The sequence below is a fragment of the Pinus tabuliformis genome, chromosome X (assembly GCF_031772625.1).
Source record: "Pinus tabuliformis cultivar Carrire ecotype Pingquan chromosome X, CPIR1, whole genome shotgun sequence".
Classification (NCBI taxonomy): domain Eukaryota; kingdom Viridiplantae; phylum Streptophyta; class Pinopsida; order Pinales; family Pinaceae; genus Pinus; species Pinus tabuliformis.
Genome location: NC_142308.1, coordinates 131305853 through 131377941, shown reverse-complemented (window position 1 = coordinate 131377941; position 72089 = coordinate 131305853).

Here is a 72089-nt window from a genome sequence, read left to right as displayed (position 1 = left end):
GATTGTAATAGTAATTTCTAAACTCAACTAGAATAATCATGGGTTTCATGCTCGTAATTAAATTGCAGCAAATTAATGGTAATAATGAGTTTGAACAGCTATAATAATAACAATGTTTGAAATCGAATGTAATAATAATGAATTAGGGCTGGTGAAAGATCTCATCGATATCTTGTGGGAGAAGCATTTGCAATAAGCAGTGTTTTGCCTAAAACTATAATGAAATCTTTCACTTTTCACACTTATAAATAAAAGTCAAAAGTTAGAAACTTTTTTACACAAAACAGAACATTGAAAATATGGTTAAAAGTAAAATGATACCTTCAACAGAGTTTACTGAATGATGTACACGTTCCGATTTAAAGAAAACTGTAGGGAGGACTCCTGTTTTAGCCTGGCTTGTTTGTCAAAATTTTCACAATTCCTTCAACGCAACCAGCCATGAATAGCAGGTTTCCGTGTTGCTTGTCCTTTGTATTCCGATTTAAAGAAAACTGTAGCGGGGGACTCCTGTTTTAGCTTAGCTTGTTTGTCAAGATTTTCACAATTCCTTCAACGCAACCAGCCATGAATAGCAGGTTTCCGTGTTGCTTGTCCTTTGTACGTGGTGGAGAACAAACAATGATACAATTACCATTATGGAACAAATAATCTATGTGATGTCGAGTAGACGTTTAATAATAAAATTAATTGATGTTATTGGCTCCATCAGATACTTGAAAAATGTATTTATTTTACCTTACGCTGTTTGGGTGTGGTTCAATGGCGCGGTTTTGTCTTCTTCTCTAGTCAACATCAAGCACTAACTTTGTATCTTGATCTTGCTGCAACTCAATTTAACATCCAACTTCACTCGCTTCCAGCCTTACTAGCCAATGCTCAACCATGCCAATATTCATTATAACTATTTCCACATTCTTAGTGATATTTCAGATCATAATAATAAAAGGGTTTTTTGTTTTCTTAAATAATTGATTATTTATAATAATTATAATAATTGAATAGGTAAAAGGTATTATAGAGTTCAAGCTTCTGTGATTCATATCAAGTTTGTGAGAGATTTTTCGGCGTAAATCACATGGAAAACTATTTGTGGACGAGTTTCGAACCAACTAGTGTGGTTCATCGTCAACTTGTCCTGAGGATGAACCACACTAGTTGATTCGAAATGGTTTTTCATGTAATTTACGCCGAAAAATCTCTCACAAACTAGATAAAGGTATTCATTATAACTCTTTCTTATTGATATTTAAGATCATAATAAATGGGTTTTTTTGTTTTCTTAAATAATTGATTATTTATAATAACTGAATAGTGGTAATGGTATTCATTATAACTCTTTCTCGTTGATATTTCAGATCATAATTGATTATTTATAATAATTGAATAGGTAATGGTATTCATTATAACTCTTTCTCCATTCTTATTGATATTTTAGATCATAATAAAAGGGTTTTTTGTTTTGTTAAATAATTGATTATTTATAATAATTGAATAGGTAATGGGATTAATGAGTGTAAACATTTTATTTTATAATAATTGAACAGGTAATAGGATTAATGAGTGTAAATATTTTATTTTAGGTTATTGAAAATTTTATTTATTTATTAAACGGTCCGGCTGTGATTCATTAGTGTGAATAAGATATATTAATTAGTCAATATTTATTAATATTATTGTTAGAATTATTAATAATTAAGTTTTTTTATTTTAACAAATTAGGCATAAAGTTAGACTAACTTTATGTTATGTTTGTTGAGGATTGTCATTATATTGAAACATTTTTCATCTGGAGGTTGTCGCAACAAAAATGCTAGTGAATATTTTTTTTTTGGAATATCAATATAAGTTTTTGTTAGTATAAATGTTATATTGTGATTTGTATTTTATTATTTACATAGGTTTAAGTATTTTTTTAGATAAGTACACTATAAGTTATATGGAGAGATATGGATCTTATTTAAGGAAAATAATTAAAATGTTCTTGAAATTTTATATATATTATAAAAAAATTGGAGTGTTATTTTGATGGGATATATTTATAGTGATCACAACATTTGTGGACTAGGAGGTAATATATTTTTAAAAAAGCATTAAGGGATGAATTAAATCATAGAAAAATGTGTACTTTATGATAAATTCTAAAAATAACATAATAGAAAGTTGCAAATAGTGTACAAGTTATGAATGAGTGGGAAAATGAAGATTTCAATATAAAATTTATTATCAACACCATTAACGGATAAAATTAGAAAGAGGAAAACATATTTTACTTCATTCTCTTTTCAACCATGTAGAGGGAGCTAAATAAGAAGTTAGATAGCTAAATAAGAAGTTACATATGTTGTCTTAGGAAGCACTAAGGATGCACAAATGATTGAAGGAGATAATATAAAAACATAAATGGAAATAACCAATTTCAAACTTCAATTTATTTGTAATTGAGCTATAGTACAAATGATATGTTAGATGTGTGCTTTTGAAACAAGTGTCAAAGTAAAACCACCACGTTTAAAAATTTTATTGTAATAATTGAATTCTTGTATAATTTGATGCTTCTAAAATATTTTATGACTGCATCAAGTGAAGAATTTGATCTTTTTTTAAGAGCCCAAGCTTGGCACAACATGTGTATATTTGTTTTAATATGAAAATGTATTTTTTAGTTGGAAAAAAAATATGCTAAAACTTTATCAATGCACCTTCATATCCCAACACATATACTAACCTTAATTTCAAAGGAATTTTTTAGGCTAGAGACATATTCCATTGCCTATAAACATTGATATATATCATATAGTGAATCAAATTATGACTAGGAAACATACATACAAGGAATACAAGTGGGATACCTTAGTTGGATGCCTTTGTACAACTATGTAGGTATGAGTAAAGTCATGCTTCATTATATTTAATTTCATTATATATTTTATCTTCCACATACCCTTGGGTATATTAAAAGACCCTTAGGCATACTAGAACCACTCCTACAAAATCATTTTGATTATTTGTCTCTATAGTGTACATACCACAACACTAGATGATATTTCTCTTATATATATGGGAATTGGGTAGTACAACAAAGGGTATAATTTTTCCTCAATTAGCATGAAATATTGTAGCATTCCCTCCCACCCCCTTGTACTTTCTCAAGCTGTGAGAGATGTCATGTATGAATTAACCCTATATCCAAACTCCCTTATGAAGATGGTGTTACATAAATCCTTCTTTTCCAAAAAATGTAATTAAAATGTGATATCACCATCACATCCAGTTGGTCAATGGATTTCTATTGACATATATTTCATCTCAATCCAGTTCCTTGATTGAAAGTTATGGCCTATTGAAGTTATACCAAACATAATGCGACATGGCATCCACGTGTAGCCAACATGGTTGAACCATGTCCCCATAGGGAGTTCCATGTCACTTGAAATCACCTTGAGTGGGACCTATATGTGAGGTAGTTCCCCAGTATGGGGTTCCACAATGTCCCACCAACCTAGAAAATCAGGTGTTTTCCACAGGGGAGGTTCCTGAGAGGTCAACAATCAATGGTGGTTTCATGTTAGGTCCATATAATACTAGCGTATTCCTTTATTATTATTGTCATTTTAGCCACTTATTGTTATTGTTGTACCCATGTTGTCCCCATATTGTTATTATTGTACCCCATAGAAGGCTACTATTGTTATTGTTGTGCCCTTATAGATCTAGGTGGATATTGGTGGCCACCCGCTGATTCCACTTGGACCACCACCATTTTTCTTTAAGTTTTTCAGTTTCCTTAATTATAGCACAATTTACTATTCTTAGCAGTTTTTTTAGGTCCTAAACTTCCGGAGCCGTTTTAGGCCCTAAACGACGTTTTTTTCGCAATCTACTGCCAATGACTTCTGGTAAGTCGTCTTTTTTTTTTTTTTTTTCCGTCATAGTCCTCGGAGAGATATTTCCAATGGGGTGTCATGCACATCAAATGAAGATAATATGACCAAGTCACGACCTCGGAAGTTGGTTGCCCAACTAACCCCAATGAGGCCCATAAAATCTTGGTGTTGCATCTCCTTGGGTTAGAATTTTGGTTGTTAAGGGTTTGCTCTTATTGTTAAATAATAAAAAGGCCCTTGAGCCTCATTGTAATGCAGTTGAGAGGAATGTAGCCACCACATCTCTTCTCAGAGATAAGCTACCATCACTGAGCTAGTCTTGTTTCCATACTATTTGTAAGTATATTTCATTATTTGATATTAATCAAAGGAAGTGTTATTTCTACTACATCTCTGTATTTATGATTATATCTGTAATTTGTTGCGTTCCTATTTAAATTCGGATCAGTGGTATCAAAGCGGTTTTCTCTTTCTCTGTTTTTCTTTGCATGTCCCCAACGAGGTCAGGATATAAGGAGTTAGGGCTCGAATTGGTCGATCCTTTGCAAGGCTAGCCTCATAAATCTTGACGGCCTTCCATGGAGGAAGAAAAGAAAGACGAGGGAGCAGGAGATCCTATCAAAATATTGCTCGAGGAGGCCATTGAGAAACAAAGGAACGCGATGATGGATAACTTTGCTCAGATCCTTCAACGGTTGCCCACTGACAGCGCATCCACATCCAAAAACCACTCTAGAGGCTCCACACCTTTTAAGGTCAAGTAAACTTTGACATTCCCATATTTGAGGGCCAAATTGATCTGGACTTAAACAGGAACGCAACAAATTATAGACATAACCATAAACACAGATATGCAGCGGAAATAATACTTCATTTCATTAATGTAAAATACTGAAATATGCTTACAAACAGTAATGGAAATAAACTAGCTAGGGCGATGGTAGCTTATCTCTGAGAAGAGATGTGGTGGCTACATGCCTCTGAACTGTGTTACAATGAGGCTCGAAGGCCTATTTATTGTTGAGAAACAATGGAAAGCCCTTAACATTCCAAAACCTAACCCTAGAAGATGAAACGCCAAACTGTGGGCCCCGTTTGGGTAAATTGGTACACCAACTTCACGGGGTCGTAACTTTGGCCTACGATCTTCGTTTGACGCGTACAATAGCTCGTTAGAAAGATCTATCCGAGCACTACCATTTTGGGAGACAACAACATGGGTCCAGCCCCAGATTTCCCAAAAAACATCGTTTAGGGCCTCAAAACGGCTCCAGAAGTTCAGGACCCGAAAAACTGCTAAAAATAGTAAGTCGTGCTACAGTTAAGGAAACTGAAAATGCTAAGAGAAACAATGGTGGGGGTCCAGGTGGCCACAAATATCCACCTGGATCATTCCTCCCCCCTTAGGAAGCAATGGTCCCCATTGCGTTGAGTTCCTCCATGAGATGAGGAAACTTTTGCTAAACTTGTTCCCTGGTGAGCCACTTGCCCTAGTGAAGGAGTTGGCCTGCTTTGACAACTCGATATAGTTGGATATTCTGTTGGCGAGTGTTCTTGATCTGTGTGTCCATGATCCGATCAGTTACAGCTTGTTCCATGCAATCTGGATTTAATTATGTGGGTGTGCGCTGTTCTACAATGTCGGATGTGTCTAGCAATGGTGGAAAGTATGGCCGAAGGCGGTCCACATTGAACACTGGGTGCAGGCCAAGGAATGGGGGAATGCTGAGCTCAAATGCATTGTCTCCCACAGCCTTAGTAATGGTGTAAGGACCATATCAGAGTGGTCTCAGTTTACGACAGGCTCCAGTAAGGCATTCCTTTTGCAAATGCAACCAGACTTGGTCGCCCACCTGAAACTTGTGTGGCACCCGATGTTGATCATGTCGCTATTTGTACTTGGCATTTGATTTCTCCAGAATGTCATGGACCTGCTGGCGAATATGTTGGATGCGCTCAATAAAGCTGGTGGCCTTATCTGTTTCGGACTGGACATGAGCCGAATTTATGTGAGTAGCTGCAAGTGGCATGGCCACATCAATGGGGCATAGTGGCTGGAATCCCAAACCGACCTGAAAAGGGCTGTGGCCAGTCAAGCTGTGAAGAGCTCGATTGTAGCTGTGCTGAACATAGGGGAGGCTCTCATCCCATGTGCATGGATGCTTTGAGTTGTACATGCGCAAAATGTGCACAATCATCCTATTGACAACCTCTGTCTGGCCATCAGTTTGAGGATGGAAGGCTGTGGACTTAGTGAGTTTGGTGTCTAGCATTGGCCAGAGACTGGACCAAAATGTACTGAGGAACCAACTATCCCGATCTGATATGATAGAATGTGGGATCCCAAAGTGCACCCACACACGTTAAAAGAAGAGTTTAGTAGTGGCTTCTACTGTGATATTCTTCTTGCAGGCCGCCATAATGGCCATCTTCGAGAACTTGTCGACGACCACAAAAACACAGTCATTTCCATGCTTAGTGGAAGGAAGGCCTGACATGTAATCCATGGAGATGGATTCCCAAGGTCGACTAGGGGTAGGCAGCGGGGCATAGAGGCCTTGCTTCTTGATGGTTGGTTTGGCAATGGCACAGGCAGTACATGATCTGATGTACTTCCAAACATCCTGTCGAAGATTCAGCCAATAGAAATACTTTTGCAGTACTGCCACCGTTTTCTCGACCCCTAAATGCCCAGTAGCCTGACTATAGTGTGCTTCCCAGATCATCTTGGCACGCTCGCTTGAAGGAACACAAAGGTGACCCAAGTGGCATAAGAAGGCACCTTGGAGGTGAAAATCTGGAACATGCTAAACCTCTAAGAGTGTCTGGTATGTGTGGTTGAATTCTGGGTCGCTTTTGTAGAAAAGTGGCCAATCAGAAGTCTCGTGCCCACAAGAGTTAAGCACGGTGGTTAACGCCATGATCGGTGGTCGACTGAGGCAATCTGCAACATTAGTGGTGCTGCCTTTCTTATACCTGATATTCAAATGGAACTGTTGTAGGTATGTAGACCACTTCTGATGGCGATCATTCTATAATTTCCCTTGGGTCTGTATGAACTACAAGGGTCGATGGTCTGTGTGGATGACTGTTTCCTTCCCCAAAATGTAATGCTTCCATTGTCGGCAGGCCTGCACAATGGAATACATCTCTTTATCATAAGTGGGATACTTCCGGACTATGTCTAAAAGTGTTTCACTGTGATATGCCACTGGATGCCCGTGTTGAGTAAGGACTGCCCCAATAGCATAGTCAGAGGCATCCGTCTCGACCTCAAATGGTTGTTGTAAATCTGGTAATGCGAGCACTGGTGCCATGCAAAGGCAATCTTTCAACTCTATGAATGCCTTCTATTGAGATTCAGACCAAAAGAATTTTGCTTTCACTCCTCCCTTGGTGACTTGACTCAAGGGCCAAGTGATATGAGAAAATCCCAACACGAACCTGCGGTAGAAGTTGGCAAGACCTAGAAAGCTGCAGAGCACTGTCAGAGTGGTTGGAGATGGCCAATCCCGAATGACTTGGATCTTGGCTAGATCCACATGCACCCCTTGTTCATCAATAATATATCCCAGATACTGAACCTGGGTCATGCCAAAAGTGCATTTCTCCAAATTGGCATAGAGCTTGTGTTGCCGCAGTGTTTGGAGAACCTGTCGGATGTGGTGGAGGTGCTCTTCCCAACTCTGGCCGAAGATTAGAATATCATCCAAGTATACCACTACAAATGAGTTGGTGAATGGGCGCAAGATGTCATCCATTAGCCTCATGAAGTTTGCAGGAGCATTCGTTAATCCGAAAGGCATAACCAACCATTCGAAAAGGCCCTCCTTGGCTTTGAAGGCAATCTTCCACACATCAGCGGGTTCGATTGGTACTCGGTGATATCCTGACTTTAGATCGATCTTGCTGAAATATTTCGCGCCTTTTAGTTGGTCCAGGAGGTCATCAATCCACGAGATCGGGTACCTATTACAGACAGTGATCTTGTTCAGCACCCGATAATCAATACAGAGTCTCTAAGTCCCATCCTTCTTCTGTACCAACACGATCAGCTCCCACAAGGAGATGAACTTGGACGGATGTGACCTTTCTGCAGGAGCTCTTGAATCTGCCTCTTGATTTCATCGTTTTCTAGAACGGAGCGCCGATAAATTGGTCCATTGGGTAGCGGCGTACCTGGGGTCAGATCGATGGAGTGCTTGACCTGATAGTGCAGAGGAACCCTTGCGGGTGAGGTGAAGATGCCCTCGTACTCCTCCATGACCTTGTCCATTTGTAGTTGTTGTGCGGAGGGGCCCTGTCTGGAGGCCGTGGCCACCGTCTTCTTCTTTCCTTGAGGGCGTATCATCAGGAAAACAAATTTTCCGGTTTTGGAAATGAGCTTACTGCATTGTTTTGCAGTAATCAAAGAGATGGCGGTAGGCAGTGCTACCTCTGGTATCTTATACAACTTATTTCCCAATGTAATAATAACAGCACGGGGCCTTGATTCATACATAGCATGTCGCTTCCACAAGTATGGTTTCCCTAATAATACATCACAAACTTCAAGGGGAGCAATGTCACACAATACCTCATCCGTGAAGGGCTTAATGTTGTATGGAAGACGACACTGCTAGCTCACGCGAAGATCCCATCCTTGGTGAAGCCACCCGATGGTGTACGGTTGTGGATGTGTTGTGGTCGGTAAGCCCATCGCTTCACGACCTCTGCCGAAATGAGGTTCTTTTCCCTCCCGATATCGACAATGAACTGTAGCGGGGAGCCCTTTACCCACATCTGGGAGTGGAAGAGACGCTCCTCCTCCTCTAGATCTTCAGGTTCATTTTTCTGGATCTTGGCGGTAGAAACAGTGGCGTTGGGATCCGCATCAATGATATGCTTCCCTTTGTTATTCCCCTTGTCGGGTTCTGACTCAGAGGCGGAACATGCATCTGATTCTGAAACCTTTAGCTCAGCCACCAGTGACTGCTTGGCCTGACACTCACTTGTGTTGTGAGTGGAGCTCTTATGGAACTCACACCATTTTCTCGTGTCCTTTTTCGGCTTCGCGGTGCTGTTCTTTGCTTGCATCTTTGGCGGGTTGTCTTGAGCTGCCCCGCCTTGGCTTTGTCCTTTATTCTGTGGTTTAGGGGCACCTTTCCCTTGCTTTGGATTCGCAGATCCAAAGTCTCGCTTCTTTTGTTTAAACTATTGCTCGACCTTGACGACATATCGGTATGCTGTGCCGAGAGAGGAGATGTTCAGGAATTGTATTTTTTCCTGGATGTACTTATGTAGGCAGCCGCGATATTTGAGTATCAAATGCTGCTCTGAATCCTTAATACCCAACTTTGTGCGAAGGGTATGGAAAAGATTGGTGAACTCTGGTACGTCCTGGTCCCTTCCTTGCCACAGTGTGGTCCACTTTATGTATTCATCCTCATAGCTTCCGACAGGGTATTGTTGCTCCTTGATGGCATATCGGAATGAATTCCAGGTGGGTGTAGCTGAAAATAGTGAGCCGATACTTTCATCCTTCTGCTCGCAGTAGGTTTCCCACCAGTCCTTGATGTGGGGGGCCGCTTTGAGAAGAGCGAAAATAATCTTTTCCCGACTCGAAAATTCATGAACAGAAAAATAACCCTCTAGTAGATTTAACCATTTATCTATGGCATTTGCGTCTATTTGACCCTCGAATATGGGGATTTCAAAATTAACTTGTACCTTAAAGGGCGTGGAATTTCCAGAGTAGCTGCTGGAAGCTGATGTGTCACTTCTGGGTAGCCGCTGAAGGATCTGGGCAAAGCTGTCCATCATCGCGTTCCGTTGTCGCTCGAGGGCTTCTTCGAGCAAGATTTTGATAGGATCTCCTGCCCCCTCGTCTTTCTTCTCATCCGCCATGGGAGGCCGTCGGGATTTTCGAGGATGGTCTTGCAAAGGTTTGACCAGTTCAAGCCCTAACTCCTTATATCCCGACCTTGTTGGGGACATGCAAAAAAAAACAGAGAAAAAGCAGACCGCTCTGATACCACTGATCCGGACTTAAACAGGAACGCAATAAATTACAGAGATAGCTATAAACATAGATATGCAGCAGAAATAATACTTCATTTCATTAATGTAAAATACTGAAATATGCTTACAAATAGTAATGGAAATAAACTAGCTAGGGCGATGGTAGCTTATCTCTGAGAAGAGATGTGGTGGCTACATGCCTCTAAATTGTGTTACAATGAGGCTCGAAGGCCTATTTATTGTTGAGAAACAATGGAAAGCCCTTAACATTCCAAAACCTAACCCTAGAAGATGAAACGCCAAACTATGGGCCCCATTTGGGTAAATTGGTATACCAACTTCCCGGGGTTGTAACTTTAGCATACGATCTCTGTTTGACGCGTACAATAACTCGTTAGAAAGATCTATCCGAGCACTACCACTTTGGGAGGCAACATGGGTCCATGGACCCATGTTGCCCCAGATTTCCCAAAAACGTCGTTTAGGGCCTCAAAACGGCTCCGGAAGTTCAGGACCCGAAAAATTGCTAAAAATAGTAAGTCGTGCTACAATTAAGGAAACTGAAAATGTTGAGAGAAACAATGGTGGGGGTCCAGGTGGACTTGGTAGGTGGCCATCAATATCCACCTGGATCACAAATAGATGCAGATGCCGTAGATAAATGGGTTAATATATTAGAAGGATATTTTTCTGTTCATGAATTTTCCAGCTGAGAAAATATTACTTTTTCTCTTCTCAAAGCCACCCACGAGATCAAGGACTGGTGGAAAACCTATTGTGAGCAAAAGGATGAAATTACAAACTCATTATTTTCAGCCGGTCCCACTTGGAATTCATTCCAGAACACCATCAAGGGGCAGTACTACCCTGTCGGGAGCTATGAGGACAAATACATAAACTGGACCATGCTGCGACAGGGAAGGGACCAAGATGTGCCAGAGTTTACCGATGTTTTTCATAACTTGCGTATGAATTTAGGCATCAAGGATTATGAGAAACATTTGGTACTCAAGTTCCGTGGCTGCCTACATAGATACATCCAGGACGAGATGGAGTTCCTAGACATCTCTTTACTTGGCACGACGTACCGATATGCTGTCAAGATTGACCAGAAGTTTAAATAGAAGATGCGAGAATTTATATTTGTGAATCTAAAGCAAGGGAAAGGTGCCCCCAAACCGCAGAAAAAAGGACAAAGGCAAGGCGTGATGGGTCAGGACAACCCGCCAAGGCCACAAGAAAGGGACAACACTGCAAAGCTGAAGAAGGACACGAGAAAGTGGTGTAAGTTCCATAAGAGCACCACCCACAACACAAGTGAGTGTCGGGCCAAGCAATCACTGGTGGACAAGATGAAGGCATCAGAATCAGATGCATGTTACGACTCTGAGTGAGAACCCGACAAGGGGAATGACAAAGGGAAGAAGATTATTGATGCAGATCCCAATGCCACTGTCACCACCACAAAGATCCAGAAGGACGAACTCGAAGATCTAGAGGAGGAGGAGCGTCTCTTCCACTCCCAAATGTGGGTGAAGGGTTCCCTATTACAGGTCATTGTCGACAGCGAGAGCCAAAAGAACCTCATTGCAGTAGAAGTCATGAAGCGGTTGGGCTTACCAACCATAGCACACCCACAACCGTACACCATCGGGTGGCTTCACCAAGGACGTGATCCGTGCGTGAGCCAACAATGCCGCCTTCTATACAACATGAAACCCTTCACGGATGAGGTATTATGTGACATTGCTCCCCTTGATGTTTGTGATGTATTATTAGGATAACCATAATTGTGGAAGCGACATGTCGTGTATGAGTCAAGGCCTCACATTGTTATTGTTACATTAGACCCCGCCTACCTCCATCTCTCTCATTACTGCAAAACAATGCAGTAAGCTAATTTGAAAAACTAGGAAATTTGTTTTCCTCATGATATGCCCTTAAGGAAAGAAGAAGATAGTGGCCACAACCTATAGACAAGGCCCCTCCACAAGACAACAACAGATGGAAAAGGTCATGGAGTAGTATGAAGACATCTTCACCTCCCTCGCAAGTGTGCCTTTGCATTGTTAGGTCAAGCACTCCATCGATCTGACCCTAGGTGCACTGTTACCCAATGGACCAATCTATTGATGCTCCGTTAAATCAAGAGGAAAATTCAGGAGCTGCTGGAGAAAGGTCACATTTGGCCAAGTTCATCACCTTGTGGGATCCTAATAATGTTGGTACAGAAGAAGGATGGGACTTGGAGACTCTGTATTGACTATCGGACCCTAAACAAGATCACTGTCTGGAATAGGTACCTGATCCCATGGATTGGTGACCTTATGGACCAACTCAAGGGAGCAAAATATTTCAGCAAGATCAATTTGAAGTCTAGATATCACCAGGTACCAATCAAACCCTCCAATGTGTGGAAGTCTACCTAAAAAGCCAAGGAGGGCCTTTTCAAATGGTTGGTTATGCCTTTCGGGTTAACAAATGCTCCTGCGACCTTAATAAGGCTCATGTATGACATCTTATGGCCATTCACCAACTCATTTGTAGCAGTATACTTGGATGAGATCCTGATCTTTAGCCAGAGTTGGGAAGAGCACCTCCACCACATTCAATAGGTTCTCCAAACACTTCGGAAGCACAAGCTGTGTGCTAATTTGGAGAAATGCACTTTTGGGATAACCCAGGTTCAGTATCTGGGATACATTATTGATGAACGGGGGGTGCATGTGGATCCAGCCAAGATCCAAGTCATTTAGGATTGGCTAGCCCCAACCACTCTAACAGAGCTCCATAACTTTCTAGGTCTTTCCAATTTATACAACAGGTTCGTGTTGGAGTTCTCTCATATCTCTTGGCCCTCCAGTCAAGTCACCAAAGGAGGAGAGAAAGAAAAATTATTTTGGTCTGAATCTCAAAAGAAGGCATTCACAGAGTTGAAACATCGCCTTTGCTCTGCACTAGTGCTCACATTACCAGACTTGCAACAACCATTTGAGATTGAGACATATGCCTATGACAATGCTATTAGGGCAGTCCTTACTCAATAGGGGCATCCAGTAGCATATCACAGTGAGACAATTTCAGACACGATCCGAAAGTATCCCACTTATGATAAAGAGATGTATTCCATTATGCAATCCCACTAAAAATGGAAGCATTATATTTTGGGGAAGGAAACGATCATCCACATAGACCACTGACCCGTGCAGTTCATACAGATGCAAGGGAAGCTACAAAATGATCACCATTAGAAGTGGTCCACATACCTGCAACAGTTCCATTTTAATATCAAGTACAAGAAGGGCATCACAAATAATGTTGCAGAATGCCTCGGCCGACAACGATCATGGTGTTAACTACCGTGCTCAACTCTTGTGGGCAAGAGACTTTTGATTAGCCACTTATCTACAAAAGTGACCCAGAATTCGGCCACACATACCATACACTCTTGGAGGGTCAGCGAGTTCCAAGTTTTTACCTCCAGGATGCTCTGTTATGCCATATGGGACACCTTTGTGTTCCTTCAAGAGAGCGTGCGAAGATGATTTTGGAGGTGCACTACAGTCAGGGCACTGGGCATTTCGTGGTCGAGAAAATAGCGGCAGTACTGCAGAAGTATTTCTATTGGCTGAATCTTCAACAAGATGTCAGGAAGTACATCAGATCCTGCATTTCTTGCGCCATTGCCAAATTGACCATCAAGAGGCAAGGTCTCTATACTTCGTTGCCTACCCCTGGTTGACCTTGGGTATCCATCTCCATGGATTACATGTCAGGCCTTCCTTCTACTAAGCATGGCAATGACTGTGTTTTTTGGTCGTCGACAAATTCTTGCAGATGGTTGTTATGGCGGCCGATAAGAAGAGTATCACAACAGAAGCCACTGCTAAAATATTCTTTGAATGAATTTGGGTACGCTTTGGGATCCCATAGTCTATCATCTCAAATCGGGATAGCAGGTTCCTTAATACATTTTGGTCTAGTCTCTGGTTGATGCTTGACACCAAGCTCACTATGTCCACAACTTTCCATCCCTAAACTGACAACCAGACAGAGGTCGTAAACAGGATGATTGTACACATTCTGCACATGTACAACTCAAAGAATCCACACACATGGGATGAGAGCCTCCCCTATGTCTAGCATAGCTACAACCAGGCTCTCCACAACTCGAATGGACACAACCCTTTTCAGTTGGGCTTGGAATTCCAGCCACTATGTTCCATTGATGTGGCCATACGAGTTGTAGCGACTTAGGGAGATTCGACTCATGTCCAGTCTGATGTCGACAAGGCAAATAACTTCATTGAGAATATTCAACACATCTGCCAATAGGTCCATGACATATTGGACAAAATCAATTACAAGTACAAGTAGTGACATGATCAACATCAAATGCCACACAAGTTCCAGGTGGGTGACAAAGTTTGGCTACATTTGCAGAAGGAGCGCCTCGCTGGGCCCCACCGCAAGATTCACCTACTTTGATATGGGCCATACACCATCACTAAGGATGTGGGAGATAATTCTTTTGAGCTCAACATTCCCTCATTCCTTGGCTTGCATCCAGTGTTTAATGTGGATCGCCTTTGGCCATACTTTCCACCATTACTAGACACATCCGAAATTGCAAAACAACTCACACCAACAGAGTTAAATCCAGATTGCATGGAACAAGCTGCAACTGATCGGATCATGGACATGTAGATCAAGAACAATCACCAACAAAAGATCCAAATGTATCGATTTGTCAAAGTAGGCCAACTCCTTCACTAGGGCAAGTGGCTCACCAGGGACCAATTTCAACAGAAGTTTCCTCATCTCATGGAGGAACTCAACGCAATGGGGACCATTGCTTCCTAAGGAGAGAGGAATGATCCATGTGGATATTGGTGGCCACCCACCAATTCCACTTGGACCACCACCATTGTTTCTTTTAGTTTTTCAATTTCCTTAATTGTAGCATAATTTACTACTTTTAGCAGTTTTGCAGGTCCTAGACTTCCGAAGCTGTTTTGAGGCCCTAAACGATGTTTTTTTGGAAATCTACTGCCAAATGAGTTATATAAGTCATTTTTTCCTTCATAGTCCTTGGAGATATCTTTACAGTAGGGTATCATGCACGTCAAACAAAGATAATATGACCGAGTCACGACCCCGGGAAGTTGGTTGCCCAACTAATCCAAAATGGGCCCATAAACTCTAGGTGTTACAACTCCTTGAGTTAGGGTTTTGGTTGTTTAGGGTTTACTCTTATTATTCAATAATAAAAATTCCCTTGAGCCTGATTGTAACGCAGTTGAGAGGCATGTAGCCACCACATCTCTTCTCAGAGATAAGCTACCATCGCAGAGCTAGTCTCATTTCCATGCTATTTGTAAGCATATTTCATTATTTGATATTAATCAAAGGAAGTGTTATTTTTGCCGCATCTCTGTATTTATGGTTATATCTATAATTTGTTGGATTCCTGTTTAAATTCAGATCACTTACATTATTATTGTTATGTCGGCTCTGATTATATTGTGATGCCTTAGACTCCTATATATAGAAAGGAGGTCTTGTCATTTGTATCATCCAATAATTTTTCATTTATGTAATGTAAAGGAGGTTTCATCCTCGAAGAGGATACTTTTGAAGTCGTTGATCTATCCCTTCTATTTTGTGAGTTGGATGCATAACAATTGGTATCAGAGATTTGGATTCTAGGGTTTCACTGCTTCAAGTAGGTCATCGTGGAATTTCCGCTATAACATTTTTTATATGAAGCTTTAGAATATGAAAATAAAACCCAATTGAGAGGAAGTTGTGATGAACCTCTTGATCGAATGTCATGTCTTGTCTAGCTATATCGTCAGAGATATGAACTAAGGAAGTTAGGATTTTTGCAGGATCTCGAATTCGATCTCAAACAAGTCACCTTAGGAAATTCATCATAACTTTTTCTTTGAGGATTGGATTATAATTTTGGAAAAAGTGAAAGAAATAGGACTGAACTTAGTTTGTTGGTTATCGTATTCAGGGACGAAGGTCGAAACAATGACATGTGGCACATCGTACAAGTTCTCTCTACTGAACCATTCTATAATCATGTCATCACGAGAGATTACGTATAACTCTTTCTTGGAGAATCCAATTGTGATTGGACTTGTGGGGCTGGAAAGTGTACTCAGAGGGCTATCACAGGATGAAATTTTAGAACTTGGAGATCCGAAATTACAGAGTTACATTCGTTTCAAGATCATGATCATACAAAGGGAAAAGAAAGGTGTGTAGTTTTTTTTAAAATTTGCATAAGTTTTGTTTGAGAAAGTAGTTTGAAGTGATTAAAAGGGCATTGTGAAGCATAATTATCATTAATTGATGAACCAAGGAAAGAAAATGGAAACACCTAGTAAGCAATCCGAAATCTCTACTATGACACATGAATAAGAGGAAGAAATGTGACATGATATATCAAAATTACGAGACCAAGTGCAACAAATTTTTCTCTCACAAAAAGTAACTGAAGCTAAGATGGATGGTTTAAAGAATGGAATGGAAACTAATATGGATGGCATGGAAGTTGAGATGGATGGTATAGAAGAAAAGCTTAAATGAAACATGGAATATTTGAAGATAGATTTGAAAAAGTTGCTACAAGAAATGCTTACTAATGGCGAAAAGGTAGTAAAGGAAACTCACGATGAGAACAAAAGAAATGTTAATCATGATTTCATAGACTCTAACATTGGATTGAATACCAACTATGTTATAGAGATCCATATGAGGAATTTTGATGGAAAGGATCCCGTAATATGGATACTATAGATGGAGCAATATTTCGATCTCCATAATGTGCAAAACACACAAAAGGTATGCATTGCAACTTTATATTTGGAACCCAATCAGTTTGTGTGGTATTAATGGATTTTCTCTCATAAAAAAATTGTCACTTGGGAAAATTTTATGTAAGAAATGATAGCCCATTATGAGGATACAAAAAGAAACACCATTTTTAGCCAATTGATAAATCTCAATAAAAAAGGTTCAATGGTGCAGCACATTGAGGACTTCCAAAAATTGAATATAAGGGTAGAAGATATTCCAGAGGAGCATAGGATTGATGTGCTCTTAGGGACTTTAAAGGATAACATCCAACATGAGGTTTTACTTTAGGAACCCGATTCATTGAAGAAGGCATCTAGGTTGGCAAGAAAAATTGAAAGAAAAATTATGGCAACAAGGAATCCTACCACTCACAACTATAAAGATAGAAGTTTTGTTGCCCCTAACCTTCCACAACCCACAAGGTTGACACCACAAACATTGGAAGAAAAAAGAGAAAAAGGGCTTTGTTACAGTTGTGATAGAAAATACACTAAAGGTCATAAGTGTGTTGAGAAGAAATTATTTTACATAGATTGTGAAGAGGAGGAAGAAAAGGAACAAGAAATGTCAAAAGAAGAGGATATACAAAAAGAACAAACCCTAGAGAAAGAAGAAATGAATCCGACCATATCTTGTAATGCATTGGCCATAATTAACACTCCTCAAAATCTCAAGATAAAATAACACATGAAGAAGACAAAGGTAATAGTGTTGATTGATTCGAGTAGTACCCATAATTTTATTCATTGTAAGGTAGCCAAGGAATTGAATTGCTTCCTATATCCATCACTAGATTGTCAAGTGATGGTTTCAAATGGAGGAACTGTAAATTTCTCTGGAAAGTGCCATAATATCAAGCTATCCATGGGAGAATATGTATTGAATAGTCCAATTCTTTCCATTCCAATGGGTGGTGCTGATGTTGTACTAGGAGTCCAATGGTTACAAGCTTTGGGTATGATAACTTTTAATTTTCAAGAACTTTTTTTGAAATTGTTTTCGGAAGGAAAGGAAGTTTAATTAAGGGGTATCAACAGGTAAAATGGGGAATATAATCAACTCTAACGACATGAAAAAGCTTCTAAAGAAAGAAAAATGAGGTGTAATTGCACAATTATATTCTCTAGAGGTTCCCACATTGAAATCATCTATTTCTCTAGATCTCCAAAAAGCCTTGGAAAATCATTCCAAGGTATTTGAGACTCCCAAAGGCATCCCACCTATTCATGATCATGATCATGTTATTCATTTGATTTCAGGTAGTGTTCCTCCAAAAGTCAGGCCTTACAGATATCTCTATGCCCAAAAGAGTGAAATTGAACATATGGTTGAAGAAATTCTAGAGGCTAATATAATTCAACCTAGTCAAAGTTCTTTCTCTGCTCAAGTAGTATTGGTGCACAAGAAGGATGGATCATGGTGCATGTGTCTAGATTATAGGGAGCTCAACAAGCTCACTATTAAAGATAAATTTCCCATTCCTGTCATTGATGGATTATTGTATGAATTGCATGGATCAATTTACTTCACCAAGTTGGATATTCATTCAGGATATCATCAAATCAGAATGAATAGTTTTGAAAACAACATTAAAAATCATGAGGGTCATTATGAATTTTTGGTCATGCCTTTTGGTGTTAACAATGCACCTTCTACATTTCAAGGTTTGATGAATTCCATTTTCAAACCCTTCATTAGAAAATTTGTGTTATTATTTTTTGATGATATACTAATCTACAACAAGTCTTGGAAGGATCATGTTCAACATGTTGACAGGGTGCTCAAACTATTGGAGGAGAAACAATTATATGCAAAACCTCCAAATGTTTCTTTGGAGTACAAGAGGTGGAATATTTGGGTCATATTGTATCTCATGAAGGTGTTAAGGTAGACCCTAACAAAATTAAAGCCATTAAGGAATGGAAAATCCCCACACCCATAAAGCATTTGCAAGGATTTCTCAGGTTCACAGGGTATTATCACAAGTTTGGTAAGAATTATGGGAGAATAGTATCACCTTTAACAACATTACTGAAGAAACATGCATTTTATTGGACTCCAAAATCAACTAAGGCCTTTGAACATATTAAATAGGCAATGTGCCAAGCACCGGTCTTAGCTATGCTAGACTTCAAAAAAACATTTATTGTGGAATGTGATGCCCTAGGAAATGGAATTGGTGTTGTTTTAATGAAAGAACAAAGAGCCATTGCTTTCAAAAGTTGTCCAATCAAAGTAAAGTATTTACACAAAACTATTTATGAAAAGGAAATGTCGGCAATACTACATGCACTTAAGAAATGACGACCTTACCTAATGGGAAGACACTTTAAGGTAAAAACAGATCATGATACTCTTAAATATTTTTTTAGAAAATTTTTTTTCTTCAGAAGAGCATCAAAAATGGGTCACAAAGATGTTGGGTTATGAATTTGAAATCATCTAGAAAAAAGGGAAGCAAAATGTTGTTGCAGATGCACTCTCAAGAAAGGATGAGGATGTGGAAGCATTTCTTTGTGCCATTTCTATTATCCAACCAGATTGGATAAAAGAAGCAAGGGATGAATGGAAGAATGAGGAAGAAGTGTGGGTACTCATTCAAAAGTTACAGCAAGATCCCAATACATCTGATACATTTAGCTGGAAAAATGATTCATTATGGTACAAAGATCTCTTATACCTCTATAAGAATTCCCAACTCAAACAAAAGATTCTTAAGAAATTGCACACCTCTCCCTTAGCAGGGAACTCAAGATTTTTAAAAACTTACCACAGGGTTAACAAGGAATTTTTTTGGGATGGCCTTAAATTTGATATTCAAAAGTTTGTGGTGAAATTTTTGGTTTGTCAATAAAATAAAGTTGAGACAATTAAGAACCCAGGTCTATTACAACCTTTATCAATTCCAAGTCAACATTGGGAGGAAGTTTCAATGGATTTTATCACAGGTTTACCCAAGTCTGAAGGAAAGAGTGTCATCATGGTGGTAGTTGATATAATTACCAAGTATGCACACTTTTGTGCATTCTCTCATCCATTTAAAGCCAGTACAGTTGCTACTGCATTTATGGAAACAATTCAAAAGCCACATATAAACCCAAAGATTATTGTAAGTGGCAGAGGTCCCATTTTCAATGAAAGTTTTTGGAGAGAATTATTTTCTTGTCTGGATACTCAATTAGCTCATAGCTTATCTTATCATCCTCAATTTGATGGGAAAACTGAGATAGTGAAAAAATGTTTGGAAGGATATCTTCGTTTCGTTGTATCTGATAAATAGACTCAATGGGTCAAATGGTTGCCTCTGGTTGAATGGTGGTATAACACTTCCTTCCATACTGCAACAAAAATGACCTCGTTTATGGAACTTTATGGATCTCATCCATCATCCATCACTTCATACCTAAGAGAAAATTATAAGGTTTAAGCAATGGAAGATCACATCGAGCATCAACAATAAGTTCTCCTACTTAAACGATAACGTCACTTTGGCACAGAATAGAATGAAACAACAGTCATATCAACATCATAGTGAAAGAATTTTTGATGTAGGTGACTGGGTATTTCTACGACTACAACCATACAAACAAATGTCACTCAAGCAAGCTAAGAAGGATAATAAATTATCGCCAAAGTATTATGGTCCATACAAGGTGTTGCAAAATATTGGTACTATGGCATACAATTTGGAGCTTCCTCCATCTTCCCGAGTGCACCAAATTTTCCATGTTTCATGCTTAAAGAAGGTTATAGGTGACAAGCTCCCAGTTCAAACAATATTTCCAGAACTTGACGAGGAAGGAAAAATCATATTGGAACCTTAAGGAGTCATAGAAACAAGAACCCAACAACTACAAAATTGATCAATTTCAGAGTATCTCATCAAGTGGAAGAACTTACCCGCTGAATATTCCACATGGGAGAATGAGAATTTTATACAGAAGCATCCAGAACTACTCAAGTGTTGAGGATAGCAATTTTTTGAAGGAGAGGGGCATGTTAGGTCCCTATAATACTAGTTTATTCCCTTATTATTATTGTCATTGTAACCCTGAATTGTTATTGTTGTGCCCATGTTGTCCCTATATTGTTATTATTGTGCCCCATAGAAGGCCACTATTGTTATTGTTGTGCCCTTACAATATTATTGTTATGTTAGCTCTTATTATATTGTGGCCCCTTAGACTCCTATATATAGATAGGAGGTCTTGTCATTTGTGTCATCCAAAAATTGTTCATTTATGAGGTTTCCCCCTTGAAGAGGCTACTTTTGAAGTCGTTGATCTATCTCGTTCTTCTATTTTGTGAGCTGGATGCATAACATTTCACAATGAGGTGTAAGCTCAGTTTTGTAAACAAGGTAGGGGGCACCTTGATAGATCATGGGCATTAAAGTACCCTAGCATTAACTCAAGTGGTTTACCATAGACCATGGGGGCTCGTAATTTTTTTGGGTCATAAGTCTAGCCCATTTCCATAATGATCTTGTCAAAACAATTGCTTGTTAACAATGATAACTTTGACACGAGGCTAAGTATATTTGGTGAATATACCTTATGTTTTTTTCAAATGATAATGAATTTCCTATCTTTGTCTATGTTCTCAACCTTCAGACTAGGAAGTTTAAATATGCAGAGAAAACCTCTAGTGACTAACAAGCTTAACAATGGACATTTTTCCATCAACTGCCACTAGTGCCCGATTTTGGAATATGAAACTCTAGAAACACCCATGGGCGGTGGGTAGTACCATCACTAAATGGATGCAATGGATGGAAATTTTCCCAGTACATGAAGTTTTTCTCTCAATAGTGGGGTCCACCATGGCCTCCTCCATTAAACTTGTATAAGATTTATGTTATATCTAGCTCTAGAGAAATATGGGTGTTCATGATATTATCCACCAATGACATTCCTTAGACCTTCAAACCCTTAGATGTTGCAAGAAAACACAAAATATGGCCCTCATGAAAATGAATTAGAAAATCCAACCCACCCGAGATCTATGGTTATAGATTATGCTTACCACTAACTTTGGTCTAAACTAAATTTGGAAAATTTTTGAATAATTCACACCTTGTCCCTTTAGATGCCCAGACCACCGGATGCATCCAAGAATGAGATGGGAAATTTTCCCCTTGAGTATTTGGATACAAATAACACTTGGGGAAATGAAGAAGTCTCCATCCCAAATACAAAGTACACTAAAGGGAAATCTAATCCCTGATGAATTTATGATTTCTACTAAAGCTTGTAGAGAAGGAAAACTCAAGGGAATTTCACTAGCATTTCTTGAAGAACTAGTGCCTTTTCCAAAATAATAAGTTTATGAGATAAAAACCAAGTCCTAAGAACACGCCATCAGATGTTGTGCCTAAAAAGAGTTCAAAGGTGCCAACAAAACTTAGTTTACCATAAATCTCGAGGAAAAGAAATAACTAGCTCTAAAGGAAAAACTATGACAATTCAAGCATTCAAGCCTAATTCTCTATTGTAGATTAGGTAGTTCCTTCAATGAGATAGGAATTCTGAGTTCCTCTTCCAGAGGGCCTGCAAGTTTGCATGCTTGTACAAGAAACATGTAAATCCAATTTAAACAGTGAATCTTAGAACACACAATGACATGTATAAGTATGCATAAACTCTCAAGATTATCTCATCACACATAAACACATTCTCAGCATTAACCAATCATTTATGTAACACTAAATGTATGGAATAATTTTTAAATATCTAGGTCAATAGATTTTTTTTCTTTTTTTGCATATAAAAAAACACATAATAATCTACTATCAACCATTCTCATACATTGATAGCAAGTAATTCTTCATGAGGCATATAGAACTACACATAAGACAACAACATAAAAAGCACTATCATAATTCATAATAAAATATGATAAAACCATTATACTTAGAGAGTTTAGATTTGCTGGGAACTAAAGGAGGGACTTCAACCCTTCACCCAACCGTAGCCCAACTACACTACAATATTTCTTGCAGCTGACCACCCTCGAGTTAGATCTAAAGTCTAAGGAGGTACCTTTCAAAAGGAATTGCTCCAAGGACATGGTCACATGTTGAAGAGGTGGGGTCCATTTCCCAAGTGAATTATGTATAGTACTCTAGTAGAAATCTCCATAGTGCCTTCCTCACTCCTTTAATCCCAATCATAGGAATTCAACCCAAGGTCCAAACCAGTTTAGTCTTACCATTTGGCTGTACAGGAGCTCCTTGCTCCCTCTTTTCCCAACTTTTACCAGCTCCCTCCACTGTTACTCAACAATCATTCTCATTTTCAGGATATCTGAGAGAGTGTCTCCATCCCATTCTTCAACTCAGAACTCCTTCTCCCCCTTGATAATGGGTTAACACCCCTTTTTTTCCTCTCTTTTCATCTTTTCCATGCTATCTATTTTTGCAAGTTGTCTCTTCCCTTCCATCTATTCACATCCTTTTATCTATTAGCTGGTGGTTTGGTATGTTACACCATCTCCTCCCTCTTCGGGTAAGGGAGTTGTTTCTGATTCTCCACTTTGTCTTCCTCGGATTTCATTCCATTTGTCTTGAAACATGAGGAAGAATAGGGATGGTACCATCCTTCCCCATTATTTCCACTCCACAACCCTTTAATTCTTGTTAGTGCCGGTTGGTGGTTAGTTAGACAAACATTAAAGAGGTTAAATTATACTAGTATGGATCTACCCAACAAGCACATTACCAACAATCAATATTAATGCGACAAGAAACCGACAATCACACAATAGGAAACCCCCTCTGAACCTTGGATCCGTGTGTATGTAATGTCCCCTACCACCTAAAAATATTATGTCAAATTCCACTAGCATAAAGTGGTTCCCGTAGGCTAATGCGGGGAAATATTTAATAAATGGGACTTAAATTTGCTAAGGTAAACACAAAAATTCTAAAAATGAGAAAGGGTGATATTCCATATGCAAGTGAAAATTCACTTTAAATTTATAAAGTGAAATATCATAAAGTTACTTTATAAAGTTAACTTAATAAAAGGAAGGTGAAAAGGTGACCTCAAGTTTAGAAAAGAAGGAAAGTGAGGAGACTCCTCATTTTTACATTTTGAGTTTTTGGAGAAAGAAAAACCATGGAGAGAGTTTAAAGGAGAATATTAGGGTTTTCAAACCCTAGCTTCCATAGTAGACTTTGGTGTTGAAACTAGACACCCTAGTTTGCATTGAGAGTGAAATCACTTAGATTTCACCATTGAGCTTCAATGGAGAATTATACTTTCAATAAATATTAAGGTATTCATGTGTTATCAGTTGATTTTAGAAGCATATTTAGTATTATCTATATCATTCTTGCATATGTAAGAGTTACCAAAAATATGAGCATCGGGAATCGAGCTTCAAGACCGTATAGAGTCCAAGTTTGAAGTTTATGTGGTTGTTCTCACTATGGTGATAGTTAGAAGGAACCATTGGTTTGATTTATCTTTGATTTAAGAAACTCTAGTACCATTCAAAGCCACACCTTTATCCCACAGTTGGGCATGATTCCTTGTGACATGTGTTGCGTATTAATAAGTTGGCTTGTGTGTGGGATAGTGGGAAACACATAGGCGGAGTTCCCTCTTGTTCTTAACCACGAATCCCAGAATTTATTCCAAGGGGACAAGAGTATATTTGGTGTGCTTACATTTCTATAATAGCATTCTTGAACAATGTTCCATATTTGTTTCATATCCAAGGAGTTAGCTGGTGATGTGGGGACCATTCATGAAGTTCTGGGCCAACGTATTCATTTTTGGGTAGTGGCTTTATAACCGAAACTAGAGGCAGATAATATTTATTGGAACTAATAATCCTGAGTCTAGGTGGTTGTTCGAACACCATTTCCGAGTGATATTTGGAGGCTTTCCATTTCCCAGTGTCATATATTCCCTTGCTTTTTGAATATTGTATAATTTGCATAAGAAAAATAAAGGAGTTGTAATAGTTTGTTATTATGTATCTGTTGTAATTGATTTTTTTAGTGTTAAATATTAGTTTGAGCCTTTAGAGGATGGTATTTGATGCATGTTATATATTGTTCTTATTTCTTGAATTAAAATTGTACTAGTCACCTACAACAATGTATAAAAAACTATTTGAAGAAACAATTCACTAAAATTCAAACCAAAAAAAAAAAAAAATTAATGAAAAATCAGAATATTGACAAGGCGGATTATTACAGAGGTATCATAGCTTAATCTAGGCTCAAACATGGATTATTGTTGTAAATACAGAGTTCAAGAGTTTTGGAGTAGCCTGACAGTGGTTACATGACAGAAGAAAATTTGTATACAAGGATAACATCTAGAAGGAGGCACACTTATAGAGAACCAGCTGCCCTTACAAAAGAAGACATTCCTGATATGGATAGTGAAGAGACACTAGAAAAAGGGAAGGAGATAGAGTAAACACTTGAGATTGAAAGGAAAAATATGGGAGATAAGGAGGAATATGCATTTGACATCTTGCTTAGGGTTATAAATGACTCGGGAAAGGGCCAAAAAGAGATGGTAGACTTGATGAAAGGGATGACCAACATAAGGGCCTACACTGGGAAGGAGCCACTGAATGGCGAATGGTTGAACATTGTTGTGGGAAGCCATGCTCGTACCCCTTTGCAAATACATCCACATACTAGTAATAAAATTCCCAGATCCAATATTCCTCAGTTTTTACAAGATATTGTAGAGTATTTAACATATTAGGTTAATTTTGGAATCCCTTGTGCACATTACACAGAGCAGTACTAAGCACTCAGGCAAGATTTTCGTCCTGCTATGAATTTTACTGATTTCTACCACCTTCTGTTGAAGAGTAGGTCTAAACCATCTCAGAAGTTCCCAAGGAAGAATCAAGAGCTACATAAAACAATGGGGAAGGTGACCATCCCATATTTTGATGGGTCATCCAAATGTTCAACTTGATCATGTCTACAAAAATTGGACACCTATTTTTAGCTGCATCATATGAAAAAGGAGGAGGATATTAAATTGGCCACCCTACACTTGGATGGTGAGGACCATGAGTGGTGGTACCATGGGTTGTTGACTATGGTCCATAGAAGCATCACCTCATACTCTAAGTTCACTTATAGACTTATTGAGTGCTTCAACAGGAAGGATCTAAAGCTTCATTTTAAAGAGCTAGCACAACTCAAGTAGACACGTAGTTTGGAGGCTTATATTTCATAGTTTTAGAGGTTGGCAGTCATGGTCACAAACATTTTAGAGCCTATATTAGTGATGATTTTTATAGAAGGGTTGGAAGAACCTCTACGTGGATGGGTCAAGAGATTTGAACCCATCACTCTTCTTGTGACTATAAATAAAACCAGAGACTTACAGGATGTTTCTTCCAAGAATAAATTCACTCCTAAACCTTATTTCCCTTAGAAGGGAAAAGAAGTCAAGCCCTTACATAAGGAGTTGACCAATAAACCGAAGATGGATGAGGAGACCTAGAAAGATCTAGGGACGAATAAAATTTTCTTCAATGATCAAGAACCATGGGAACTGGGGCATAATTGTGCTGGCAAGGACAAAGTGGGCAAAGCTCATTATATTGAGGTTTATTCAGAGAGTGACAATCATTATGAGGATGAGGAGCTAGTATTGAGACAAGGATAAGTACATGTACATGGATAGTTTCACCAGGTAGCTAGGGGTGAGGCTTCACATGTAGAGGGAAAAAATTCTATTATAGATTCTGTGTCAACATTTCTTAGATATCACACCTTCAGGGTTAGAGGGGTTATAAAAGGGAAAAAGGTGAAAATATTGATTTGCATGGGGGATTCCCACAATTTTATAGATGTGGAGACGGTGGATTTGAGAGGGATTCATACTCAGGAGTTCGATGGATTTACAATTGTCATTATCGGGAAACATCAAATGGATTGCAGTAGATACATTCCCAAATTACAACTCACCATGGGTAACTATACAATGATAGGGGATTTATTTATGATGGATGTACTATAGACTCATGTGGTGTTGGGTTGTTAGTGACTTTACTACATCGGGAAGTACACCATAGAACAACAAAATATTGATATTCATTTTGGCTATCATCAGATCCAGGTTTGGAAGCAAGACATCCTGAAGACAACTTTTAGGTGCCACTATGGGCACTATGAGTTTTTGGTTATGCCATTAGAGCTAAGAAACAATCCTACAAATTTCCAATCATTTATGAACCATGTGTTAAATAAGAAGTTGCAGAAGTATTTGTTTTTCTTCTTCGATGACATATTGGTATACAATAAGACATGGGAAGACCACCTGAGACACTTGGATGAGGTGTTGGGAATTTTGGAGGAGAAGGAATTGTATGCAAAGGATTCCAAGTGTGAATTTGACATGACACAGGTGCTCTATATCAGGCATGTGATTGGTCATGCTGGGGTATAGGTGCATCAAGAGAAAATCTAGGAAATCATCAAATTGACCACCCTAAAGAATGTCACAAAATTGAAAATATTCTTTGGTCTTTGCACTTACTACACAAATTTTGTTAAGGGGTTTCCATAGTTAACAACTCCTCTCATATACCTCACTAAGAAGGGAGCCTTTTTATGGTTAGAGAAAGAACAAGAAACATTCGATAAGATGAAGGAGTTGATGAGAGCATGCTTTGTGATTTCTTTACCAGATTTCACCTAGCGATTCGTGCTGGAATGGGATGCTTCAGGGACAGGAATTTGAGTAGTTCTTATGCAAAATCAACACCCATTAACATTCAAAAGATGTAAGCTCAGATATCATGAGCTATAATATTTTATCTATTATAAGGAGATGTTGGCCATAATTCATGCATTGGCCAAATGTATGTAGTATTTGGTGGGAAGCAGATTTAAGATAAAAACATACCATAACAACCTAAAGTTCATCACGAGGCAAAAGGAACTGAGTGAGAGGTAGAAAAGGTGGATAAGCTAGTTGCAGGCCTATGAATTCGAGATATAGTATTTCAAGGGAAATAACAACATATTGGATGATGCTTTATTGAGAATTCCACCCACTTTCTCACTCATAGAGATGATAGAAGATTGGAAGTCGCTATTTCTAGTAGAGTATTCAAAGAATAATTTTTCTTGTAAAATTATGGAAGGATTGATCTATGATGAAGGTATCAGATTATGAATGACATTATTTACTCTAAGGACTGGATCTATCTTGTGCCATAATCGAAACCCAAAGAGAGAATCATGCAAGCAACTCACAACTCACCCCTAGGAGGGCATTTAGAATATCTAAAGACCTACAAAAAGATTGGGAAGAGATTCACCTGGAAAGACCTCAAGATGGAGGTGTTGAGATTTGTGAGGGAGTGCAACAATTGCCACCAAAACAAAATAGAGAGCACTCATCCAACATGTTTACTGCAACCCATCTCCATTCCAGAGTAGAAGTGGGAGAGCATTTCCATGGACTTTATCACTAGATTACCTCAAGTACAGGGAAAAGTTTGCATATATGTCGTGGTAGATAGACTCACAAAATTTTCCCATTTATTTTCCATATCATCAAAATATTTAGCTTCATAGGTGGCTAAGATATTTTTCAAGGAGGTCTTCAGATTGCATGGGTTGTCGAAGTCCATTTCTAGTTAGAGATAGCAAGTTCATGGGCAGATTCTGGTAGGAGATTTTCATACTTGTGGGAATTGAGATAACACTGAGCACTAGTTACCACCCATAGATTGATGGGTAGATAAAGATAGTCAACAAGTGGCTAGAAGACTATCTCATGAATTACGTGACTAACCAACAAAAGGCATGGGTGAAGTGGTTGCATCTAGGAGAACATTTCCACAATACCAATTTCCATATATCCATTGGCTTGACTCTCTTCAAAGCGTTATATGGACATGATGCCATGAATTTTGCAGAAAAGATATCTAGGGACAATCAGGCACCAATGGCCAAAGACTAGATCCAAGAGAGCTAGGAAATTTTAAAGTCCTCAAGGACAATCTACATATGGCTCAGAATCAACATAAATTGTATATACATAGACATAGGGGGGAGCACAAATTTGAAGTGAGACATATGGTGTAACTGATATCTTTGGCCACACAAGAATTCATCTCTAAAAACCAAAGGGGAGGAAAAATTGAAACCAAGGTTCTATGGGTCATTCACGGTTTTGAGGCGAGTAGGAGAAGTGGCATATGAACTCAAACTTCCTTAAGGATGTTAAATTCACAACGTCTTTCATGTCTTGTGCCTCAAAAAGGCCTTGGGGAAACATGTTGTCATTTCCACGAAACTACCACCATTGGATGAGGAAGGAGAATTGAAATTGGTTCTTGAAAAGAGCCTATATATATGGGAGAGGAAGCTGCAGAACGAGAAACTGAACGAGTGCCTAGTAAAATGGAAATATTTTCTGGTAGAAGATGCTACATGGAAAGCTGAACATGTGCTCAAACATTCTGACTTGAAATTGCTTGAGGATAAGAAATCTTGGGCGAGGAGGACTTTAATGTCCCCAACCGGTTAGGAAGCTTATGTCAGAGTCCGCTAGCCTAAATGGTGATATTCGTTAGGCAAGTGAAAATTCATTTTAACTTTATAAAATAAAATATCATAAAGTGAATATATAAAGTTAATTTAATAAAAGGAAGGTGAAAAGGTGACCCTAAGTTTATAAAAGAAGGAAAGTGAGGAGACTCTCCTCATTCATGCATTTTAGTTTTTGGAGGGAAGAGCTCTTGGAGAGAGTTTGAAGCAAAAGCCTAGGGTTTTGGAACCCTAGTCACCCTAATAGACTTCGTTGTTGAAACTAGACACCCTAGTTTGGATTTGAGAGTGAAATCACTTAGATTTCATTGTTGAGCTTTAATGGAGAACACACTTTTAAGAAATATTCAGGTATTCATGTGTTATCAGTTGATTTTAGAAGCTTATTTGGTATTCTCTATATAATTCTTGCAGATGGAAGAGTTATTAGAAATATAAGCCTTGGGAATCGAGCTTCAAGACCATACAGAGGCCGAGATTGAAGTTTTATGTGGCTATTCTCACTGTGGTGATAGTTAGAAGGAATCGATGGTTCAATTTATCTCTGATTAAAGAAACTCAAGTACTAGTCAAAGCCATACCTTTAACCGAGTGTTGGATGTGATTCCTTGTGACCTATGTTGCGTATATATAGAAGAGATGAGGATAATTAATGTGGATCATATTAAGTGATATAACAAGGATAAGTGGTCATTTTTGGGTTGCGTATTAATCTGTTGGCTTGTGTGTGGGACTATGGGAGACTCATAGGTTGATTTCCCTCCTTTTCTTAACCACGAATCCAAAAATTTATTCTAAGGGGATAGGAGCATATATGGCGTGCTTACGTTGCTAAAATAAAATTCCTAAAAAATGTGCCATCTTTGTTGCATATCTCAAGGGGTCAAATCATGATGTGGGGGCCATTAATGAAGTTTTAGGCCAACGTATTCATTTTTGGGCAGTGAATTTATAACCAAAAGAAGGGGCACATAATATTTATTGGAACTAATAATCCTGAGTCCAAGTGGCTATTCAAACTCCATTTCTGAGTGTATTTGGAGGCTTTCCATTTTACATGTTCATCTATTCCCTCACTTTTTGAATATTGTATACTACGCATAAGAAAATTATAGAAGGAGAGTTGTAATAGTATGTTACTATGTATTAGATGTAAGTGAATTCTAAGTGTTAAATAAATTAGCTTGAGCCTCTAGAGGATGGTATTTGGTGCACGTTTTCACTATGCTTATTTATTCAGTTAAAATTGTACTGGTCACCTACAACAATGTATAAATAAATTGTTTGAAGAAACACTTCACTAAAACACAAAACAAAAATCTCATAAAATTAAAAAAAATCAAAATATTGACAAGGAAAATTATTACAGTGTCACTCCATTCAGGCCAACCACCAATTAAATTTACATTTAATTTATTTTATGTTTACACATAATGTCCATGATGGCATTACATAGTCACAATTTTAACATTACAACAACATCAGTAACATGATGGATGTTACAAACCCCACCCTCTTAAAGGAACATCATCCTTGATGTTCTATATATAGAGAATATAAAAAAATATGAGCTTAATAATTACAGTTCTTATATCAACAACATATTCCATGTCTTGAACTATCATCTCTAACCATGTATTTCATTATCCTCAATGTTTCCTTAGGGAAACAATTCATCTCGTTTCTTACTAAGACACACCTAATGCATTTCTCATCCTAATGAGTATCCTTATAGTTCTTTAAAAACCAATTCACTCAAGTTTCCTCTTCTGTGCCATCACACACCTTCCAAGTTTAGGCATCCTCTTCTCTACCTCTCTATTCCCTCAGATGATCCATTCCTTAGCAAAAATTCCTCGCATAAGAAGGTTCTTGATGGAGTTTCACAACCAAGGCATCCCTCTAGCTTTCTCTAAGAACACAACACCTTTGTCACAACACACCTCATCGTGATCAATGCATATCATAGGATTTCAGTTTAACCATAATGTCCTAGTCCCTAAGGTCTTTAGCTTCATTAAGATTCCATTTCACCAATGTGATATTACCATGTTGATATTGCTCTAATATTGGTTGTGACCAACATCATATATCTGTGTTGGATAGTTCAACATCTCACATATATCATAAGCATACAATTCTTATGATATTAATCATAAAAAAATTAATCAAATTAAACCACAAGTTCAACAAAGAACTATTTAAACTGATACTTATCTTTATGGTTACTCTTTTCTTCCTTTTTATGCATTGATAATGAGATCATCTTTTTTATACACCATTTTTTTGAATTTGGTCAGTAGGCCTGTAAACTAGATCAATCAACATCCATGAACACCTTGTCAACATCCCTACATAAAGCACTAAGAATGACTCTTCTAAATCCCTGAATTTATGAGTCTGACTACTTAAAAACAATATTTTTAAGGCCTAGCGCACCCTAGCCCTTTAGGGACCTGCGTTCAGAAGAAAGTTGCTCCATTCTGCACCTGAACTAATTAGTAGCAGGTTATCCCTTGTTGGGAGTGCGATGATTCCAGAAATTCAAGAAAAATAAAAAGAATCTCGAAGCTTCCTCTTCCAAAAGCTTCTAGGAGTTGTTTCAACCATTTACCTTAGATAAGAACTTCGAATCATATCTAATCCTACCTTGGAGATGCCACCTCTTATCTCTTGAGATCATCCTCCCATCAAAGTGGATCTCAAGCCTAGATTGTTAAATGGATAAGAATTCCTAAACTACCACACTCTCCTATATATTTACAACCACCTACAACATCAGGGTTGGCTTTTGTGGACTTATCATGTCCTCATGCTACTACCTTGAATCTAGGAGAGTCATCATATTCATGCATTAATGTGATATTGAGATGTGCTTTGTGGCAAGGAAGGAGAAGTCAACTTGGGGACAAATCTACAATATCAACTACTATTCTTGGTTGTAAACACTCTCCTATTCATATTAATACAAAGAGTATACCATTTTCCTATATATGTTATGTTATGTTTACATTCATATGTTTCAATGCTTTGTTGATCCATTTAATAGAGTAATTGGATAATGCTACATAGATGTCGTAGATAATTGTGTTGTTGTGATTGTATGTGTAGGTTCTAATTATAGAAATCAGAGCTAATATTGGAGTTTACAAGCCGAGAGGAAATAAAATATTGTGACAGATTCCAAGTAAGCCTCTTTGCATTCTTAAATTTATCTAAGGGAACCTTTATATTCTTATTTTTGATGTTCTAGACTAGTCCACTAATTCTATGGAAGCTACTTCTGTTCCTAGTCATAAATTTTGTATAACAAATTGGTGACACCACTGGGGATCATTTCTTTCCCTTAGTGGTTTCCTTGTCCTTAGTATTTGTTTCACCTCTTCAATAGACCTCCATTTCCTTACTCAATCTGAATTAACCCCAAGAAGACCTTTCACTGAGCTTCATTTTGTTTTTGTGTTAGAAATTGGCCTTTACCTTGATCAATGCTCCCCCTGGTCTAGAGATAGAGCGTTGTAGTGCTTATTGACCTTCTATGTGCTTTCATTGCAGAGCACTAGTATCCTATTTGCACCTGCGTTGACCCATGTTTCATGATTTTTTTTTTTTCATTTTCATGGTTATTCTCTGATTAACTTTGTTCCAGTTGGTCTTCCTTGCACCTCTGAGTGTGTCTTGGTCTCTCAGAATCCTTTATCTTGTTCAATTTTGGTTTTGAGTGCCTTTGATAAGAATTTCTTTAGATTTTTCTTTGTTCTCGTTAATTTGGTCATTAGAAAACTGATTTCTTGAAGGAATTGGTGTTTCAATCATCGTTCTGAATAGTTTATTTTATCAATGATTAGGAAAATATCTTATTTTTCATACGAAAATTAAGTGGAATAAAAAAGAAAAATCTTATACGTAATGCCTTGCATTTAGGGGTTTTTGTGTGAATTTGGAATTAGGAACAATTGTATTAAGTAGAATTGATTGACAATATTTCTTGTTGCATATTGTATGCTGCATACTCTTTGTTCTCTTCCCTCCCATAAATAGATTTTTGTTGAAAATAAATGTTTAATTTTATCATGCTAGATTTCATTTTTAGGATATTTAGGTGAAATTCGTGGTGAGCCTTGAAAATTGAAACTTAATTCAAGTTAAACTTTAAAATTTATTGGATCGATATTAAGGCGGATTTGAAACATTAATGTTGACATCTATAGGTATTTCCTAGAGATCTGTTCCAACATCTATAAACATAAGAGTTGTCATTTCTTTCTAGGGCTAATTTCTGGGGGTGATATCTTGTTCAATGTACGTAAGTGTATCAGAACCTTCTCCATGTACCTCCAGGTATATTGGATGGTGCTCCACACATGGAAAGTATATGGGAATGTTATCATCGTATGGTTACACATTATAAAACAATAACATGGACTAAACTTCCACGTATCGTTGAGTATATTTTGGAAGTCCGCCATAGGTTGCTAGCCTAACCATAGGTTACCAAGTCGGCCACCTTGTATACTGTGATACACTGAACACAACATCCAGGGAGATTTCCTGCTCGTATGTAAATCCTTGGTTCTCCAAGGTTTTATATTGCAGTTCACAGTTGCTTGGTAAACATTTATGGCTAGTTTACGCTCTTTGATTATTTTGTTGTTAATTGTTAAAATTTAGTAAACCAACATGGAAGAACAAAATCGTACGCTCTGTCATTCACATAGAATGGAAAGTAAGCCTCCATTACCACTTGAGGCAACTCTTGGCCATTTTCAGAAGCAAAAAAAGACGTAAAATAATGAATTCAGTACTTCAGGAGCTATAACTTTTGATCCTTCACCTAAGATAGATCCATCAAAATCATTTTTTCCTGTGAGTATGAAACCCAAGATTATGTCTCCATTAGTTGACGAGTCCGACATAATCGAAACATAAGCACCTGAAATCTTGTTACCTGAGGTTATTGAACCTGACTATATTGAATTAGATACAACACAACCTGAGGTTATACAACCTGAGGCACCTCAACTATCTACAAATATTATGTCAAGGACTCTCCCTTCTCTTCCTCTTTCTTAGACTCAACCAAAAACAAGATATCTTGGACCTGACAGTGAACCACTTCCACTTGGTCTTGTGAGTATTGAATATATTCCAGAGGAAGAGCCTCCACCTAGCTCTCATGTTCATTTGAGAAGAAATCATCTTTATCATGCCCATCCTTTTCCTTCTCCTCATAATCCATCCCAATCTCCTTTGTATGATTCTTTTCTGTTCAACTCACGCTTGAGTTTCTCGCAATGATATTCTTTGGGACAGTTAACCATGATTGAATCCACTATGGTTTATCATCCTATATCTACCACGATTGAGACAACCCAGGTTGCAATTTCATATATGTTTGTGACATCGCTAGAGACACATTTGTATGGTGGCCTGTTCATCCTGCTTGGTTACCAATCATTGTCTAGTACATTTTCTGGTGAAAGATCTAGTCCATGGACCTCTCCCATGTCTTCTACGTTTGGAATTCCATCTAGCACTTCTTTTATGAGCGCTACACAGTCTGCTCTTCCTCCTCTATCTACTCCTATAGTTCAGTTATAGGGTGGTCCTTATGTTAGTGGGTATGGAAATCTCCAACAACCCAATTCACATCCTATTGGGATTCCTCCTCTTCGTGGGAAGTTGCCTCCATATTATCCTCCTCTTTCAGTAAGGGAAACCTATTGCAGGGATATTTCCATCTCCTCAAGTTAGTGCTGAACCTCATATGAGTCCTCCACATTCGGGGATGGCTGCTAATGTTTGGAAGCCTACCATGCTCATACAACCTGGTTTAGTTATGGATTCATCTTTAATTTCTCAACCTGTTCCACCTACATCTCAGATCCCTATTCAAAAACACATCTATCAATCTGTTCAAGCTCAAGTGAATGTAATTCAACCTTTATAGGCTACATATTTAACTCAACCTATTTTTCTGGTATCTAACACCTCTTAAGCCATATATACGCAACTGTATCCATAAGGAAACAATATCAACCATATCAAGGTACCTCTCAAATACCTTATGGTCAACAAATCCAAACCTAGTTGTTTCAACCTTTACAAGGTCATCCTAGCGTTGGGCTTCAAGGTTATGTGTATTCTAGTTATCAAAATCCTCCTTACCTTGGAACAAAGATACTTGTTGGTTAGGCTATCCCATCTTACCCAGGATACTCTCCACCAGACCTCAACAAGAAGTTACCATTTGTAATAACTCTCGAATTCCCAGATTTAACTAGGCTCACCACTGATCCCATAGCTCATTCTCCTTGGTAGTAAGTTATTCTCACAAAATTGCCCAGCAATATCCTTAAATTCAACGGAAATCATGGAGAAGACCCATCCACACACATGATGACATATCATTTGTGGTGTTATTCGAACTCTCTTAATGATGATTATGTTCAATTACATCTTTTTGAGCGTACACTCACCAGTACAATGAAAAAATGGTATATCGAACTACCACGTGCTTTGTTTGATAATTTCAATGCCTTGCCTACTACATTCTTAACACATTTCCAGTTACCCATCAGATATGAAACTGGAACTAAACTTTTAACTAATTTCAAACAAAATGATGCCACTCACATCTCTAATCACATTCATGAGTGGTGACAACATCATTGTTTGGTTAAAAATTTTGTTCCTGACCAATTGTTAGTTGAATGGTTCTTCAAGTCTCTATTGCCATCAATCAAGAAAGACGTCACTTATGGTGTAGTCATGACCGAAGAGAAGGTAATTCCTCATGCCTAGTATTTGGATCTCATTAACACCCAATCTGGCACACTTTATGATAAAATACCAAATGCTCTACGACCTTCAAGTACTATTTCTCAACCTCCTAGTAAAGAATCACATGTCATGGATGGCATGATTGGTTATGCCAACCCACACTCAACAAATAAACCATTTGGTTCAACTGTTGTTGTGGATGCTCAAAGCCATCCTTCCACTCCTACGAATTCTACTTCTGAGATCGATGTCGTTTAATCTTCCAAAGGAAAATCTCAACAACTAGGATGTAAGAAGAAAGGAAAAGGTAAAAACAAGAAAGATAACCCTTCGTAGGATAAACAGAATAATTTTTGAAGAAAAATGGAAACCTCGTTACCCATGTTTGATTTGTAATGAGGAGAATTTCACTCGTGATTTTCTGCATAGGCCAGAAATGAATCAATTCCCGAAATCATCCACTACACCCACTGTGTTGGCAAATTTGTTTCTGAATCAGCAGACCAATATTATTGCCCAAGATCCCGCTTCCTCTAACTCGGTTTTGATACTTTCCTCTGCTAAGCCCAAAAATTATTTTATGGTGGCCACCCAAAATAAAGACTACGGTAATGTGAATCCTTCAAACAGTTAGACTATTGATCAACCTTCTAGTTCAAGAACATCTGCATCGAATCCTACTCCAAATACCGTACCTATTGAGGTAACGATTAAGCCTCACAAGGGAGTTATCCATAAATCTACCTTCAACCCTCACGTAAGAGCTACTCAGAATTACAAGATTGTTGAAGATATGGCTCAAGCTCTTTTAGCTATGTCAACCCTTGAGGTGTTGCAAAATTTCCCCACGCAAAAGAAGGCTTTGCTATCAAAAATTGGATGTATTGATCCTATGGATCTTAAGCTAATAGTTTTTAACCATAAGGAATATACACCTCAACTTCTGGCTCAATTATCTTTCATGATCCAAGTTATTGTTCATGGTAAGAACATCCATCATTTCATTGTGGACGAGGGAGTATCAACCTGTATTATGTCTAGTCTTCCTGGAAGGATATTGGTTCTCCACAGTTAAGTCAGTCACCGACCACTCTAAATTATTTTGATGGAAGAAGCTATAAATTTTGTGGAATTTTGAATTCTATACAAGTATAATTAGGCGGTAAGATCATATCTGTAGAATTTGAATTCATTAACAAAATTCTAGATTATAATATTCTACTGGGTCGTACGTGGGTCTATGTTATGGTTGCTATTGTCTCGACATATTTTATAATGATGGATTTTCCTCATAAAGGTGGTATAGTAGCCATCGATCAAATCAATTTCATTTCCTCTAGTTCTCAAGTTACTGGAAGCGTCCCTCTTGTGGGGGGAACCAAACAACCATATCAACATGTCGGGGTTATACTACTTAAGGATTCCTCTCTCATGGGAACCTTTTCATTCCCTCCTCCTTCCCTTCTTGACATCTCAAATTTAGTTGCATATATAAACATGATATCTTCTTGTACTATTCTATCTAATCCTTGGATAGTACTGGATGAACCTAATCTTGACACTTTGGGTGACTGCAAGTCGCTCAGTCCCATTGAGCTCGATTATGAAGCCATTTATTTAGCTTGTGTGGCACACTCTACCCTTTCCTCATTAATCAATTGGGTTGACTGTTCTTTAGATTACGACACATCCTCCAATTATTTCTCTCATATATTTCCTACCAATGAGAGCATCATGGAGATCATTATGCCAAATGATATGCCGTAGAATGATTATCATCATCATTTATCCTTTCCATATTCCTTCGAGGATGATCTTACGAAATGGATTGACCCAAAATAATTGAGTTGTCTAAGAATTCCATGTCCATCCATTATGTAGATAATGAGAAGAAATTGTTGAACATTGAAGAGAATATCACTCTCGATATTTTGATCAAACCCAACATTGTCGGAAATGTACATATCGATGCATTTTTTTCTGCTGATGAGATCAAGACTTACAAAGCCTTATTCCATGAATTTAGAGACATTGGTCTTATGAAGAAATTCTAGTATTGATCCAAACATTGTTGTGCATGAAATTAAGACGTACCCTAATGCTAAACTAGTTCGACATCGCCTCCATCTGGTACATCTAAACAAGGCTGTTACTATTAAAGATGAAGTTGAAAAACTTCTACACGCTAGTTTCATCTATCTAGTACCTTTAACTGATGGGGTATCTAACATTGTTATTGTCATGAAGAAATAGGGAACAATTCGTGTTTGTTTCGATTATCGGTACATCAATCATGCGTGTCTGAAGGATAATTATCCTACCCCATTTATTGACCAGATTGTTGATGATTGTGCCAGTTGTGAGATATTTTCATTTATGGACGATTTCTTTAATTAGGATCAAATTAACATTCTCCCAATGGACCAACATAAAACCACATTCATTTGTTCTTGGGGCACATTTGCATATCGAAAACTGCCTTTTAGATTAAAGAATGTTAGGGCCATGTTTTAGAGAGAGATGAATTGCACTTTCCACGACATCAAACATATTGTGAAACCATATTTGGATAGTTTTCTTGCTCATTCAAAACATTGAGATGATCACTTGATGGATCTTAGGGCCATATTTCTACGATGTAGAAATTATAATATTTGACTCAATCAACAGCTCCGGTCGACTTCTCAATTTCATGGTATCAAAACATGGAATTTGTATTGACCCATTGAAAGTCCATGTGATCATCGATCTGCTTGCTCCTTCTTCCCTTCTTCAGCTTCAAGGACTCTAAGGGAAGGCTAACTTTCTTTAGAGGTTCATTCCTAACTATGTCGAACTAACGAAAAGATTTACTCTCTTGTTAAAGAAAGGGGTTCCCTACCATTGTCATGACGCTGCTAAAAATCGTTCGATGCCATGAAATATGTTCTTATTCAAGCATCTTTGTTATATCCCCCATCTTACCAACACGATTATTTATTGTACCTCATCACTATGGTATCTACCATTGCTATGGTATTGGTCCAAGAGGATGATGTAGGGAGTGAACATCCTGTTTATTAATTGAGATGAAATCTCAATGATACCAAAGTTAAGTATACTCACGTCGAAAAATTAGATTTGGCGGCTATCCAAGCTGTTTAGATATTTTTCTATTACATAAAGTTCCAAAAAACTATGGTTGTTTCTGATTGCAACCCCATGATGTACATACTATCGCACCAATTACTTGGGGTAAGTACCTAAAGTGGATCATCATCCTATAGGAGTCTGATTTGGAATTCATCAAGTCCAAGTCAAAGAAATCTTTAGATTTTATTGAGCTCATTTGTGACCTTCCCACTACTAAAACTAAGACAATGTCTGGAGATTCTATTCCATATCAGTCATTGTTCCTAATTTTTTGATCTAACCCATGGTATGGAGACATTATCATATATCTTGAAACCCAAAATTTTTGGTATGATACCTTTCGCTTCGACCAATGACGTATCTGATATCAAGCCAAATATTACATTATATGTTATGCAACCAGCTCACAAAATAGAAGAAAATATAGAGCAACGAATTCAAAATCAGTCTCTTCGAGGGGGAAACCTCCTTTAAATTACACAAATGAACAATTCTTAGATGATACAAATGACAAGACCTCCATTCTATAAATAGGAGTCTAAGGGGTCAGAATACATTCAAAGCCAACATAACAATATTAATTAAGAGCATGACAATAACAATAGTGGGCTTCTATGGGGGACAATAATAACAATATGGGGACAACATGGGCACAACAATAACAATAAGGGGCTACAATGACAATAATAATAAGGGAATACACTTGTATTATAAGGACCTAAAATGCCCCTCTCCTTCGGGAAAGTGTTGTCCTCAATGCTTGAGAAGTTCTGGATGATTCTGTATAAAATTCTCATCCTCTCGTGTGGAATCTTCAATAGGTAAGTTCTTTCACTTGATGAGATACTCTAAAATTGATCGATTTCGTAGTTGTCAAGTTCTTGTTTCTATGATTGCTTCAGGTTCCAATATGATTTTTCCTTCCTTGTCAAGTTCTGGAAATATTGTTTGAACTTGGAGCTTGTCACCTATAACCTTCTTTAAACATGAAACATGGAAAACTGGGTGCACTTGGGAAGTTGTAGGAAGCTCCAATTTGTATGCCATAGTACCAATATTTTGAAACACCTTGTACAAACCATAATACTTTGGTGATAATTTATTATCCTTCTTAGCTTGCTTGAGGGACATTTTTTTGTATGGTTGTAGCCATAGAAATACCTAGTCACCTACATCAAAAATTCCTTCGCTGCGATGTTTATCTGCGTATTGTTTCATTCTATTTTGTGCCAAAGTGAGGTTATCCTTTAAGAGTTGGAGAACTTGTTGTTGATGCTTGATGTGATATTCCACCATTTGAACCTTAGAATTTTCTCTTAAATATGATGTGATGGATGGTGGAGGATATCCATAAAGTGCCATAAATGGGGTCATTTTTTCTGTAGTATGGAAGGAAGTGTTATATCACCATTTAGCCAGAGGCAACCATTTGATCCTTTGAGTCTGTTTATTAGATACAAAGAAACAAAGATATCCTTCAAAAAAATTGTTCACTATCTCAGTTTTCCCATCAGATTGAGGATGATAAGATGAGCTATGAGCTAACTGAGTACCTAGATAAGAAAATAATTATGTCCAAAAATTTCGAGTGAAAATGGGATCTTTGTCACTTACAATAATCTTTGGGTTTCCATGTAGCTTTTGAATTGTTCCCATAAATGTAATAGCAAATGTATTGGCTTTAAAGGGATGAGATAATGCATAAAAGCATTCATACTTGGTAAGTCTATCAACTACCACCATTATGACACTCTTTCCTTCGGACTTGGGTAAACCTATGATAAAATCTATTGAAACCTCATCCCATCATTGACTTGGAATGGATAAAGGTTGTAATAGACTTGGGGTCTTAATTGTTTCAACTTTATTTTGTTGGCAAACCAAACATTCCGCCACAAACTTTTGAATATCAGATTTAAGGCCATCACAAAAAAATTCCTTCTTAACCATGTGGTAAGTTTTTAAAAATCCTAAGTGCCCTCCTAAGGAAGAGGTGTGCAATTCCACATGAATATTTTATTTGAGTTGAGAATTCTTACAAAGGTATAAGTGATCTTTGTACCATAACGAATCATTTTTCCAGCTAAATTTATCAGATGTATTGGGGTCTTGTTGTAACTTTTGAATGAGTACCCACACTTCTTCATCATTCTTCCATTCATCCCTTGCTTCGTTTATCCAATCTGGTTCGATAATAGAAATGACACTAAGCAATTATTCCATATCCTCATCCTTTCTTGAGAGTGCATCTGCAACAACATTTTGCTTCCCTTTTTTGTACATGGTTTCAAAGTCATAACCCAACATCTTTGTGACCCATTTTTTTTGCTCTTCTAAAGATAATCTTTATTCTAAAAAGTATTTAAGACTATCATGGTGTGTTTTTACCTTGAAGTGTCTTCCTATTAGGTAAGGTCACCATTCTTAAGTGCATGTAGTATTTCCAACATTTCCTTCTCATAAATAACTTTGTGTAAATAATTTCCTTTGATTGGACGACTTTCAAAAATAACGGTTCTTTCGTCTTGCATTAAAACAACACCAATTCCATTTCCTGAGGCATCACATTCCACAATAAAGGTTTTTGTGAAGTTTGGCATAGCTAAGACCGATGCTTTGCACATTTCCTCTTTAATATGTTCAAAGACTTTCGTTGCTTTTGGAGTCCAAGAAAATGCATCTTTCTTTAGTAATGTTGTTATAGGTGCTGCTATTCTCCCATAATTCTTAACAAACTTGTGATAATACCTTATCAACCCAAGAAATCCTTGTAGATGCTTTGTGTATGTGGGTATTTTCAATTCCTTAATGGTTTTAATTTTTCTAGGCTCTACCTTAACAACTTCATGAGATACAATATGACCCAAATATTCCACCTCTTGTACTCCAAAGAAACATTTGGAGGTTTTTGCATATAATTGTTTCTCCTCCAATAGTTTGAGCACTCTATCAACATGTTGAACATGATCCTTCCAAGACTTGCTGTAGATTAGTATATCATCAAAAATACTAACACAAATTTTCTAAGGGTTTGAAAATGGAATTCATCAAACCTTGAAATGTAGAAGGTACATTGGTAAGTCCAAAAGGCATGACCAAAAATTCATAATGGCTCTCATGAGTTCTAAATGCTATTTTCAGAATGTCTTCAATCTTCATTCTGATTTGATGATATCCTAAATGGAGGTCAAATTGGTGAAGTAAATTTCTCCATGTAATTCATCTAATAGTTCATCAATGATTGGAATGGGAAATTTATATTTAATAGGGAGCTTTTTGAGGTCCCTATAATCCAAATACATGCATCATGATCCATACTTCTTGTGCACCAATATTATTGTAGCAGAAAAAGAACTTTGACTAGGTTGAATTATACCAGCCTCTAGCATTTCTGCAACCATACATTCAATTTAACTCTTTTGGGCACAGGGATATCTGTAAGGCATGATGTTTGGAGCAACACGTCCTAGAATCAAATGAATAGCATGGTCATGGTCATGAATAGGTGGGAGGCCTATGGTAGTCTCAAATACCTAGGAATGATTGTCCAATACTTTTTGGAGATCTAGAGAAATAGATAATTTCGATGTGGGAACCTCTAGTGAACATAATTGTAAAATTACACTACATTGTTCTTTCTTTAGAAGCTTTGTCATTCTATTAGAGCTGATTATCTTTCTTGATTTACCTACGATACCCCTTAATTCAACTTCCTTTCCTTATGAAAAAAATTCAAGAAAAGTTCTTGAAAATTAAAAGCTATTGTACCCAAAGATTGTAGCCATTATACTCCTAGTACAACATCAACACCATCCATTGGAATGTAAAGAATTGGACTATTCAACACATATTCTCACATGGATAGCTTTATATTATGGCACTTTTATGAGAAATTTATGGTTCTTCCATTTGCAACTATCACTTGACACTTTGGTGCTGGATATAGGAAGCAATTCAATTCCTTCACTATCTTACAATGAATAAAATTATGGGTACTGCTTGAATCAATCAACACTATTAAATTTTTCTTCTTGATATGTCCTTCTATCTTGATAGTTTTGGGAGTGGTTATTCTGGCCAATGCATTAAAATATATGGTCAGATTCATTTATTCTTTCTTTAGGCTTTGTTCTTGGTGTGTATCCTCTTCTTTTGATGTTTCTTGTTCCTTTTCTTCTTCCTCTTCACAATCTATGTAAAATAATTTCTTCTTAGCACACTTATGACCTTCAGTGTATTTTCTATCACAACTGTAACAAAGCTCTTTTGCCCTTTTTACTTCCAATTGTTGTGGTGTCAACCTTGTAGGTTGTGGAAGGATAGGAGCAACAACACTTCCATATTTATAGTTGTGATTGGTAGGCTTCCTTGTTGCCATAATTTTTCTTTTGATTTTTCTTGCCAACCTAAATGCCTTCTCCAATGAATGAGGTTCTCAAAGGAAAAACTCATGTTAGATGTTATCCTTTAATGTCCCTATGAACACATCATTTCTATGCTCTTCTGGAATATCTTCTACCCTTATATTCAATTTTTGGAAGTCCTCAATGTGCTCCACCATTGAACCTTTTTGTTTGAGATTTATCAATTGGCTAAAAAAGGTGTTTAATTTTGTATCCTCGTAATGTGCTATCATTTCTCTCATAAAAATTTCCCAAGTGGAAATTTTTTTATGAGAGCAAAGCCATTGATACCATACAAACTAATTGGATTCCAAATATAAATTCACAATGCATACCTTTTGTGTGTTTTGCACGTTATGGAGATCGAAATATTGCTCCATCTATAGTATCCATGTTACAGGATCCTTGCCATCAAACTTCCTCATATCTGTCTTTGGAACATGGTGGGTCTTCAATCCAACATTAGAGCCTATGAAATCATCACTAACACTTATTTTGTTCTCATCATGAGTTTCCTCTACTACCTTTTAGCCATTAGGAAACATTTATTGTAGTAACTTTGCCAAACCTCCTTTCAAAACTTCCATGTCTTTCTTCAAATATTCAATGTTTACTTTTAAGCCATCCATATTAGCTTCTATGCATTTCTTTAAACCATCCATATTAGCTTCTGTTACTTTTTTTGAGAGTGAAATTTTCTTCACTTGGTCTCGTAATTTTGATATATCATGTTGCATTTCTTCCTCTTCTTCATGAGTCATGCAAGAAATTTCAGGTTGCTTACTAGGTGTTTCAATTTTGTTTCTTTGAGGCATCAATTAATGATAATTGTGCTTCAATATGTCCTTTTAATTCCTTCAAACTATTTTTTCAAACCCATCTTATGCAAAATTTTAAAAAGACTACACAACTTTTTTGGCTTTGTAGGAGCTCTATATTGAATCTGTTGTATCTCTATAATTTCAGATCTCCAAGGTCTAAAATTTTGTCATGTGGTAGCTCTCTGAGTCTTCGTTCTAATCCCATAAGTTGGATGATGATTAGATTCTCTAGGAAAGAGTTATTCCAAATCTCCCATGATGACATGATTATAGAATGGTTTAGTAGAGCGAACTTGTATGAAGTGCCACGTGTCACTGTTTCGAGCTTCAAACCTGAAACTGATACACAGAAAAATACAGTCTGTCCTCATTTTGTACCATCTTATGAAATTTAAATTTGATTCTCAGAGAGAAAGCTATGACAATTTTCTCCTATGTCACCTGTTTGAGATATAATTCGGGAGCCTGCCAAAACCCTAACTTCCTTGGATCATATCGCCGAAAATATAGCGATACAAGGTTTGAAATTCAAACCTGAGCTTCATCATGATTTCAAATAAATTTGGGTTTAATTTTGTCTTCTGAAATGTCTTAGAACAATAGTTATAGCGAAAATTCTACGATGACCTATTTGAAGCAACGAAACCCTAGAATCCAAGGCTCTGAAACCAATTGCTATGCAACCAGCTCATGAAATAGAAGAAAAGATAGAGCAACGACTTCAAAATTAGCCTCTTTGAGGGGGAAATCTCCTTTAAATTATAGAAATGAACAATTCTTGGATGATACAAATGACAAGAAATCCTTTCTATATATAGGAGTCTAAGGGGTCACAATATAGTCAAAGATAACATAACAATAATAATGTAAGGGCACAACAATAATAATAGTGGGCTTCTATGGGGCACAATAATAACAATATGGGGACAACATGGTCACAAAAATAACAATAAGGGGCTACAAAGAAAATAATAATAAGGGAATACACTAGTATTATAGGGACCTAATATTATATTCGAAGACACCCTTTATAGCCATGATACTAATATGATATTTCGAAGATGCCTCGCTCATGAGGAGGCCAATAAAGTATTAAATGAATGTAATTATCGGGAATGTGGTGGCCTTTTGTATGGTTATGCTACCACATAGAAGATCCTTTGTGCTGGTTACTTCTATCATACCATGTTTTGCGATTGCATCCTTGCCATTGAGAAGTGTCATGCATGCCAGATATACAAATGTAAGGCTCATGCTCCACCCAGTCATTTGCGTCATGTTATCACCGTTGGACCATTTTCTAAATGGGGCATTGATTTCATGACATGTAACCCTCAATTGGCTAGGGGACATGGCTACATCATTATAGTGGTTGACTATTTCACCAAGTGGGATGAGGCGATGCCTACATACAATAATACTGGCGAAGTAACTACTCTCTTTTTCTCCAACCATGTTATTGCACAGTTTGGTGTTCCACATGCTGTAGTTATAGACCATGGAAAACATTTTCATAATCACATGATGTCCGAACTGACTACCAGGTTGGGACTCTCTCAAGAAAGTTATACTCCCTACTATCCTCAGGCGAATGGGCAAGTTGAGGAAATCAATAAAGTTCTTAAAACGATGCTGCAATGTATGATAGGGGTCCATAAATAAGACTGTCATCTTATTCTTTATGTGACCTTGTGGGTGTATCAAACCTTCATCAAGACTGCTATCAGGTTGACACCATTCCACTTGGTTTATGGTATGGAAGCAATCCTTCCTCTTGAATGTGAAATTCCATCTCTCAAACTTGTTGTTGAACTCCTCCTCACCACTTCATCAGAAGATGAATGTCTCTTACATCTGACGCGCTTATATGAGATCCAACGTGATTCCGACATGGATAATGAAGCCCATAAGAAACATATCAAGGCACAATATGACAATAGTGTCAAGCCTCATGTCTTATTGGAAGGAGACCTTGTCTGGTTATAAAATCAAGGATTTGATAAATTAGGATTAGGGAAGTTCAAGCCAATGTGATGAGGTCCATACATTATCAAACATGCTCTTGCTAAAGGGGCCAATGTGCTTGTTGATTTTGATGGAGTTCCTTTGGTGCAACCTAGGAATGGGTTGTAACTTTAGAAATAATATCCTTGAGGTTTTGTGTAGTGCATTATGTAAATGTTGTGTATAGGTGTGTTGAGTGTGTGTGCAATGTGTTCCCTTCGGAGTTTCCTATGATTTTTGTTAATTCTATTTACATTTGTTTTGAAAATGTTGGCATCCCTCAAACCAATGTTGTCTATGCTAATGGCGCTAGTTGCAATACTTGGAACTTGTCTTCCGCATCATGAGCTATATATGATTTGAATGGCGAGTTAGTGAGTTTACAAGGGATTTATATTAGTCAGTTTACAAATAAAATCACTAATTATAGTGCATCGATCGAACTATTGCCTGATGCTATTTCTCATGGTATCTGTAGTATAGTTATTAGAATCGACTCACAACTTGTAGTACTACAGTTGACTAATGTCTATTAAGTTAGAAGTTCAACTATGCTTCTTATTTTCTTGAGGGTTCACCTTTTGGAAAGATATTTTGATTTCATCCAATATTAACATATTTATAGGAATCTAAATACATTGACAAATGCATTAGCTAATCATGTTTTAGATAGACATTTGCGACACATGTAAAATAAATTCAATACACATCACATACATTGAATGAGATAATAGAACAATAAGAAACACCGGAGATAGTTATATATATATATATCAAAGTTTGGATTTACAAAATTTGTGCCTGAGACACATATGGCCACACGACCTGTCACATGCAGTCAAAATGTGGCTATAAGCCTCCTAGTAGACTAATCATAGTGATCATGATAGCACGCCACTACATGTGCCATCTTGCACAATAACCGACGGATACAGCCAGGCAAAAATATAGTATGTCGTTGTAGCCTCATAGGAAACTCATCGACCCTAGTCTCAACTATACCAGGGGTCAACCCCTCCATGTGACATTCAACCTCTGTAAGGGTCTCAACCACATTGAGATCCTGTAGTACCTCTCATCCTGCTACAACATGTACTACTATTGGTGCCTATCGTGGGTCTCCTACATGATGAAGATAAGAAGAAACCATAGGTCAAATGGGTCCAATATCTGCGTGTGTATAAATCAATAGTTTAGTCTCAGATACATTAAAAATCACAAAAAAATGTAAAACTTAAAAGAAAAATGACCAAAATGTTCTTGTTTTACCTATGACACCCCATCACTTGTCATCAGGAAGCATGAGATCCAGGTCTCTATAGAAATACATACACGATTTTGGATAGTCCTCTATCATAATGAGTTGCATGCGCAACCATCTAAATAATATTGGTGCGAAGCACATCGATGATGAACCTATGTGGCCTAAGTAATGAAATCTGCTCTAAAGTGAAAGAAATCAGGATCGAACCGTAAGCCAAAGTTCTTTAACTACCATTATTTTTCTTTGGTTAGTTGTTTTTTCATGTTTACCAGTACTCCCTGACTCTAGTTGAATATTGTTAGCTCCAGACACTCTAGAGCATGCTGCATATGGGACTTATTGGACACATGTAGAGTTGCACTACTAACCAATCTGAAAATGATGAATAGGATGATTCTTAATGACAAACATACCACATCCTTGATGTTGATTTTTCAATATTTAGTTGGTTGGGATCTCGTTCTAGAGTGTGCATTGATGTAATCCTTGACTCTCTCTCCACCACTCCTTGAACCAAATAAGGAAATGGGGGAAGCTTTCCTTCATAGACCTATCAAGAAGTATATTTCCTCTATCTATATTTCAAGTATATGTGCACCAAGTTTGAGTGCTCGTGCTTGAACATTCCATGCACAGAAAACAACCTCAACAATTCCATTTGTTGGCTCAAACTAAGAAGCAAGGAGAATTTCAAGAGCCCAAAATTTCTTAAAGCGTGGATAGTGGCAAGATCATTAACTACAGTTAAATTTTGTTCCTAATGTTCTCTTTCCCTCCATATTAAATCCATTTTATTCCATTAGACACCTGAAACATCATGATAAGGATCATTAGGACAAGTTTCATGCAAAAAATTGGAAATAATTTGAAGGAAACATGCAAACACACTTGGTAATTGTGATCAATGCACCCCCATAAGGGAAGACAATGCATTGTAACACCCTTCCCAGTGTATTTTCTCCCTGTCCAATGCTCCTTTCTACTTGCTGGGGGTGCATTGGACCTAGGGTGAGAAATTAGAGCCCCAGGATCCTCAAAAACTGGAGAAAGCATGCATGAAATAAAAAATGGATGTATGAAAAGAGAGAGGAAGGTTATAGCTCCTACCTTGAAATGACAATGCTTGGAATGATCCACTAGATTGGTGGCAATCAACTGCAGAATATTGAGGGAAAAAAATACTCAGAACCCACTCTCCAAGAGGTAAAATGTGAAACGATATAAATGAATTACCTTTTTCCATTTTATGGACATTTTCATCATTATTTCATTAATATTTAGGTGTTTGTGACCTAACTATGATTTAATTTTATCATTAAACTGATATTTTTAATCTTTTGGTGGTGTTTTGAGCAGGTTGACAACTGCTTAATGGATTTTGATGATGTTTGATAGATCATTTTGACAAATGAGCATGCTTTTATCACTTTCTTAGTCACTATAAACCTATGAAAAAGGAACTCCTTGGATTCCTCTTTAAGATCTTTTCAGACTCCCAAAATATGAAAATATTGTTGGACACTTGTCTTTTTGAACTCGTTAAATTAAATGAAAAGACGTCTACTCAATATAAGTTTAACCCTTTTCCAGAATGAGATAAACTATTTACGAAAAAGGAATACCTTAGTCAAACATCACTAAGAGGTTCTCTTGAGTATCGTTTTCTACCTTTTAAAACTCAAGAGACTATTTACGAAATAAGACCCTTGGAGTTATTTTTTCGCTTCTTTTCAAACTCTCTAAACATGAAAAGGATTTGAGTTACACCTTCGTTGGAATCATAAAAGCATCAAACATCGATAGACTTGTTGAACATGACGGGACCGAGCCGATCCTTATCAGTGTTCGTTAAATATACTCAAAGGGATTCATATGAAGGACATAATTACAAATCAAGCATATGTTATCCTCCTCAAGCTTGTTAAAAAATAAAGAGTTATTGACCAGAAATTCTTGGGAAATTGGGAAAAGGGGATACTCCACATATTAATGGCAGAAAATAACTCTTGAACATGACACTCTTCTAATTCATCTTCATGGTCGTTGGGTTGGAAAATTTGCTTCTTTTTTGGTTCATCACACCATTTCAAAGCCTCCGTTTTTTGTTTTGGGTCAATGCTTCCAACTCCATTCATTGTTGTCGATGTGTTCAAGAAAATTCCTTCAGTTTATCTCTGGTACGATAATCTTAATCCTTCATTTCATGTCTACCATTCCTGAACGAGTTCCACATCGACATTATTCTGCCTCAAATCATGACACTTGTTTCGTGTCATTGATGGGGGATACATCAAGGCCCTCCTGCGATGGGTTGCTTCCTGTCGACATCAACTCATTATCTAGGAAGTTGACTTAGAAACTCTTCATTCAATACCCTGGAGCTTGCATACATCAATGGAAAGTATGCTCACTCTCGATGACAAATTTACATCATTGGACTCACACTGAAGGATTCTATGTGGTGTTCATATTCAACTCATTTATTCACACCATACAGATTGTACTTTTGTACCTTGAGATCCATTAACATCATCTGTGGTTTCTCTCGCATCTGGTAATGACTTACATCATTGGTTGGTAATCAGATGGTGTCTACCATGTTCAACTTCATCTCCTTTATTCACATGCTTAGACTTGTACACTGGGCGATCGAGTAAATGAGATAAAAAAACCTATATCTAATTCCATCCATTCAGGTCATGCTTTCAAGATTAATGCAAGATTACAAAGCATGATTTCTGTGATCATAAAATCATCCAATCATGGATCCACACTTTTTCATTAGTGGATACAATTTTTTTATCATTGTACATGTAATGTTATCTTATGTGTTGGGCATGGCTATGCCTCCCTCAACAAAGATATCATGATGAAATGTATTATAACAGATGATGATCAAAACTAATTATTCTTGATCTAGACTTGTCACAAGGTAAAGCACTTCTGTCATCAGTCACTATTTCTGACTTTTCACTTTATGGGGAAATCTGTTATAGGCCATTTTTCGTATCTAGTCAATAGGCCTGCAAAGTCGATTAATCAACATCCATGAACACCTTGTCATCATCCATACACAAAGCCCTAAGCATGAATCTTATAAATCCTTGAGTTTCTAAGTATGACTGCTTCAAAACAATTTTTTAAAGTCCCAATGCACCCTTTCCCTTTAGGGACATGCGTTTAGTAATATGTTACTCCATTCTGCACCTGCACTGATCAGTAGTAGGTTGTCTCATGTTGGGGGTGCACTAATTCTAGAAATTTAGGAAAACTAAAAAAAATCCCAAAGCTTCCTCTTCCAAAAGCTTCCAGGAGTTTTTTCCACCATTTACCTTGGATAAGAACTTTGAATCCTATCTAATCCTACCTTGGAGATTTTACCTCTAATATCTTGAACTCATCCTCCCATCAAGAGTGGATTTCAAGCCTAGATTGGTAAATGGATGAAAATTCCTAAATTACCACACTATCCTATATATTTACAACCATCTACAACATCAAGGTTGGATTTTGGAGACTTATCATGCCCTCATGTTGCTACCTTGAATCCAAGAGAGTCATCATCTTCATGTATTAGGGTGACATTGAGGTGTGCTTTGTGGTAAGGAAGCACAAGTCAACTTGGGGAGATCTCTACAAGATCAACTACTATTATTGGCTGTAAACTCTATGCCATTAATATTAACACAAAGAGTATATCATTTTCCTATATATTCTATGTTATGTTTAAATTCATATGTTCTAATGCTTCGCTGATCCATTGAATAGAGTAATTAGATAATGCTACATACATGTCATAGATATTTGGCTTGTTGTGATTGTATGTGAAAGTTTTAATTATAGCAATCAGAGCTACAATTGGAGCTTACAAGTTGAGAGGAGAGAAAATGTTTTAACAAATTCCAAGTAAGCCTCTTTCCATTCTTCAATTTCTCTAAGGGAAAATTTATATTCTTTGGTTTCTATTATTTTAGACCAGTGCACTAGGTCTAGGGAAGATACCTTTGTCTGCAGTCATAAATGTTTTATAACAAGATTTTTCTTTACAAAACAAGATCCACATTTATCAAACAAGCTCTGTCATTATTGAATACAAGCTCCATCATTACCAAATAAGCCCCCTTGTGCTCACATCCTAGTGAACCCGGGGCATATTTCTTCTCCCATCATCTACTCACATTTTTGGGACCAAGAAACCCCCGTTTTGGGTAGTCTACATGTCCAAATGTTTTCTTGCATGGGATCCCATCTACTACTCACCTTTATGGGCTTAGGAAACCCCCATTATGGGTAGTCTACATATCCAAAGGTTTTTCTACATGTGGGCACATCAGATACTCACCCTTTCGGGACTAGGAAACCACCATTCCTGTTAGTATACATGTCAAAGGGATTTCTTGCATGGGTAATCATCAAAGTCTTTTAACCAAGTGTTGGTATGGCATACTTATTGGGACAAGGTCCCTTGGGTCAATTTTGTTAAAATATTGTAAATATCCACAATGTGAGGAGCGGAGCGCGAGTAGTGCAGGTAAAATAGGAGTCAAGGGGTTTTAGGAAGGTCAAAACCCCTTATATTTTGGTATTTTTTGGAGATTCGCCCATGGTTAGCAGACCATGGTATTGTAATAGAAAAGAGTATAAATGGGTGTCTTAGCGGGTTTAAGGGAATCAATAATTTATGGATGAAATAAATTTGAGTCTATAATTGTAGATATTTCTGTGTTTTGGGTGAAAGGGAAGGATCCTGTAGCTAAGTGAGAAGAGACCTTGGTATGAAAGCAACTGAGTGTGTGGGCCCCTACAACAGTGTGCGCAGGGTATGGAAAGTTGTGTATGAAAGATTTGAAGTAATAAAAATATTTTTGAATAAATGTTGTGTCTAACTTTATGCACTTGCGTATTTTTTGTATTTACACGCAACTGAATGGTATTTATCTAGATTTTATCTTAATTACTCCACGAAGATCCGGATCAACTGTTAGATGTTATTTCATACATGATTAGATGGTTACATGAAGATTATAACTCTCTTTATCTGGAAATCACTTGAGTTTCATGGATAAGGGTTTGCGAAGGTTAGATCATAACTAAACTCTAGAAAACACCTTAAACCACATCACATAGCCTTCTGTATGTAGAAGCCTGGTTCTAGCATCCCCCAATACTTCCTTAGATGAGATTGTAGCCTGCGCTATGTGGGTTGTTTCCGAAAGGTCCAGTAGTGTAGGGTTTTGTTGGTTAGTACAACTAACTCTTAACCTAGGTCCAAGCCCCCTCAAGCCAACAAATGGTTTCGTTGCTGGGACTGATATCTATCTGAGGGATGTGTGATGTGGCATAAGTGGAGACCAGTGAAGAAGGAAATCGAGAAGTGGATAGATCAGAAGCTACATGAGTTTGCAGGCTAGGAGAATAGGAATCCACGATAATCAAAGGAAAAGTGGTTACAAAGGTATCTTTACACATAAGTATATGAAGTTTTCTTTTCATCGTTCCCGTGCGGTTTATACGAGTGGCTGTCCAAATTAGCAGAAAGAGAACCTACTTGTAAGAGCAACGATCCTATTGTGTGGACTCCATAATTAGTTAACCGTCTTGAAATATCTCATTATAAGGTTGCAAGGGCTATTTATTACTAGATTGATAGCATCTTGGGTGATTTTATCACTGAATTTTCAATAGATACATCTATGTCCTATAGCGAAGCCGAACATCGATTCTTCAAAGGTCCGAGAGGTAAGTACCTGAAATCGCTAAAAACTTGGATTAAAATTCTTTTGTGTGAAAAGAGAGTTATGCCTTTACCTTAATGTTTAAGAGGGGTCTGACTAGATCTACGCAAAGTGGAAAGTGATTCAGAGTAGATAAAGAAAAAATTGTCGAAAGTGAATACAATCCCTTATTGGGAGACTTTGACAGTGAAGAAGAATGAAGTAACCCTAGTGCGCCCATAGGTGTGGCGCAGACTGTAGATCAGGGTACTTTTGGAATTCAACATCTGCCCACTCCACCTCCACCTTTACCGCAACCTCATACATGTACACCTCCTCCTCCACCTCCACCTCCACCTCCGCTATTCAGTATGGAAAATACAGTAAGAATGCTTGTATTCAGGGGTAAGGGATCAGAGGACCCCGAAAAATTTTAGTTCATCGCAAAAGCTGTGCAGAAAGCATAACAAATCAATGATGATGATATGAAGAAAGTGGAACTGGTTATAATGCTACAGGACATGGCACTTACCTGGTATATCAGATACAACACGACTCACTCGACTGCTTCATTGGCTAATATGAAGGATGCATTGAATGCAAAATTTATGAGGTCGAAGTTGAAATCTCAGTGTATGACTGAGATCAAGGAGATTACACAGAGGGTTAATGAATCTACGTGGGATATTGATCAATGGCGGAAGTTCTTACTAAGTCAAGCTAACCTTCAGATCTCAGATGAAAAACATAGGGACTGGTATATAGCTTCGCTACTACCTCACTTAAGATTACTGTTATCTCAGTAGAAGATTGGGTCTTAGGCCGAAGCATTAGAAATAGTGACGAAGCTAGAAGATTCACCAATCTAGGATATAGATGTAGGAATTCAATAGATCTAGGCACAGTTAGCCAACTTGCATATGGAGTTGCAGGATCTGATGAAGGGAAAGTAGGTTAAGTCAGAGACACATTTTGAAGTTTGGTGCACAAAATTAAAGGCTAAAGGTCATCATAAGCATTAATTCCCCGTATTCATGAATTATATAGCTACATGAGGTCCTAACCTGCTAAAACCAGAGTCTTCCACTAGATCAAGCACCGTTGCAAGTACTTGGTGTAGTATTTTCCAAGTTTTGATAACATCATTCAATCGATAATTTTTCTCTATTACAAAAGTTTATACAGTATCCAAAGAAACTTTTATTAACTTTTGTAAATTTTTTGGTCATGATGAGAGAAACTGTCAAAACTATGAACTAATGATGGACAAAACTCCACTATATAGGATGCAGGTTGGAAACTGTGTGCAGAACAATGAAGGCTCACCTACAACTTGTGGAGGATTTCAAGGATGGGGAAAAGGAAGAGGAGGAGGAGTTGGAAGAGGTCGAAGCCAGATTATTTTTTACAACTGCAGAGAACCAGGACACTTTTCCTGCAACTGTCAAAATCTAACACACCCTTCATGTGAGTATTGTCGTCAATTTGATCATGTTATAAAATATTTCTCGATCTTAATAACAAAGATGCAGGAGAAGAAGAATCAACAACTAACACAGAATATTCAAATGATGAGATTCGAGCCACGTGAAGGTGATCCCACTATCGACATAAGCACGTGAAGCGGTGTAACCACTAGTGAAGACAAGGTTGAAGGAAAAAAACTAGGATTAGAGTCATGGCTCTAAAAAGCTGGTGAGAAGAATGTTGGGTTTGATTTACATAAATAAAAAGATACATTCATGGAGGAAAGAAAGAATTTTATGAGTCCAGATGCTTCTACATCTCAAAACCTGATGCCGATAGTCTCGTGAAAGGAGAAACCTGAAGATGCTACTACAACCCAAGATTCAGATCCCATAGTGTTGAAATCATTTCTGCAGACCTGTATGAAGTTACTATGGGATTAGAAGGCAGTAGAGGGACCGCAAGAAATGATATATAATTGCGCCATCAAGGATAAGCAGTTACTAGGACAACACAAAGTCAATAAGGTAAACCAAATCAAGAAAAAAACTTGTAGGGAGATGCGGCTAACTATGCAGATCGATGATCTCAAAATGTATAAGGTAATCCTAGACTTGGGCTTCGAAACTAATGTATTTCTACAGTGGTCACCAATTTAGCTATGCATGATGAATCAACAAAATATTATTCCAATGGGGTGCCTGCATGGAGTAACTGTAGATATTTACCGTGGATTTTTATGTATTTTTTATGTGAATTTGACATGCATGTGATTTATTGTTTGTGAATGTGGCAGCGAATACGTGGTGTTGAAAGGCGGTCTTGGGACTTGAGAGGATGTAGGATGGTGTGGTTGGGTCCTAGAAGGTCTCAGGTGGCCTTCTGGAGGCTTTTCCCACACTTGGCCTTCAAAATAAAGCCTACAGGAAAATCTACAAGAGGACATAGGAAATCTACAGGAGGAAAAACAATGTTTTACATGAGGCCTACGGGAGGAGGCCGAGAGCAGTTTTGGCTATTTTGAGGGTGTGGGAGTGGGTGGAAAATGTGGATGAAGGTTGGAATGAAGTGTTAGGGTACCTAGGGTCTACCAAGAATCATCAGGAGAGAGAAAGATGATTGGATTTGCTCAAGGAGAGAGGAAGAAATTCTATGGAAAATGCAGGAAACTAAGGCAGAATTGAGGGGAGACTTGGGAAACCTGTAGGGCATGGATCAAATGGAGGATGGGATGGCTGATAAAATGGCCTACTACTAGAAGATATCTACTTCATAAACAACTGACATTCAACCAATGAGATTAAGCAAGCAATGAAATAAGTGCATCTAGAAAAATAGAGTTTTGCATCAAACTAATCTAAACTGTGATCTATGAAAGGAAATGCTGATAACTACTGCAAGAAAGGAAAACATGGAAGAAGAATATGGTAAATAAATAAGTGAGCATGATGAAGAAGTTCTGAAGCAAAGAAAACTAGACTATTAACCAACTAAAAAGCTGTAAACACTAGAAGTCCTATGAATGAGGAAAATCTGTGTTTTTGGGGCAGCAAGAGGGTCTTTGCCTCAAATCATGGTCCCAGAGGGAGGAAGAGAGGCCAAGGCACTGTTGCTAGCCTTTTGGATGTTTTATTTATCACTTCTTAACCTGCTATAGAAAGCACAAATGGAAGAAAGCTATTGAATCATCAAAAACAACCTATTCTTGAATATAAAAGAAATTCATCTAACAACAACCTAATCTACAAACTGAAATAAAAAATACAAATACAAGTAAAGAGGAGCTTGGCTACTTTGATTGGGCCCTAACCCGAGAGCTTCAGCCCTCTAAAGTAACTCAATGCTAGCTCAAAAAGGATTCCATCTTTATTTACAAAACAATAAAAAGATTACATGAAACTGCGAAAATAATAAGCTCGAAGTTGAGCAGAGTTTACATAAGAAAAAGTACAACAAAAATCCAACAAAAATCTGACCCTAGTGAGGCCCTAGGCCTATCTACTTATACAAATGAAGATACCAATGTCTTCCTTAACATCAGGGAGGCTTGGCTCCCAAAACGCGAGATAATCATCAGTCATCCTCGACTTGCTCGGTTGCCTTCTAGTGCATGACTTCACTGCTTGTAATCCAAGCTCAATGAAGGGGAATTTGAAGTGAGGAGTAATAAATGAGGGGGATTTCCTCCTATCAGTCCTCTCCTTTTTCCACTTCGAGTTATTGCTACCATTTGTCCACTGGATCCTTGACTTTAACCTCAAAAATCATCAATAATCTGCATTAAACACATGTTAGACCACATGGCATCATAACTAACTCAACTCACTCTATAAGCATAAATATAATCAGAAAATCATACAATAAACTAAGAGAATGGTTGATTTGACTAGGTTAGGAGGTAAAATGAGCCCATATAATTACCCATTTATGAGGCTCATCATCACCCCCTACTGAAAGTGTTGCTCATCCTCTAAGAAACTTAGTCCATCTCCTCATCTTTTATGGCCCTAGTGGCCTCCCTAGCATCCCATGCTTCTGATGTGGTCTCCTCTTCCTTGTCATAGAATCCTACCTTCTTGTCTATCTATTCCCACTGCTCCTGCTCTTCTTCTTCTCTTCTGCCTTCTAGCATGCTTAGCAGTAGTGGGGGACTCAATTTGAGGCCAATCCAATTTACCTTTAGCCTCTGCATGTGTTAGGGTCCCACCATAACCCCCTTATTTATGTAATAGGATCGAGTCATAGTTATAGTGAAGTAAAGAGTCAATAAAGCCCATATTAATAATTGTAAGTGATTAATCCACATTTAATGAAGGGACCACAGTTAGTTGCAAATGGGCCATGGTATTAGATAGATGGTATTAATAAGAACCATGGTATTGCCCCATGGTATTGCATGTATGAATCCTATATAAAGGATAGAGACTCCCCTCGAGGAGCATCGTGTCTTATTTTGTATTGAGCTGAGCTCTATTGGAGGTTGCCCCCTCAAAGAGGCAACTGAACATTGCTTTCTACATAATAAAGTACTTGTTGTTATTTCTCATTGTTCTATGTTATGGGTATATTTATTCGCATATTTGGTATTCTGGTATCGTCTTGCAGGTTAAGAGCATAACAAGTGGTATCAGAGCTCTTTCCAGGGCTGATGGGATCTCCAATTTTTAGCAAACATTTTTTTTTTTGGCTAGAGACGTGTTCCAGCGTCTTTAAAACACGAGATCTGTCATTGAGCGCATAAACCTATGGATTTGGGGAGGCATGCACGTAGGAAATAAAAGTGGTGGTCATGCTTGTTGGACTCCCTTGTAACCCTTGTGGGTACCCCTTCGAGTAGTAGTGCATTAGACAAAACTACGCACAGATTGTCTTCCAAGTACCCTCTGGGTATATCAAAAGCCCCTAGCTCCCTTGAAACCTCGCCATAGATAAACCATCAGCCGTCTTGCTGCTACGGTACACTGAGAACAACACTCAGAGAGATTACTCGTGCATACGATAGGGTAGTCGGGTTGTACGGCTAAGGGTATGGTTGATTCTCCTTGGTTAGTGCCCTGAAAAATTGGGCGAAGTACTACTATCAGACCCTTATGTATATAGCGATCTGTAGCACCTGACACTCCTGGAGACCTACCATGAGTGTTTCACTTCAAAAAGACAACATCTCTGGGTACAGTGGTTACCTCTAGCTGAATGGTGGTATAACACCAACTATCATGCCACCACGAAAATGACTCCATATGAAGCAGTTTATGGTCAACTGCCTCCTTCCCCTACTTCTTATATCAAGGGATGCTTGAAGGTACAAGTAGTGGATCAACTCCTACAGAACCGCACAACTATGCTGGCCCACCTTAGAGAGAATCTTCATCAAGCTCAAAACCGCATGAAGCAACAGGTAGATCAACCTCGCTCAGAATGCCAATTTCAAGAAGGGGATCAGGTATTTTTGAGGCTGCAACCATATAAGCAAACATCACTCAAAGACAAGGGTTGTCAAAAACTAGCTCCAAAATTCTACGGACCGTATCAAGTACTTCAGCACATTGGAGAAGTTGCTTACAAGCTAGCTTTGCCACCCGCTGCAAAAATCCATCTAGTCTTCCATATCTCATGGCTCAAGAAAGTGATTGGGAACAATTGCAGAATCCAAACCAGTCTACCTGAAGTGGGTGAAGAAGGGTCAATCTGGCTCCAACCTGAATAGGTTCTTGACACACAAGAATGGCACCTGCGTGGCCGCATAATCAAGGAAGTCCTCATCAAGTGGAAAGACACCTCTCCAAAAGATGCAGCCTAGGAACCAGCCACTATTCTTCAGTAGTTTCCGCAGCTTCAACCTTGAGGACAAGGCTATTCTTAATGGGGAGGGCATGTTAGGGTCCCACCCTAACCCCCTTATTTATGTAATAGGATCGAGTCATAGTTATAGTTAAGTAAAGAGTCAATAAATCCCATATTAATAACTGTAAGTGGTTAATCCACATTTAATGAAGGGAACACAGTTAGTTGCAAATGGTCCATGGTATTAGATAGATGGTATTAATAAAAACCATGGTATTGCCCTATGGTATTGCATGTATGAATCCTATATAAAGGATAGAGACTCCCCTCGAGGAGCATTGTGTCTTATTTTGTATTTAGCTCAGCTCTATTGGAGGTTACTCCCTCGAAGGGGTAAGTGAACATTGCTTTCTGCATAATAAAGTACTTGCTGTTATTTCTCATTGTTCTATGTTCTGGGTATATTTCTTCACATATTTGGTATTCTGGTATCGTCTTGCAGGTTAAGAGCATAACATCATGGAGTGCTTATACATTGGCACTCTCCTTAATGTCTCCTGCATCCTCATTGGGGAATGATATTCCCTGATCTGCAGACTGTGTGGTAAGGTGTTCCATCTCCTCATACATGCATGCACACAGCCATCCCCAAGTAGCCTTTCCATATCCTCAAAGTGTGTAATGGCTTGTGCCTAATCACTTATATATCTAGGGTAAATCTGAGGATTATTGGCAAGCAGGTTATGTGTGCTGATGAGTGCCATGGGGTTTGATGGCTTAACTTTGATCATTAATGGCTCATTTTTCTCCTTTACCATCAACCTTCTTATTTTTGCTACCCTTAACTCTTCATGGTTCATCCATGAGGCCATGGCCATTAGTTGCAAGTCCCCTAGTCTAGAATTAGGGTCCCACACATTCATGTCCGTGAGGGCCATGTTATGTAGATATAATTCTGCCATCTTTGCCTTATCATCCGATGTACTTTGGTCACACAGGTCCATAAACTGCCTATAATCTTGGAAAGGCATTGTGCCTCTTTGTGCCAAAGTATTTATCTGAAATTTCAACCATTGGTCCTTGAGATATAGGCCATAGGATTTTGCTGGTGTTCTACATTGCAATGCCTCCACGGACCATCTGGCCATGCATGCTAGTTGGGTCTCTTTCTCTTACAGCCGCCTCCTTAGCAATTCATTTTCTGTTTCAAGTTGGCTTCTTGTAATTGCTTCCCTATGTCTGATAGCACTCAACTCTCTGCCCATTTCTCTGAGTTTGTTCTCCATATGGCCAATATCCTCAACTCCTTTGGATTTGGCTATTTGCATCCACCTATGTGTTCTTATCCTCTCTTTCTCTACTTCAAAGAACAGTGTAATTGCAAATTTTTGTGGAATTATTATTCCTCCCTCAAGAAGACTGTAGTAGGAGCCAAGACTAGGTTGGGGATCAGGTTCTTGTAGCTTTGTTTCTTCATCCTTTCCCTTTGGCTGTCCTTCTATCCTTTTCTCAAGCTTTTTGGTCTCCTGTAGTTTTGACAGTGTCTCCTGTAGAACTGTCTGTGCCTCCTATAGGACTGTTTTTGGGTCCTGTAGTTCTACCTCTTCTTTCCATGTGGGAGATCTAGGAGTCCCCCTTTCATATGTGATAGGTTCCTTAGGAGGGGATTCTTTTCCTTGGGTAGAGGGTGAATCTTCAATTATAATTGGCACTTTTGAAGAAGGTTGGGGTTTCCCTGTTTTGATTCTTGTGCTCTTCCTAGCCCTGAAATACATGGAGGCCTGCCTTTTCCTCTTCTATTTTGGCTTGATGGGTGTACTGAGGGTAGTGAGAGCAGCTACTGCCTCTCTTTCCAGAGTCTCAGGGGACACTTCTCCTTGTTCTATCTTTTCTGCCCCTTTTTCTCCTCCTTCTATTTCTCTTTCTGTCTTTGTTTCCTTTGTTTCTTCCTGCTCTATTTCTTCAGCTTTCTCCTCCTCTATCTTAGTTTCTTCCTCCTTCCCTTCTTGTTTTTCTAAGTCACCAGTTGCTTCACCTTCTCCCCCTTGCTGCTCTTCCTCCTCACTGCTAGTAGGATTGATATCATAGGTTAGGGATTTTATGTCATCCTCTACTGTCATGTTTTAGAAGATTTCCCATGCTATAGGGAGTGTAAAGGTATGGAGGGCTTCTTCCACTAAAATTTTGATTAACCCATGGTGAGTGAGCTGCTTTGAATTCCCTACTTGAACTTTAGTGCTGGAGTCAATGAGAGACTGTAGGAGGAAGTAGGGGATGTTGAGCTTTTGAGGGACTGGAGTGTCCATGCCATATCTTACTTCATGAAGGATTCTAAAATGGTAACCATAGACAATGTTGTACCTCCCCTCACAAGAAATATATTTGATTATTTGGTAGCTAACCTCATCCCAAGGATATGGTATGCTAGCCCTTCTAATGCCATTTTTATTCTCTATAGGGGTTTCATTGTTTTGGAAGAAGTTTTTCTTAGCAACCTGGCCAATTGGTTTCTCATCCTTACTCCAAGGAAATCCAAGAAGAAGGGTAGTGACCCTACTGATAAATTTAGGGGTTATCTCCATGGAAAGACCTTTAAAGGTGACAGTGGCATGTGTTCTAGTGTGAGGGACCAAAGAGTGGGAAAATTCTTGAGCAATTTCCTCATCAAACCCTCAGAATTTCTCAAAAAAGTTCATCCAATTTTCTCTTGTGAATATGTCCACTACTTGGGGATGTGCATGGAGCCTGGAGGAGTTGGTGGGCTCCTTCCTCATAAAACCTCCTGTAATTTTGTTTATGCTTCTTTGGGAAACCAAATGTGGAGAAGGAGACAACAATTTTTGAAGAAAAACAGAGAAACAAAGAGACTGTGTTATTTTAGAAATAAGCAGTTTTTTTTTTTTTTTTTTTTTTTTTTTTAATGTATTTCCTCCACCTAAAGGCTTGATTTCACCCTCAAATTTAAACCATTTCTTGCATATTTTGATATTAAATGGGGGTATGCATGGAACCTACCTCCTCAGCCCGAGAATTGTGCTAAAACCCGTGTTTTCTCCCTTCAAAACAACTCACTGGCCCTCCTGTAGAAGACTGCTGTCCCTCCTGTAGAATTCCTGTAGGTGCTCCTGTAGAACCTGTAAGTGCTCCTGTAGAAAATGCTGAGAGTAGTAATATGGGAGAGATTAATGGAGAATGATGGTTACAAGGCTATGGGGGCATGAGGAGATTGCAGGAGCGGAGTTTCGAGGAGAGAATGAAGGAAAAGGTGGTGAGAGTGCTCAGGGAGGAGTACTTATTACTTTCTATGGATATTTCTGGTGATGGAGGGTGAGCTGGAAAAGTGTAGATTGGCCATATTCAGACCATTGGTCCCCACCTGCCTTGTCATCATGTCCCTTTCCTCGTAATCATCCCTCATGATTGCGTCGGAGTTCACACTTCCTCCACTACCTGTCCTTGACATATTTCTTGAGTTGACTGTGCACACGTGTGGGTGACATCTTCGGATGAGTGGAGTCAACTAGATGAAGGTGGCCAAGTTAATTGGATAACTTTCCCTCGTTCAACCTCAACCATCTCATTACTTTTGCATGCCTTCTAATTACACAAACACCAACAGAGGAGCGGGTTAGTTACTTACTTGAGATCCGAATGTATTTGCTTGTAAGGTGCTGTGGTTCTTTCTCTCTGCTACATGCCCTTGTTTCTTTTAATGCGTACTGTCTGCTTGCTGATGTGTGGCTGTGCCTTGTGCAGGTTCTTCTCTAGCTAGATTTGAGCTTCAGGTGTTTTCTTCAACCTTCATATTTGCACCCTGTTACTGCTAATGCTGAATTTTAATGGGATTAGCTGCTACAGGAATTCCTATAGGAGCTCCTGTAGCTACTTCTCCCCTTGAAACTTCAGCTTCTCTTTGTGCTTGGAGCTATGAGGATGACGCCAGAGATGTAGATAGAGATGGAGAGGTAATAGGTAGGCTTCAGGTGAGGTTGCTGGTGCTGTTCCCTTTCTTATTTTCTTTTCCTGAAGAACTGTGTTTTTTGTGTTTTTCTTGGACAGGAAGAAGAATGATGCTTGGGGTGTGATGCAGGCTTGGACATGGTGGAAAGGAGGTTTGAAGACTGCAGGAGGATTTATAGATTTTTTATGAAGCTTCCCTATCCCTCAAACTGCCTTTTATATCCATTTTTGGCTCTCTGTAATTCCTACAGGAGCCTCTTGTAGAAAACATAGAGCCTCCTGTATAAAACATAGTTTTTGAAAAATAAGCACAGTGAGGTGAAAAAAATGCAAGAATGATGGAGAAAGGTGTGGGAAGGTAGGATAGGTGCCGATGTTGGTTTCAGGGCTCCCTTGGCACCTTCTACTGCTTCCTGTAGTCCTCTTGCAAACCTGCAATGCAACTGGAAATTCATTTTTCTTTTTCTCTTTTTTTTTTTTTTGAAAACAACTAGGGTGCCTCAAGGAGGTTTTCACCCTCATTGCCTACCCTAGGCACCTCCAAGGGAGGTTTTCACCCAAGGATCTTATTTTTCTCTCTCTCTCTCTCTCTCTCTCTCTCTCTCTTTTTTAACATCACTGGGCCGCCTCAGAAGGGGTTTTCAACCCAATGATGGGACTCAAGCGCCTCATGGAGGTTTTCACTTGGGTCCTTTTTTTTATTTTTTCTTTTTCTTCAGTGAGTGGGTGAAGTGGAGGCTAAGACATGCTCCACTACCATCACTATCTTATTCAAATATTCAATGAACTCTTGCTTGGAGAGGGGTTTCTTGTATACTTTCAACCGATGTCCATTGACAAGCATGGGGATGGCTTCATCATCAATGGTTTTGATAAGAATTGAACCATTGTCATTGGATTTCTCCACAGTGTAGGGTCCCAGCCATCTTTTCCTTAGCTTTCCCTTGAAATATTTATATCTTGAATCATAGAGTAGTGCCCACTCTCCCTCTTGGAATTGCTTCTCCCTGATATTTTTGTCATGCCATATCTTTCTCTGAAGCTGAACTACCTCTGTATGGAGAAGGGAATACATTCTGTGTTCATCCAATCCATTGAGCTGAAGTAATATTTCTTTCTGTGCATGGCTGAGGTCTAGGTCCAGTTGAGTTGCCATCCTCAGGGCATTGAATTCAAATTCTATTAACAGCAAAGCCTTCTTCCCATAGACTAGCTCATAGGGTGTGAACACTGTAATGGTCTTCCATGTTGTGTTGTAGGCCCAAGTGGCCTCAACTAATCTGTCCGCCTAGTCTTTTCTGCTACTGCTCACTACCTTTGTTAGGATCCCTTCCAATGCTTTGTTAGTGACCTCCACCTACCCATTGGCTTGTGGATGGTGAGGGGTCAAAGTCCTGTGCTTGATTCTATGATGTGTGATCAGGTCTTCAATCAAATTGGAAGTAAAATGACTACCTTGATCTGTGACCAATTCTCTTGGATACCTGAACTTGTAGAATATGTTCTCTCTAAAAAATTCAGCTACTTTTTCCTCTGTCGCTGCTTTGATTTCTTTTGCCTCTACCCACTTTGTCAAGTAATCGGTACACACAATGATGTATTGCTTCTACTTTGAAGGTGGGTTGATAGGCCCCACAAAGTCCATGCCCCACTTCTCAAATGGCTCAAAGGTCACTTGAGGTTGCATGGGCATTTCATCCTTTGGAGTAGGTTTCCCCATTCTCTGACACCGATCACACTAGCTGGTATATCTCCTCACATCCTGATGAAGAGTGGGCTAGTAGTAGCTTGCTTGCAGTATCTTGAAGGCAGTTCTTTTTGCTACAAAATGACCTCCACAAGGCCCATCATGACAGGTCAGGAGGATATCAAAGACTTCCTCCTCCCTGACACATCTTCTCAAGATCTGATCTGGGTCAAGTTTGAAGAGATTGCCCCTAATCCAGGTGAAAGGGGTGCTTTTCCTTACTATCTTGTTCTTCTCTTTTAAGGATAGGTGTGGTGGAAACTGTGCTAAAACCAAGTAGTTTGCTACATCAACAAACCATGGAGAGAGTACTGAGATAGCAAACAAATGTTCATCTAGCATTTGGTCATCCACCATTCCTTCTTCACCTGCAGGAAAATTCACTCTAGACAAAAAGTTAGCAACAACATTTTCTTTACCAGGCTTATCTAATGGTCAAATCAAACTACTGCAGTAAAAGAAACCATCTAATAATGAGAGAATTCACATCCAGTTTGTTCATTAAATATCTAATTGCAGCATGATCAGTGTGCACAAAGGTTTGATAGCCTGTGATATAATGTCTGAATTTGTTTAAGGAATGCACGACAGCTAGGAGTTCCTTTTCAATCACTGTATAGTTTAACTCGGCCTTTGACAAGTTTTTGCTCATAAAGTATATGGCATAAGGAAAATTTTCATTGATTTGTCCCAAGGCTGCTCCTATTTGTTAAATTGGAAACTAGGGCCAAACTCCATGTGGGTCATCTTATTTATGGCAGCTGATATTTTTATTGGATCCCTCTCGTCGAGAGGTGTAGGACTGATCCAAAGATCATCTGATTTCGACAAGTATTTATGGATATATGAATTTGTTTTGTTTATGTAATTATCATCAAGTCGACCAAAAACTTATGTAGGCTCAAGAAGCCCAAACGTCATGTCCATTCAACCTCCACGTTTTAGTATAAATAGAAGAAGACTTTAAGTCATTCGACACACTCACTCTCTCGTGATCTCTCTTCATCCTATTTTGGGTTTGATGGAGAAGAGATCTAAAAGGAGTGCCCTAATACCTATGATGCCCTAATGGAGAATGCAGTCATGAATCAGTAGGCAATGGAGATGTACTCATCTATGAATAAAGGCGTAGGGATATAAGTAAACACAGGACTTAAAGCACAGTTATGAAGAAAACACAGGACATAATGTTATATTGCGCTTTATGAAGAAAACACAGGACATAATATTATATATCTATACGCTGTTCATGTTATATATCCAACGCTTTTCATGTTATATATCAAACGCTGTTCATATATTAAACGTTGTTCATGTTATATATCCAATGTTGTTCATGTTATATGGAACCACGTATATATACACAATATTGATCCACGTTATACACAATCATATGAGGAATGGTTATGCGCAGTCATATGAATATGGAACCACATATATATACGCATCATCAAAGACCTAACACGCAGGCAGAACGTTGGGTCATGAAACCTCCACATAGATCAACGCAAATATACCATGCTACGCTGGGCAATCAAATATACCATGCAGATCATGATACGTTGGGAAGTCAAGTATTATATATACACGCAGTCTATATATATACACGTTGTCACACAGTCAATATATATACATGCAGTCTATACACGCATAGCTGGAGCACTTAGTTACTGTCCACATGGTAGCCGCATTGATATCTTGACATGCTATAACCGCAGCCATATATGGAACGCAATACATGCACAACTAGATCAAGAGCTGCAATCAAAAGCTATAGCCAGATATGAACATTGTTCATGTGATGTCTTGACACGATGTTCAGAAGCTACAACCAGATATGAGGGTATCCAGAATGAAGTATTAGGTGCAGTCACACTCGGATAACTGAAGTGTATAGATAATCTCAGCATTCCATTATTGGGCAGTCTTTTGGATGGAGATAGAATAGTAAGACAGTCATGCCAAAAAATTGATCTCGGTATTATAGCAAAGAATATTCGAACCTGTTATTTAATAGTCTTGTGTCTCGATGCTATACAGTCAATGGAAGCACAGATATGGTCCTAATCTCATGTTAGATAATATCAGTGTAATGAGACTGCATGATAATGGATAAGACAACATGAGGATGCATGAGCAGCATAATGATGAATGAAATCATGATGCATGGGCAGCTTGAAGCAACATGATGCATGGGCAGCATGATGTATGAGATCATGGATAGCATGATGTATGGGCAGCATAGTGATCATGAGCAGAATGATGATGCATGATGCAACATGATGGTGTTGCATGGTAAGGTGCAGCAAATGAACGAAATGGATAGGTGAAGCCATCACCTAGGAGAATCAGTTGAAGCAAAATGTATTCAATTGATCTCATGTATCATCATTATAGGAGATGATCTATGCTTAGATCTAGATAAGTCAAAGTGTAGACTTCTGATGTAAATGTACTCTCTCTCACTTTCTCTGTTGAACTTCAAAGAACATAAAAGAAGAATTGATCAAGGTTTTCCCCACACATTGTGGGGCGTGTCCCTGGCTAGCACGACATCTTGTGTCCTCTTGTCTTGGCTTGTCTTCTGCGATTTATGTTTATGTTCTATCTGTAATTTATCTTAATGCTGATGTGATTGCTAATTGTGAAAATTTAGATAAATTGCTCTCGCATAGAACATACCTAAAATTAACATGGGATCAGAGCTAAGGTGAAGACAATGCCCAAGCAAGAGTGAAAGAGAAATCAAAAAAGATAGTTGGGACAAGACGGAAAGATCAATGGGTTCCTCATAATTCACATAGGGTGAATTCGAAGCTTAGCATATTATCAGAATGGTGCAGCGGAACTTCTGTTGGCCTACCTAAAGATCACTTCATTGCGAAGTTTAGATCTAAGGGTGGAAAGAAAGGCAGATGTCTTGGTTATAAGTTCAGCCCTTATGTGAAGGAGTGTTCGAATGGCAAAGATGCAGCTCATCAAGGACACGGCCGACTCTTCAAGGAAGCAAGGAACCCTAGGAATGGAAGTCAAAGCTTTTAAGGTGGCATTCATCAATGGAAAGGTACGTGTTTGAAAATAGAATTTTCAAAGATGCTTTTGAGTTCAGGATTGCATTAAGCTACAGGAAGTCCACTAGGAACCATGTCCATTGACACATAGCACCAGAGTTGTGTGGGTCAGATGGTGAAAGGGAAGCCTAAATTCAAGAAGAGCATGAAAGTACATGTCTGAGATGTACCAAAGGAAAATCTTACAAGGGGACCATTCCCCTCATGTAGTAGAACCCACGGATTGAAACAACCCGTGGAGGTTGAGATTCATGAACGCGAATCTCATATAGGTGGAAGAAAGCCCTCTATGGCTTGAAGCAAAACACCCTAGGCGTAGTATGAGAGGACTGATAGCTGTTTGATGAAGCTGAGATTCACTGAGGAGTGAAACCGATCCAAACCATTATCCGAAGGTTGTGGATGATAGACCTCTCATACCAGCACCTTATGCAGATGAACTATTTCTGACAGTTGAAGACCCTCTCATTTGTAGAAGTAAGAGGGAGTTGGATTCCAGAGATATGTTTTGCAGTTAGCACGGGGAGCTCATATTTGGTTGAACCTCACTGGATTGGTGCCAAGAATCTTCTGAGATGTCTTAAGGGCACAATCTCTCATGGATTGAGATACAATGCCAGAATATGAAACTGCATGATTATTCAAAAGCTGATTGGGTAGGCAGTGTGGATGATCACTGGAGCACTTCTTAGTGCTGTTCCTCTTTGGATTCTGCGTCTAAGTAGGAAGCAAAAGTCAGCTGTTATAAGCACTGCTTAGACCGGATACATATCTATGAGTATGACCTCGTATGAAGTTGCCTGGTTGTGGAAAATCTTCAGTGAGTACACATGATGAATACCACTGTGATTCTCTGTGACAACCAGAGGTGGGATTCGATTATTGAGGAATCCCGTATTCGATGATTGCTCCAGTAGATAGACATCAGATACTACCTTATCTGGGATATGGTAAGCCGATGAGCAAGGATGCTCCATCGCACTTAGATGATTTACAGGTCGCTAAAGCCCCGGGGGAAAGATCAAATCTATGATTTTCCTGAACGACTTGGAGTCGTCTAGAGACCCTTGTACAAGGGTCCTCTATATTGCATACATTGAGCTCTGGGAGCTCTGGGGGCTTGCAGTTCTTATTGGAGCAACATACGACCATAGGGTGACTCACCCTCCCCTGGTGGTGTGCACTGGGACAAGATGATTCTCTCTCTTGTGATACAAGATGATTCGCTCTCTTGTGGAATAGGATGATTTGCTCTCTTGTGTAGCAGGATGATTATTTCTCCTGTGAGTCCTAGATTGATGTGTTCTCCATGGCGATTGTAGCAAGATTGATGTGTTCTCATGTGAGGCCTGGATTGATGTGTTCCCCATGGCGATTGTAGCAGGATTGATGTGTTCTCCTGTGAGCAAGGGATCGATTAAGTTCTCCTGTCGAGGCACCCTACCCATGCAGTCTGGGACTCATGGGAAGTACCTCTCATATGATCAATGAGCAGGGAAATGAAGTTAGGGACCATAGTAGTACTAATGGATGCATCATTATATATACCATACTCCCTATGCTAGGATGACCTCCATTGATCTGGGATCAATGATACTAGTCTGGGACCAGTGTTAGGAGTTGTAACATACTATGATGCTGACTTCGGGTCGGTTGAGACTAGTCTAGGACCAGTGGTAGACACTCTGAGACTGACTTCGTGTCAGTGGTAGTACTAGTCTGGGACCAGTGAGAGTGGTACATACTATGACGCTGACTTCGGGTCAGCTGACACTGGTCTGGGACTAATGGTACACTCTCTGAGACTGCGATAGTGGTCTGGGACTAGTGGTAGAGTTGTACCATACTATGACACTGACTTCGGGTCGGTTGAGACTAGTCTGGGACCAGTGGTACATACTTTGAGATTGACTTTGTGTCAATGCAGTATTGGTCTAGGACCAATGAGAGTTGTACCATACTATGACGCTGACTTTGGGTTGTTTGAGACTGGTCTGGGACTAGTGGTACATACTCTGAGACTGACTTCATGTTAGTGCAATACTGGTTTGGGACCAGTGAGAGTGGTACATACTATGACATTGACTTCGGGTCGGCTGAGACTGGTCTGGGACCAGTGGTACACTCTCTGAGACTGCAATACTGGTTTGGGACCAGTGGTACATACTCTAAGACTGACTTCATGTCAGTGCAATATTGGTCTGGGACCAGTGAGAGTGGTACATACTATGACGCTGACTTTGGGTCGGCTGAGACTGGTCTGGGACCAGTGGTACACTCTCTGAGACTGTGATATTGGTCTAGGACCAGTGGTAGGAGTGGTACCCACTATGATGCTGACTTTGTGTCAGTTGAGACTGACCTAGGACCAGTGGTACAAACTGTGAGACTGACTTCGGGTCAGTGGAGAATGGTATGAGACATTCTCGATCAATTCTTCTTCTTCATAGTTCAGCAGAGCTAACTTGAGCAGAGCCAACAGACCTGAGCAGAGCAGAGCAAAGCTAGCAGAGCTGAGAAGAGAAAAGCAGAGACATCAGATCTGACAAAGCAGAGCAGAGCCAGCAAAGCTGAACAGAGACAACAAAGCATAGCAGAGCCAACAAAGCTGAACAGAGCCAACAGAGTTGAGCAAAGTAGAGTAGAGCCAACTGAGACAACAGAGCTGAGCAGAGTTGGGCAGAGCAGTGCAGGGCACTGATGGCAGAGATAGTACAGTCGGACATATGGATCAACAGATGGAGTTCTCCCTAGTTGAGAGGGAGTGTTAAATTGGAAACTAGGGTCAACTCCACGTGGGTCAGCTTATTTATGGCAGCTAATATTTTTATTGGATCCCTCTCATTGAGAGGTGTAGGATTGATCCAAAGATCATCTGATTCCGATAAGTATTTATGGAGATATGAATTTATTTTGTTTATGTAATTATCATCAAGCCGACCAGCAAATTATGTAGGCTCAAGAAGCCCAAACATCATGTCCATTCAACCTCCACGTTTTAGTATAAATAGAAGAAGACTTTAAGTCATTCGACACACTCACTCTCTTGTGATCTCTCTTCATCCTATTTTGGGTTTGATGGAGAAGAGATCTAAAAGGAGTGCCCTAATATCTATGATGCTCTAATGGAGAATGCAGTCATGAATCAGTAGGCAATGGAGATGTATTCATCTACGAATAAAGGCGCAGGGATATAAGTAAACGTAGGACATAAAGCACAGTTATGAAGAAAACACAGGACATAATGTTATATATCTATACGCTGTTCATGTTATATATCCAATGTTGTTCATGTTATATATCAAACACTGTTCATATATTAAACGTTGTTCATGTTATATATCCAATGTTGTTCATGTTATATGGAACCACATATATATGCGCAATATGGAAACATGTTATACGCAGTCATATGAATATGGAACCACATATATATACGCATCATCAAAGACCTAACACGCAGGCAGAACGTTGGGTCATGAAACCTCCACGCAGATCAACGCAGATATACCATGCTACGTTGGGCAGTCAAATATACCACGTAGATCATGATACGCTAGGCAATATACCACGCAGATCATGATACGCTGGGAAGTCAAGTCATATATATACACGTAGTATATATATATACACGCTGTCACGCAGTCAATATATATACACGCAGTCTATAAATGCACAGTTGGAGCACTTAGCCGCTATCCACATGGTAGCCGCATTGATATCTTGACACGCTATAACCGTAGTCATATATGGAATGCAATACACATACAGCTGGATCAAGAGCCGCAGTCAAAAGCTACAGCCAGATATGAATGTTGTTCATGTGATGTCTTGACACGGTGTTCAGAACCTACAGCCAGATATGAGGGTATCTGGAATGAAGTATTAGGTGCAATCACACTCGGATAACTGAAGCGTATAGATAATCTTAGCATTCTAGTATTGGGCAGTCTTTCGGACAGAGATAGAATAGTAAGATAGTCATGCCACAAAATTGATCTCGGTATTACGACAAAGAATATTCGAACTTGTTATTTAATAGTCTTGTGTCTCAATGCTATATACTCAATGGAAGCACAGATATGGTCCTAATCTCATGTTAGATAATATCAACGTAATGAGACTGCATGCT